General features: G+C 42.7%; 1 protein-coding gene across 1 annotated transcript; it reads left to right on the forward strand.

Moving 5' to 3' along the window:
* Window positions 1–204: 204 nt before the first annotated feature.
* On the forward strand, window positions 205–37,857 carry LOC126101210 (uncharacterized). Its single transcript, XM_049911904.1, has 4 exons — window positions 205–286; window positions 10,815–11,047; window positions 23,095–23,196; window positions 37,698–37,857. The coding sequence occupies exons 1-4, from the start codon at window positions 205–207 to the stop codon at window positions 37,791–37,793; spliced, it is 513 nt and encodes a 170-aa protein (XP_049767861.1). The 3' UTR covers window positions 37,794–37,857.
* Window positions 37,858–72,089: the final 34,232 nt, after the last annotated feature.

Consider the following 72,089-nt stretch of genomic DNA (forward strand, 5'->3'; position numbering starts at 1 on the left):
GTTAGCGTCATTACCTTATTACTTTTACTACGAGTACCCTTTCATTAGCAACTTTGAGCCAAGCACAAAATCTGTTACCTCTCTATTGTATATCGTAAATAGTTTAGTAGGCTGGACATGGAGGTCTTAGTCTTAGTTTCTAGCTTTAACGTACCCTAATCTCTTCTAGTTAAGGTAGTTTTTAGGATAGTAGATGTTAAAGGCATGGTGAGCAACGGCCAGCGTCTTGAGGTTCATTCCAAGACCCGGGCCGCCGCCCACAACCAGGTGACGGGCAATATTATACGTATAACTTCTCTATTCAGTTGTCTTCCTTCCTTCTTTCTAAATATTTAATTTCGTTTTGTTTATTAATATCTTACTTGATTTTGTATTAGTTATACGTTTTTCTAATGCTGCACAAAAAAAAAGATATCAAATGGATCTAAACAGAGCCCGCCTCCACGTGGCGGGACACGGGCAACGGTGTGAGTGGGGACGGGAGCCGGTGTGGTGTTACTTTCAGTCACTGCGGACCCCGGACCCAGTCACAGCGGCTAAGTGGCAATATACGACCCACCATAAGAAATTAGACGGTGGGTCATAAAATATAAGCAGCTAGTGAAAAAAAAAAGTGTACTGCGTCAAGAATCTTCAGATACGAAGGCCTCGCTGACCCATACGCGGTACATCCATAGTCAAGACGCGACCGGACGAAAGCCCTATAAAACTGCAGCAGACGCGCCCGATCTGCTCCCCAGGACCGATGGCTCAGACACTTCAAATATTCAGTGCCTTCGGGGCCCGCACCTTGAGGTGTTTAAGGTGCGGCAACCACGACAACTTGGAATCAAAAGTGAGGCCCAGGAACCTCACAGTGTCTCTAAAAGGAAGAATGGTGTCCCTCAGACGCAATTCAGGGGAGGTAAAAGCACGTCGAGAACGATTAAAATGAACACACACACATTTGTCTGCAGAAAAAAACCGTCTTCGCAGACCATGCCTCTAATCGCTTTATCGTAAGCTGCAGCTGCCGACTAGCAACGACAAGACTGGAGGAAGAACAGAAAACAGCAAAATCGTCCACAAACAAGGAGCACCGGGCCGGACTCCGGATAGTGGACGTGATACTGTTAATGGCGATGACAAAGAGGGTGACACTTAAAACGCTTCCCTGAGGAACACCATTCTCCTTCACGTACAAATCAGATTGCACATTACCAACCCGATGTCGAAAGAGACGGCGGGAAAGAAACGACCGAATGAAGATGGGGAGATGGCCACGAAAGCCCCACTGATGAAGTTGATTGAGGATAAGGCGGCGCCAAGTAGTGTCATACGCCTTAGTAATATCAAAGAATACACCTAGACAATGCTGGTTACGTAGGAAGGCCTGCTGGATGGCCACTTCAAGCAGGGTCAAGTTGTCAATAGTTGAACGACATCTCCGAAAGCCACACTGAGAGTGGCTAAGGAGCTGACTGGTCTCGAGCAGCCAAACCAGGCGACGGTTGACCATGCGTTCCAATATCTTCCCGACACAGCTCGTCAAAGCAATACTCCGATAACTACTGGGATGCATTCGGTCCTTTCCCGGTTTGAGGAGGGGAATCAAAATCGCCTCCCTCCACGAGTCAGGGAACATGCCGGATGACCATATCATATTAAAACAATTTAGGAGAACTTCCTTGGATGGCAGCAACAAGTGCTGCAGCATGCTGTACAGGATTTGATCATGACCGGGCGCAGTATCGTGAGCCACAGACAGCGCCGAAAGCAGTCCCCACATTGTGAAGGGGCAGTTGTAGGGTTCAGAATTTGGAGACTGAAAGTCCAAGTGATCCCTCTCGATGGCAGTGTGGTAGCGGCAGAAATCTGGATCACAGTTAATAGTGGCTGTAGATTCCGCAAAATGCATGGCCAGTGTCTGGGCGATGTCTCTCAGCGCCGTGAGGAGACATCCCTGATGCAGCAATGCCGTGACAGGTAGGTGGCTGCGTTTCCCGGAAATCCGCCTGATGGCTTCCCATACTTTCGTAGAACTAGTGGAGCGGGAGATGGAGTTTAGGAACGGTTGCCATGACCGTCGTTTGCTCTCTTTAATCACTCGCCGCGCCTTGGCCCTTGCTACCAGAAAGGCCGCAAGATTGTCGGCTGAGGGACGGCACTTGAAGCGGCGCAGAGCTGCACGGCGGGCTCGGATGGCTGAGCGGCACTCAGTGGTCCACCAAGGGACAGGACGCCTCGTGGGATGACCTGAGGACCGTGGGATCGACAATTCAGCAGCATGGGAGATAACGGCTGTAACATGGTCGACCCATTCGTGGACGCTGGCACGGTGTTCCAAAACAGCCAGATGGCCTGAAATGTGTCCAGTCAGCTCTGCAGAGGTGCCACCTGGGCGGCATTGATAATGCCACAGCCTCATCCAGGAGGCGAATTCAAAGGGGGAAGTGGTCACTAGAATGGAGGTCTGTGAGAGCCTCAGAGTCTATTGCATCCTGAGGCGGTAAGTAAACGGAACAGATTGTGAGCCTCCGCCCCACAAGAAGGTCAACTGCAACTGCTTGCACGTCCGTAACGAGAGGGAGCTCAGATGAGTGGTGCATCTCACGGACAAAAACCGCAACACCACGTCAGATCATCTTTTCGATATACGGTATAGCCCCGTAAAGAAGGAGCATCAGTGGCTCGAAAATTTGTCTCTTGGAGACATAAGCACAAAGGGCACTCTCGTACAAGAAGTAGTAATTCGGCCACATGCGTCCTGAACCCATTCAGGTTCCACTGTAATATGGGAGCCAGTGATCAGGGTGGCTGAACTTTCACCCTGCCTCTGTGCTTTGGAGGAGAGCACGTACTGGCCGGAGATTTATTCCTGGGGCGAGAAGATCGCCCCCGGTCGACATCAATGTCCATCAACTCCGATGACGACCCACGGGAGATGTCAGACAGTATGATGGCCTCATCATCGGACCGACCCTGACTAGTCTCCTCAGGTGGCAAAACCTTCACCTTCGGCGTCTTTGTCTTGGGGGGGGGGGGGGGGCTTAGAATGCAGAGCCTTGTCAACAGTTGGAGCTTTACTCGCCTGGGCAGAAGGGGCCATATGGGGAGAGGCAGGAAGTACCCCAATGTCAGCAACCACGACCTTGTCCGACGTTGCGGGGAGAGCCGCAGGTTTCAAAACAACCACAGCAGCACAAGTGCAGGTATTAGTGGTAACACTAGCAACCTCCGTTTGCGTAGCAAATTTGTACCGGTTTTTTCAGAGCAGAAGCGAAAGATATTGTAAACACAGGAGGTTGCATGGCCTTAAAGAGCTTCTTGGCCTCACCATAGGGGATGCGCTTAGATATTTTAATCTCCTGTATCTTCCGTTCTTCGAGATAGATGGTGCAGACCCGGCTCCAGACAGGGTGACTCCCAGAGCAATTCACGCACTTCACAGGCGGTCAACTATCGGCTCCTTGATGGGCAGTCTGACCACATTTACCACAAGTGGCTATCCCATTGCACCCCAACGTAGTATGCCCAAAGCGCTGACATTTAAAACAGCGCATTGGGTTGGGGAAATATGGCCATACTGGCAAACGTAAGAACCCCACTTTAACATGCTCTGGGAGTCTCGGGCAACTGAATGTGAGAATAAACGAGTCGGATTTGACTAGGTCCCCATCGACTCGTTTCATAATATGCTGCACGTCAACAATACCTTCGTCAGCCGACTCAGATTTTAACTCGTCTGTGGGGATATCCACCAAGTCCCTACATGTCACAACACCCTTACTATAGTTCAGAGTGGAATGGAGCTCGGTCTCGATAGCGTACTCTCCGAAACAGGTTGCTTTCCGAAGAGAAGTGTCTTGACGGGAACTAGAAGTCTCAACTAACAGAGTCCCATTGCGCAGTCGCTCCACAGATTTCAGTGTTCCTGCAATTCCCTCAAGACCCTTATGGATGTAAAAGGGAGAAACCCTCTCAAAGCTACCCTCCTTCCGTTTAATAATCAAAAACACATTCTGATTATCAGCATGTGCTCTGTTACGACAGTCCAGGCGCTGGAGGACTCGCAGCACGAAGTCGCTTTTTCGATGGGGTGTGTTTTCCTACCAGTGGCCCACCCAATCCATTGGTAGGGGGTAATGTAGAGGTCTAAGGGTCCATTGTGGTCCCACGACCAGCTAGAGAACTAAAGGTCCGCTCGGACTGAGTCCCGCGTACCTGAGTAAGCCTTATACAACTGGGGTGCGGCAGCTGCCCCAGAGTTTGCCCGCTTGCGACTGTTCCACCCCAACAGCCATGCATCTTATAGGTGCGCAGCACACCGTAAGATTGAGGGTTTTTTATAGAAGTTTACCTTCCTCGCAATCCAGGCGGTCAAGCCAAGATTACCATTCCCCGCAGCACACAACATTCCACCGCCGCGCCATGCGGTGGTCGGTGGAGCATATCCGGGGGTTACGGTGACAGGAGACTGGCGGCGCTGACCAGTCCCCAGCTCAGGACCCCGGGGTCGCCAAGCCCGTACTCAGCAAATGAATGCTGAGCCCCTGGGGGGACAAATGTTGGAACACACGAACTTGTTTAGAAGATAGTTTAAGGAAAGAGAAACGTACGGTTATTACATTTGTAGACTTAGAAAAAGCTTTTGACAAAGATACCTGGAATACACTTCTCTGAAATTCTAAAGGTAGCAGAGGTAATATATAGGGAGCGAAGGGCTATCTACAACTTGTGTAGAAACCAGACGGTAGTTTTATAAGAGACGAGGTGTACGTATGAAGGGGTAGCAGTGGTGGATAGGGGGGTGAGACAGCATTATAACCCGTCCCTGGTGTTATTCAATAAGTACATTGAAAAGGCATTAAAGGAAATCAAAGAAAATTTTGGAGTAGAAATTGAAGTTCAGGAAAAAGAAATAAAAATGTTGAGTTTCGCTGATGAGGCAGAAAGTCTGTCAGAGACAGCAAAGAACTTGGAAGAGCAGTTGAACGGAATGGATAGTGTCTTAAAACTAGGATAAAAAATGAGCATCAACAAAAGCAAAACATTGACAATGGAATGTAGTCGAATTAAATTAGGTGATGCTAAGGGAATTAGATTAGGAAGTGAGACACTTAAAGTAGCAGATAAGTTTTACTATTTGGGCAGCAAATAACAGACGATTGCACGAAGTAGAGTGGATGTAATATGTAGACTGGTAATGGCAAGAAAAGCATTTCTGTAGAAGTGAAATTTGTTAACGTGGAATATAGGCTTTAGTGTTAGCGATTCTTTTCTGATGGTGTTGTTGCTGTGGTCTTCAGTCCTGAGACTGGTTTGATGCAGCTCTCCACGCTACTCTATCCTGTACAAGCTTCTTCATCTTCCAGTACTTACTGCAATCTACGTCCTTCTGAATCTGCTTAGTGTATTCATCTCTTGGTCTCCCTCTATGATTTTTACCCTCCACACTGCCCTCCAATGCTAAATTTGTGATCCCTTGATGCCTCAGAACATGTGCTACCAACCGTCCCTTCTTCTTGTCAAGTTGTGCCACAAACTCCTCTTCTCCCCAATTCTATTCAATACCTCCTCATCAGTTATGTGATCTACCCATCTAATCTTCAGCATTCTTCTGTAGCACCACGTTTCTAAAGCTTCTATTCTCTTCTTGTCCAAACTATTTATCGTCCATGTTTCACTTCCATACATGGCTACACTCCATACAAATACTTTCAGAAACGACTTCCTGACACTTAAATCTATACTCGATGTTAACAAATTTCTCTTCTTCAGAAACGCTTTTCTTGCCATTGCCAGTCTACATTTTATATCCTCTCTACTTCGACCATCATCAGTTATTTTGCTCCCCAAATAGCAAAACTTCTTTACTACTTTAAGTGTCTCATTTCCTAATCTAATTCCCTCAGCATCATCCGAATTAATTCGACTACATTTCATTATCCTCGTTTTGCTTTTGTTGATGTTCATCTTATATCCTCCTTTCAAGACACTGTCCATTCAGTTCAACTGCTCTCCCAATTCCTTTGCTGTCTCTGACAGAATTACAATGTCATCGGCGAACCTACTCCGAATTTTTATTTTGTTTCCTTTACTGCTTGCTCAATATACAGATTGAATAATATCGGGGAGAGTCTACAACCTTGTCTCACTCCCGTCCCAACCGCTCCTTCCCTTTCATGTCCCTCGACTCTTACAACTGCCATCTGGTTTCTGTACGAATTGTAAATAGCCTTTCGCTCCCTGGATTTTACCCCTGCCACCTTTAGAATTTGAAAGAGAGTATTCCAGTCAACATTGTCAAAAGCTTTCTCTAAGTCTACAAATGCTAGAAACGTAGGTTTGCCTTTCCTTAATCTTTCTTCTAAGATAAGTCGTAAGGTCAGTATTGCCTCACGCGTTCCAATATTTCTATGGAATCCAAACTGATCTTCCCCAAGGTTGGCTTCTACTAGTTTTTCCATTCGTCTGTAAAGAATTCGCGTTAGTATTTCGCAGCCGTGGCTTATTAAACCGATTGTTCGGTAATTTTCACATCTGTCAACACCTGCTTTCTTTGGGATTAGAATTATTATATTCTTCTTGAAGTCTGAGGGTATTTCGCCCGTCTCATACATCTTGCTTACCAGATGGTAGAGTTTTGTCAGGACTGGCTCTCCCAAGGCCGTCGGTAGTTCTAATGGAATGTTGTCTACTCCCGGGGCCTTGTTTCGACTCAGGTCTTTCAGTGCTCTGTCAAACTCTTCACGCAGTATTGTATCTCCCATTTCGTCTTCATCTACATTCTCTTCCATTTCCAGAATATTGTCCTCAAGTACGTCGCCCTTGTGTAGACCCTCTATACACTCCTTCCATCTTTCTGCTTTCCCTTCTTTGCTTATAACTGGGTTTCCATCTGAGCTCTTGATATTCATACAAGTGGTTCTCTTTTCTCCAAAGGTCTCTTCAATTTTCCTGTAGGCAGTATCTATCTTATCCCTAGTGAAATAAGCCTCTACATCCTTACATTTGTCCCTTGATGGTATACGTCTGTAATGTAGCCATGTACGGAAGTGAAACACTGACGATAAACATTGAAGCTTTTGAAATGTGGTGCTACAGAAGAATGTTGAAGATTAGATGATTAGAACACGGAACTAATGAGGAGATGTTGAATAGATCTGGGGAGACAATAAATTATTGGCACGACTTGACCAAAAGAACGGATCAGTTGATAAAGATATATTCTGAGATATCAGGGGGTCATCACTTTAGTATTGGAGAGAAGTGTGGTCGGTAAAAATTGTAGAGGGAGACCAAGAGACGAATACAGTTAGCAGATTCCGAAGAATGCTGGCTGCAGTAGGTATTCGGGGATGAAGAGGCTCACACAGGATTACTCTAGCATGGAGAACAGCAGCAAACCTTTCTTTAGAATGAAGAAAACAACAGCAATTGTGGATCATCTGGAGGTCTTGCTGAATTTCACTACAGTTTTCTGGACTTAACAGCAAAAGTACACAACGGCGTCTTTCCCGAACAGTGTCACAGAGCTTTAAACGTTACCGAAAACATCATGCATACTGGAACATATTGTTAAGTGGAGTCTACTGCCGCGTTTCTCTCAGAAACTACTATAGGAATTTTGATACGGTTTTCAGTAATAGGTAGATGATTTAGAAGGAAGAGTCAAGTGTGCAGTTCATAGCTATTTCGCTGATCTATGAGGCACTGAAGTCCGCTACCGCTTTTATCTGTCTGTTTGTGAAGGGTAACATACAATATGTAGAAGGACCAAGAGGGAATAATAAGAGTGGCCGATCAAGAAAGAAATGAAACTTCCTGGAAGATTAAAACTGTGTGCCGGACCGAGACTCGAACTCGGGACCGAGTTCGAGTCTCGGTCCGGTACACAGTTTCAATCTGCCAGGAAGTTTCATATAAGCGCACACTCCGCTGCAAAGTGAAAATCTCATTCAACAAAGAAATGCTCGGATTAAAAGGGCGTAAGACTGGGATGTAGTCTTTGCCCCTTCTGTTCAATTTGTACATCGAAGAAGCAATGACAGAAATAAAATAACGGTTGAGGATATGAATTAAAACACAAGGTGAAAGGGTATCAATGACACGATTCGCCGATGACATTGCTATCCTGAGTGTAAGTGAAGATGAATAACATGATCTGCTGAATGGAATGTAAAGTCTAATGAGTACAGAATATGGATTGAGAGTAAATAGAAGAAAGACGAATGTAATGAGAAGTAGCAGAAATGGGAACAGCGAGAAAACAAACATCAGGATTGATGGTCACGAAGCAGATGAAGTTAAGGAATTCTGCTACCTAGGCAGCAAAATAACCAATGATGGACGAAGCAAGGAGGGTTTCAAAAGTAGACTAGCACTGGCGAAAAGGGTATTCCTTGCCAAGAGTAGTCTTCTAGTGTCAAACATAGGCCTTGATGAAGAAATTTCTGAGAATATACTGTTGGAGCACAGCATTGTTGTATGGTAATGAAACATGGACTGTGGGAAAACCGGAAAAGAAGAGAATCGAAGCATTTGAGATGTGGTGCTACAGAAGAGTGTTGAAAATTAGGTGGTCTGATAAAGTAAGGAATGAGGAGGGATTGCGCAGAATCGGAGAGGAAAGGAATAACTTATGTGGGAAACACTGACAAGGAGAAGGGACAGGATGATAGGACATCTGTTAAGTATCAGGTACTGGCTTCCATGGTGTTAGAGGGAGCTGTAGAGGACAAAAACTGTGGAGGAAGACAGAGATCGGAATACATTCAGGAGATAATTGAACACGTAGGTTACAAGTGGTACTATGAGATGAAAAGGTTGGCACAGGAGAAAAATTCATGGCGGGCCGCATGAAAACAGTCAGAATGCTGATAACTCAAAAAAAAGTGAAGTCTTATCTCAGGAACGTCAGTAGAGATTTTCATACAGTTTTCACTAATAGACAGACTGATTCACAAGGAAGGTTCTTGTATGTAATTCATTACTGCCACTCCAGAAGAACCGTCCTACAGTTGATACTTTGTGTTACCACTGCGAAGCCGGAGCGGGTGGATAATTTATCTACATATTGCAGATAGTAGGATTCTCCAAAATATACTTTTAGGTTTGTCGATTCGTCCTATAAAGAACTATTTTCTGACTCGAGTTCTGGACGGTGGCGGTTGAAGTCTCTGTACCGTTGTAACCTCCTCCTTCCTAATCTGCCTAATGGATTGCGATATAACTGACTGTGATCGCATATGCCTAACGAAATTTTACAGTGAGTAAGGCTATCGTTACCAAAGGAAAATAACGCCGGTTGGTTGTAGGTAGTGTACAACAGACTCTTCTGAAGGCAGAGTCTATTCTAAACTTAAACTAAATAATGATGATTTCCAGTTACGTATTCTTAAATAACAAATTTTGAAAGCAAAATTATATGGAATTACTGGTTAAATGAATGACTGACTTAATTTAAACTCTTTTAGTGGTGCCGGCCGGAGTGGCCGTGCGGTTCTAGGCGCTACAGTCTGGAGCCGAGCGACCGATACGGTCGCACGCTCATATCCTGCCTCGGGCATGGATGTGTGTGATGTTCTTAGGTTAGTTAGGTTTAATTAGTTCTAAGTTCTAGGCGACTGATGACCTCAGAAGTTAAGTGGCATAATGCTCAGAGCCATTTCTTTTAGTGGTAACTGGGTGAACTGAGCTCACTCGCGGATAAATTACCGACATTTTCCATCTACAATGAACTTGTTTGACTTCATCCAGAATAACGATAGTATTGTTTATAACAATAAAGATGTTTTTGTGATAAATGATAAAGAGAATAATCCATGGTTTAAAGCAGTTAGTCAGTCAGTTAGTTAGTCAGTCAGTTAGTCATTTAGTTGGTCAGTCAGTTTGTTTAACGTTTGGTTGTTTTATTGTCGTTTCGAATTTAATTGATCTTCGTTCTGAGTTTGATTTATCTTCTCTTCGAATTTAATTAATTTATCTTCATTTCGAGTTTATTGGTCGATTTTACGGCCACTGTACTGTATAAAAATAGATATCCTCGTTTTTTAAGGAAAGTCATTATGGAATTCCAGTGATTAAAAATTTAATCCTTGCAGATGTTAAATAAAACAAATCAAAGAATATAAACCAGGCGCGTTGATAAAAGTAGCTGATTTTTCATTGCCCCTTAAGGGGAAAGATACAATCAAAATTAAGTGTACTAGTACTTTGATTACGTATTAAATACAGTTTCTATAATACAGCTTACAGCTTCAGAATCAAAAGAACAGTGCAAGTTATCAACGGATATTAAACTGCGAAAATTTTGGATGGAACAGAAGGTATTTTATCTGCATTTCCAGTGTCACACCGTCATTCAGATTTATGTTTCCGTGATTTTGCTAAATCGCTCCAGGTATATGCCGGAATGGCTCCTTTCGAATGGGCACGGCTGAGTCACATCGCCACAGAACATTATACCCTAACCTTCCTTTCTTCCTTCCGATACTCGCTAAGCACCTATTTCGTTCATGAAACGACACTGCTTAACTGCACTGGCGATCAAAATGGTCTTACGTGATAACCTTCGACCGTTTTGTTGTCTAAGACGGCACTACAGTCACGTAATGGCTTCCTCAAGTTCTGCTTTCGAGCGCTGGTCTGCCGTTTCCGTCCTAGCGTTCACACTGCGCCTGTTTTTAGACAGGAAAGGCAGGTGTTTGGCCATGTATAGAATAAGGAGCGAGCGCATCTCCTGTAAGGATGTCGTGATGCGATCTGAACGGCAGGTGTTCAGTGCTGACGTTCACTCCGCTAACAATACGAGGAAAGTGTGTTACCCGTAGCGAGTTGCAACAGTTCTGTTTACTTCACGCCCGCGGGTAGCCACCTGTGCACCTGTGCACTGGTCTTCTCTGTCTCCTCGTGTCCAAAACGTGGCGTGCTACGCCGCAGGCTCGCGTATATAAGACGGAGGCGACGGAACGGAGAAGTGTCACTTGCCAGCGCGACATGGCGAAACTACTGGCCGTCTACCTGCTGCTGCTGGTTGCTGCCCTGCTCTGCGAACAGGCCCTCGGTGAGTGATGTGCGCACCACTCTCGTTCTAGCAGAGCTTTTACTGTATTGTTTGCAATATGGTTTCCCCTGACACATTCTGGAATGTACAACATGCTGAAAATTTCTTTTGACACGTTTCTACAACTCCTAGCTACTTTATCTCCATAGTGTCCGCCCCTGGTAGCTGAGTGGTCAGCGCGACAGAATGTCAGTCCAAAGGATCAGGGTTCGATTCCCGGTTGGGGAAGGAGATTTTCTCCGCTCAGAGACGGGGTATTCTGTTGTCCTCATCATCATGTTGTCCTCTGATCTCCGACGAGCAAGTCGCCCAGAGTGGCTACTTTATCTCCATAGTGTCCGCCCCTGGTAGCTGAGTGGTCAGCGCGACAGAATGTCAGTCCAAAGGATCAGGGTTCGATTCCCGGTTGGGGAAGGAGATTTTCTCCGCTCAGAGACGGGGTATTCTGTTGTCCTCATCATCATGTTGTCCTCTGATCTCCGACGAGCAAGTCGCCCAGAGTGGCTACTTTATCTCCATAGTGTCCGCCCCTGGTAGCTGAGTGGTCAGCGCGACAGAATGTCAGTCCAAAGGATCAGGGTTCGATTCCCGGTTGGGGCAGGAGATTTTCTCCGCTCAGAGACGGGGTATTCTGTTGTCCTCATCATCATGTTGTCCTCTGATCTCCGACGAGCAAGTCGCCCAGAGTGGCTACTTTATCTCCATAGTGTCCGCCCCTGGTAGCTGAGTGGTCAGCGCGACAGAATGTCAGTCCAAAGGATCAGGGTTCTATTCCCGGCTGGGTCGGAGATTTTCTCCGTTCAGGGACTGGGTGTTGTGTTGTGCTAATCATAATTATTTCATCCCCTTCGACGCGCAAGTCGCCGAAGTGGCGTCAAATCGGAAGACTTGCACCCAGCGAACAGTCAACCTGACGGGAGGCCCTAGTCACACGACATTTACATTTATCTCCATAGTCGACGATCCGACTTAGACGTTTGTCGTGGCGTTGTACCCACTTTGCAATACCCTCGTTATAGAAGGCAGCAGCCAGTGCTTTCCGCCAATTCTCTACGCTGGCCTTCAGCTCGTTGTCTGTGCCAAAATGTTGTTTTCATAGCCAGCGCTTCATATGAGCAGATATGAAACTCAGAGTGAGACAATTACGGGCTGTATTGTGGGTAATCAAACATTTCCAATCGAAAACGATGCAGGAACTTCTTCATTGCCCCTGCAGAATGCGGCTGAGAATTGTCTTGAAGAAGAAAACGGACGACAGTTATGTAATGTTGGATGCGTAGCTTCAGGCGAAATTTATCACCAGACCCTCGTACTTGGCGGGAGGTATCTTTATGTGCTCCCAGTGTGATCAGAACTAAAAAGAACGACGTAACGTGATCGACGGCCATACTAGAGACACTTCCCAACACACCTGTGCAAAACTTCATTGGATTTTCACTGTGGTTTCCTTACTTTCCGAATAACCCTCGGATATATATAGGGCGATTATTCTGAATGGTAGCAGACTGTAAAACTCAATCGCTGAGAGAATACGGAGCAAAAAAGATCATACGGACATAATACGAGGTGTGATCAAAAAGTAACAGGAATTATTCTTTTCCTTAAATTACCTTTATTTATTCATCAACATAAACTATGTCCCCTTCAGAGTAGTCCCCCTCAGATACACTCCGGGAAATTGAAATAAGAACACCGTGAATTCATTGTCCCAGGAAGGGGAAACTTTATTGACACATTCCTGGGGTCAGATACATCACATGATCACACTGACAGAACCACAGGCACATAGACACAGGCAACAGAGCATGCACAATGTCGGCACTAGTACAGTGTATATCCACCTTTCGCAGCAATGCAGGCTGCTATTCTCCCATGGAGACGATCGTAGAGATGCTGGATGTAGTCCTGTGGAACGGCTTGCCATGCCATTTCCACCTGGCGCCTCAGTTGGACCAGCGTTCGTGCTGGACGTGCAGACCGCGTGAGACGACGCTTCATCCAGTCCCAAACATGCTCAATGGGGGACAGATCCGGCGATCTTGCTGGCCAGGGTAGTTGACTTACACCTTCTAGAGCACGTTGGGTGGCACGGGATACATGCGGACGTGCATTGTCCTGTTGGAACAGCAAGTTCCCTTGCCGGTCTAGGAATGGTAGAACGATGGGTTCGATGACGGTTTGGATGTACCGTGCACTATTCAGTGTCCCCTCGACGATCACCAGTGTTGTACGGCCAGAGTAGGAGATCGCTCCCCACACCATGATGCCGGGTGTTGGCCCTGTGTGCCTCGGTCGTAGGCAGTCCTGATTGTGGCGCTCACCTGCACGGCGCCAAACACGCATACGACCATCATTGGCACCAAGGCAGAAGCGACTCTCATCGCTGAAGACGACACGTCTCCATTCGTCCCTCCATTCACGCCTGTCGCGACACCACTGGAGGCGGGCTGCACGATGTTGGGGCGTGAGCGGAAGACGGCCTAACGGTGTGCGGGACCGTAGCCCAGCTTCATGGAGACGGTTGCGAATGGTCCTCGCCGATACCCCAGGAGCAACAGTGTCCCTAATTTGCTGGGAAGTGGCGGTGCGGTCCCCTACGGCACTGCGTAGGATCCTACGGTCTTGGCGTGCATCCGTGCGTCGCTGCGGTCCGGTCCCAGGTCGACGGGCACGTGCACCTTCCGCCGACCACTGGCGACAACATCGATGTACTGTGGAGACCTCACACCCCACGTGTTGAGCAATTCGGCGGTACGTCCACCCGGCCTCCCGCATGCCCACTATACGCCCTCGCTCAAAGTCCGTCAACTGCACATACGGTTCACGTCCACGCTGTCGCGGCATGCTACCAGTGTTAAAGACTGCGATGGAGCTCCGTATGCCACGGCAAACTGGCTGACACTGACGGCGGCGGTGCACAAACGCTGCGCAGCTAGCGCTATTCGACGGCCAACACCGCGGTTCCTGGTGTGTCCGCTGTGCCGTGCGTGTGATCATTGCTTGTACAGCCCTCTCGCAGTGTCCGGAGCAAGTATGGTGGGTCTGACACACCGGTGTCAATGTGTTCTTTTTTCCATTTCCAGGAGTGTATAATACACTTGTGCTAGCGGTTGGAAGCACCTACGGAATTCGCCTTCACCGGCAAAATGGCGTCCTTTTATGGTTCTCTTCAGGGCCAGGAATACAAAGACGTCACAGGGGACCATGTCTGCCGAATACGGTGGCTGATTGAACATAGAGGTTTTGTTTTTTGCCAAATGGAAATGAGCGTACTGCACTGTGTGCCGGGAGTCCCCCATTTGGGGAAGTTCGGCCGCCGAGGGCAAGTACTTATTTCATTCGACGCCACTCTGGGCGACTTGCGCGTCGGAAATGGGGATGAAATGATAATGAGGACAACACAACACCCCGTCCCTGAGCGGAGAAAATCTCCTGGCCCAGCCGGGAATCGAACCCGGGCCCCTTGGCGTGGCATTCCGCCGCGCTGGCCACTCACTAACGGGGGCGGACTGTTTTTTGCCAAAAAAATCACGAACAAACGTAGGGGTATGAGCTGGAGCATCACCGTGATGTAGTTTCCGCGAGTGGTTTCTTCACGCAAACGGCGCATAACTACTAGTAAGTATTTCTTATTGAGCGTACGACCGCAAAGCAGGAAGTCACGACGTACCATTCCATTGTAACTGAGATGAGAACCACCTTCACAGGCACTCGAACTTGTCGAATTTTTTTCGGTCTTAGCTCTTCAGGCAGTTTTCATTGTGACGATTGGGCCTTCGTTTCGACGTCATACCCATATACCAATGCTTCGTGGTCTGTTACAACGTTCCTTAGATGTTTTAGATCGTTGTCGACTTCACACAGCAATTCCTGAGCGATGTTTGCGTAACGTCGTTTTTGGTTGAAATTCGACAATTTCGTAACAATCCTTGTTGCTACGCGTTTCATGCCCAAAACATCCGAAAAGAATGCTTTTTATGAGCCAGAGGACACGCTGACTTCATCAGAAACCTCTCTGATGCTGATTCGGTGATATTCCAGAACCATTTCCTTGGCGTCTTTGACGTTAGCATCAGCAACTGAGACGCTAGGACGTCCAGGGTGGTCGTCCATTTCAACGTCTTCTCGACCCTCTTTGAACCGGTTATACTACTCGTAAACTCTCGTCTTACTTGTAGTAGATTCTCCAAAAGCCACAGTAAAGATACTGAATGTTGTGTTGCACTTTATTCCATTTTGAAGCAAAATTTAATGCAAATTCTTTTATCTATCTTCTTCGTAAGAAAAATTCGCCGAGCACTCGAAAACACGTACAACATTCTCGATTGTCAACAATTAACTAAGTGTTCAAAACAGCTGATAATGTGAACACGCATAAGAAACACGCCGGCCGTTGTGTCCAGCGGTTCTAGGCGCTCCAGTCTGGAACCGCGCGCCCTCTACGGTCGCAGGTTCGAATCCTGCCTCGGGCATGGATGTGTGTGATGTCCTTAGGTTAGTTAGGTTTAAGTAGCTCTAAGTTCTAGGGGACAGATGACCTCAGCAGTTAAGTCTCATAGTGCTCAGAGCCATTTGAGCCATCAGAAACACGTGTACCAGCAAGATAAAAAAATATGAAGAAGGGGCTCTAATGACCGCGAAATTAAAAAAAAAAATATCGTTACTTTTTTGGCCTGAAATGCGTTCCAAGTGAGGTACTCCAACTTGAAAAAGGAGAAAAAAGATCTGTGACAGTGACTCCAATATCAGCACCACGCAGATGGATCCCTAGCATGGGATATGCCAGACAACAATTTGAAACATTCTCCACGACCACTGCCACTGACCGTATCGCTTACAACGCCTGCAGGTCTTAGTACCTCCGCACTTGGGTCCGCTGCGACGGTTTTCTCGCTAGCTTGTCGCACAGGCCACCAAGGTGCTGGGATTTCTGTCATCCACCCCACTAAGAGATAGGGCTATGTCTGTCTTCACAAGACCCACCTGTGGTTTGCTGAGAATCCCCATGGCAGAGTGGGAGTGAACTATCAGCACCGCTTCAGTCTCAACGTGTGGGCGGGCGTTAGTTGTGAACATCTCGTGGGACCAATCAGCCTTCCACAGTGGCTCACAGGTGAGGCGTATCTGCACTTCCTGTGGGTGACTGTGTGTCTTCTGTTGGATGAAGTCCCATTGGTGGTACGAGGAGTAATGTGACTGCTACACGATGGTGCTAGAACTCACTGCCATCTTGAGCTGAAATAACTTACCCACAGAACATTTCCACATGCCTTCTGTGTTCTCATGAGTGCTTTCAATCACTTAAAACTACACTGTCAAACATCTTTTGTCTCCAGCTTCTCGTTGGTGTAACTGTTGCAACGCACTTCCGGCCATTCCTCCACATGACATATTTTGCTTCTTACCTCTCTCAGTGATAGTTACCTGAAGTTCGTCTCAAATCTAACACGAAACTGACTTTGAATCCCCTGTCCTACCACACAGTGCATGTATCTGGGGTAACGTAACTCGTTGACCTGCTGCAGTTAACAGTAAACAAATGGAAACACAAAGAAATGCACTCTGGTCTTTGGGTCAAACGTCTTTAATTAAAAAGTTGTAGGAGTTCAATGTTCACCAAGGAGAAGAAGCTAGAAATGTTAACCTTCTAAGGAGAATGTAATTTAAGAGAACAGTAACTGCAATAATGGTTGGTTGGTTTAAGGGACTGAAGGGACCAGACTGCTATGGTCATCGGTCCCTTTTACCAAAGAATTCAAACACCCACACTTAAGAAAAACGAACAATGGAGACGACAAGAGACGACACAGGACAAGAAAGACTCATAGACCAGACAAAAGGAATTAAAATCACACAGAGTGTGCCGGCCAGAGTGGCCGAGCGGCTCTAGGCGCTACAGTTTGAAGCCGCGCGACCGTTACGGTCGCAGGTTCGAATCCTGCCTCGGGCATGGATGTGTGTGATGTCCTTAGGTTAGTTAGGTTTAAGTAGTTCTAAGTTCTAGGGGACTGATGACCACAGCAGTTAAGTCCCATAGCGCTCGGACCCATTTGAACCACACAGAGTGTGACAGTGGTTGACCGACCACAGAGACAAAAAAGGAAAAGCCAACCACCCAGAAACACACTAACAAACCCAGTCTAAAATCGTAAGCCAAAGGCCAGACTTAACACAAAACAACGACAAACACTTAGATTAAGTGATAAAATCCCCCTGCCTGAACAAAACGCAAAACTAAGCCTGCCATAGCAATGTCATCTGTTAAAAGGGCAGGGAGCGTATCAGGCAACGCAAACGTCTGCCTGAGCACAGTTAAATGGGGACAGGCCAAAAAAATGTGGGCCACTGTCAAAGCCGACCCGCAGCGACATAGAGGCGGGTCCTCATGGCGCAGTAAATGGCTGTGTGTCAAGCGGGTGTGGCCAATGCGGAGCCACACATTCATCGTCTCCTTGATAGGACTGAGTTTGTTTGGTGTGGTCAGGTTGCGCCATTTAGTGTCCCAAAGTTCATAAAATTTGCGGCGTAAGACTGCTCCCAAATCAGTCTCCGGGAGGCCAATGTCCAGAGATGGTGTACTGGTGGCCTGCTTGGCCAGGCGGTGAACATGTGCATTGTCGGGTATCCCAACATGGCCTGGGGTCCACACAAAGACCACAGAGCGGCGGCAACGGGCAAGAGTATGGAGGGTCTCCTGGATAGCCATCACCAGATGAGAGCGAGGGAAACACTGGTCGATAACTCGTAAACCGCTCAGGGAGTCGCTACAGATAACGAAGGACTCACCTGTGCAGGAGAGGATATACTCTAGGGCACGAAAGATGGCGACCAGCTCAGCAGTGAAAACGCTGCAGCCAGCCAGCAATGAGTGTTGTTCGTAATGGTCCCCTAGACTGAGAGCGTAACCGACACGACCACGACCAGGAACCATCGAACCGTTAGTGTACACAACGCCAGAGCCCTGATACGTGGCAGGGATGGAAAGAAAGCGTCGGCAGAAGGCCTCAGGAGGGACCGAGTCCTTCGGGCCCTGTGCCAATTCGAGCCGAAGGCATGGGCGGGGCACACACCACGGGGGTGTACGCAGAGGGGCCCGGAAAAGAGGTGGAAGAGCGGAAACTCCAAGCCCGGAAAGAAGCTCTCTGACGCGAACTGCGATCGTACAATCCGATCGGGGCCGACGTTCTGGCAGATGGACGACCGACTGAGGGTACAGGAGACGATAATTGGGATGCCCAGGCACGCTACAAACGCGTGTAGCATAAGCGGCCAGTAAATGTTAGCGCCGTAACCGCAGTGGAGGGACACCTGCCTCCACAAGTATGCTGTTCACAGGGTTCCAGTGGCAAGTCGGATCTCGCTGTGAAGGATGGGGTCCAGCACCCGCAACGCAGAAGGGGATGCTGAATCATAAGCCAGACGGGACTGTATTAACCCCTGGTAGAGCCGTAAGAGGGTAGATCGGTCGGCGCCCCAGCTGGTGTGGCTCAAGCATCGCAGTGCATTAAGATGCCGCCAACACATCTGTTTAAGCTGCCGACTATAAGGGAGCCAAGTCTACCGGGCATCAAAAACCACACTCAAAAACCGATGTGTATCCACCACAGCAAGAAGTTCGCCAGCAAGATAAAGCCATGGCTCAGGGTGAACTGTGCGTCGCCGGCAGAAACGCATAACGCAGGTCTGCCCGCATCTCGTGGTCGTGTGGTAGCGTTCTCGCTTCCCACGCCCGGTTTCCCGGGTTCGATTCCCGGCGGGGTCAGGGATTTTCTCTGACTCGTGATGGCTGGGTGTTGTGTGCTGTCCTTAGGTTAGTTAGGTTTAAGTAGTTCTAAGTTCTAGGGGACTAATGACCACAGCAGTTGAGTCCCATAGTGCTCAGAGCCATTTGAACCATTTGAACCATAACGCAGGTCTTGGCAGCCGAAAACTGGAAGCCATGCGCTGCAGCCCAAGACTGCGCCTTGCGGATAGCACCCTGCAGCTGACGTTCAGCAGCTGCAATGCCAATGGAGCTACAGTAGAGGCAGAAGTCGTCAGCATACAAGGAAGCTGAGACAGACAAAAATGGTTGAAATGGCTCTGAGCACTATGTGACTTAACATCTGTGGTCATCAGTCCCCCAGAACTTAGAACTACTTAAACCTAACTAACCTAAGGACATCACACACATCCATGCCCGAGGCAGGATTCGAACCTGCGACCGTAGCAGTCGCGCGGTTCCGGACTGAGCGCCTAGAACCGCTAGACCACCGCGGCCGGCTGAGACAGACGTTCCCACCGCCGCAGCGAGTCCATTAATTGCAATTAAAAACAGGCATACACTTAAGACAGATCCCTGTGGTGCCCCTTTCTCCTGAACTCGGGGGGAACTATGGGAGGCAGCAACTTGCACGCGTATCGTATGCCTTACGCATGTCAAAAAAGACAGCGACGAGGTGCTGACGGCGGGCAAAGGCCGGACGGATGGCTGACTCCAGGCTGTGAGATTGTCGGCGGCAGAGCGGCCTTTACGGAACCCACCCTGAGACGGAGCCAGAAGGTCCCGAGACTCCAGTACCCAACTCAACCGCCGGCTCACCACACGTTCGAGCAACTTGCAAAGAACGTTGGTGAGTCTAATGGGGAGGTAGCTGCCCACCTCCAATGGGTTCTTGCCAGGTTTCAAAACGGGGATAACTGCAATAATGATTTGTTAACTTACGTTCGGCTAATTTACATTCTCCGTAGAGGAGTAGCATCTCTACCTTCTCCTCGTTGGCTTAAATTGTAGTCACGGGAACCTTCTACTGAGGACAGTGCATTTTCCTTCTGTTTCCATTTTCCTGCTGTCATCTCCATCAAGTGGACGATTTACCTCTTCCCTTCTACCGGCACTGTGCGTTAATACAGGACGATGTAGTGTTGCGTTTTTAATAACGTCTTGTTTACGTGAATTTTACGCTGTGTTTTGATTTTTAACAGATCTTGAGGAGTGGAAGCGGTTTACCTAATCAAAAAAAAAAAAAAAAAATAGGGAGCTATTTTTAAAACACTATCTGCTGTTAATACCTTCGGAGCGAACGAAGTTAGGGCAGTCATCTTGGTTGATGTCCCCGTGGTAGTTGACCAACTATTGCTTGACACATTTTTCATTTTGCTACTGAACAAAAATATTTAGGGTGGACAAGGTAAAGAGGACACCCTCTGTTACGCTAGTGTGATTCTTGAAATTTTCCCGGCTTATTAAGTATTCCAAGAAGTTTCTGGATTGCAGCAGGATAACGTCGACGTCTTGTCACGATACTTCGGGTGACAACCGTTCAACCATTTTCAGGTGAGTGTTTTGCACTGGAGATTGCTAGCTCACATCGCTGACTTTATAACAAAAATTGGGGCGGAAACGCATGCGCAAAGGCAGCAGCTACATGAGTTCCGCGCCCTCTTCGAATAATCCTCCAGCTGTGGCGTGCATATTGTGTCTACTGGAGACAGCCTCGGAAAGGACCTAAAACAGCTACAGTCTGTGTTCAAAGATAATGGATGTTCTCCACATCAGATCAGCACAGCTTTAAAGAAGAATAAAAAAGACGACCCATAAGATCAAGAGGAAAATGAGCGATTCAAGCCCAGGGCGATCCTCAGGCGTGTCAGCAATATTTCGTCGAAATTAGGCAGAACCTTATGTCAAACCAACCTTCCGTCCGCCATCAAAGACGTGCTCTTCTCGATTCCGCAAGGGATGAGCTACGTTTACAGACGGCTGCAATGTACAGAATATCTTGGCAGTATGGCAAACCCTACATTGGTCAGACAAAGAGTACAGTGCGTGAAAGATCGTCTGATCGTCACACTTGCCTTTGGCAAGCCAAGTCAGGCATATGCGAGCATTGCACCTCCACAGGACGTTCCATGGATTACTCTGCCGTGGAGATCTTGACCTCGGCCAGATCCTTCTGGGATTCAATTATTGAGAAATTGGTGGAAATACGTCTTGCAGAAGGTCGAATTAATCGCGAAATGGTACCCTGTGATTTCTTTAATTTCTTGAGAAAGGAAACATTTTATTATCAATGACACATCAAGCGACATTTAACTTTATTATTTTGACTTCTGAATCTCAACATGGCAAGTGCGCATTCAGAGTACCACATTACGCATGCACCTGCACGCCATAGATGGAGCAGTATTCGAAGAGGACGCGTTGCTTATGTAGCGGCTGGTTTTGCGCTTGCGTGTTCGTGCCAATTTTTGGTATAAAGGTAGCAATGTGAACTAGCAGTCTCCAATGCAAAACACTGGCCTGAAGATGGCTGATTAGTTGTCAGCAGAAATATCATGGCAAGAAGTCGACGTTATCCGGATGCAATTCCGAAACTTCATGGAATCACCTACTAGTGGTTCCCAGTGATGTATCGAATACTAAAGCTAACTTATTCCATCGTCTGATTAAAATATTCCTATGTTTGGTATAGAAATCAGTTTGCGAAAATAAAACAGCTCGTGTGACTGTGTAGTTAGTGCGAAGTTTCTGCAAATGGCCTCAGGTTAGCCAACGGAAACGAAAGAAAAGTGGGAATAGGTCCATCAACATTGTGGCATACATAGTACACTACTGACCATTAAAATTGCTACACCAAGAAGAAATGCAGATGATAAACGGGTATTCATTGGACAAATATATTATACTAGAACTGACAAGTGATTACATTTTCACGCAATTTGGGTGCATAGATTCTGAGAAATCAGTACCCAGAACAACCACCTCTGGCCGTAATAACGGCCTTGATACGCCTGGGCATTGAGTCAAACAGAGCTTGAATGGCGTGTACAGGTACAGCTGCCCATGCAGCTTCAACACGACACCACGGTTAATCAAGAGTAGTGACTGGCATATTCTGACGAGCCAGTTGCTCGGCCACCATTGACCAGACGTTTTCAATTGGTGAGAGATCTGGAGAATGTGCTGGCCACGGCAGCAGTCGAACATTTTCTGTACCCAGAAAGGCCCGTAGAAGACCTGCAATACGCGGTCGTGGATTATCCTGCTGAAATGTAGGGTTTCGCAGGGATTGAATGAAGGGTAGAACCACGGGTCGTAACACATCTGAAATGTAACGTCCACTGCTCAAAGTGCCGTGAATGCGATAAAGAGGTGACCAATGGCACCCCATACCATCACGCCAGTATGGCGTTGATGAATCCACGCTTCCAATGTGCGTTCACCGTGATGTCGCCAAACACGGTTGCGACCATCATGATGCTGTAAACAGAACCTGGATTCATGCGAAAAAATGACGTTTTGCCATTCGTGCACCCAGGTTCGTCGTTGAGTACACCATCGCAGGAGCCCCTGTTATGCAGCATCAAGGGTAACCGCAGCCATGGTCTCCGAGCTGATAGTCCATTGCACTGCAAACGTCGTCGAACTGTTCGTGCAGATGGTTGTTGTCTTGCAAATGTCCCCATCTGTTGACTCAGGGATCGAGATGTGGCTGCACGATCCGTTACAGCCACGCGGATGAGATGCCTGTCATCTCGACTGCTAGTGATACAAGGCCGTTGGGATCTAGCATGGCGTTCCGTATTACCCTCCTGAACCCACCGATTCCATATACTGCTAAGAATCATTGGATCTCGACCAACGCGAGCAGCAATGTCGCGATACGATAAACCGCAGTCGATATAGGCTACAATCCGAACTTTATCAAAGTCGGAAACATGATGGTACGCATTTCTCCTCCTTACACGAGGCATCACAACTACGTTTCACCAGGCAACGCCGGTCAAATGCTGTTTTTGTATGAGAAATCGATTGGAAACTTTCCTCATGTCAGCACGTTGTAGGTGACGCCGCCGGCGCCAACCTTGTGCGAATGCTCTGAAAAGCTAATCATTTGCATATCACAGCATCTTCTTCCTGTCGGTTAAATGTCGCGTCTGTAGCACGTCATCTTCATGGTGTAGCAATTTTAATGGCCAGTAGTGTATTTGACCCATGCATGAGCTGCAGTACGTGAGGTGACGAGTGTCGGTACAGCGTGATGACGCAGTCTGTCGTGTTGCAGCCTGCACGCCTGGCACCCGGAAATACGACGGCTGCAACTGGTGCAGGTGTTCCAGCGGCGGGGCCTGGACGTGCACGCTCCGCTACTGTCCTCCCTCCAGGGGTGAGTACCCAGCACGCCGTTGGTGGACGTTCCGCACACGCCTCGTCACCGAGCGCTTCATGCCTGCTTCAAGATTCTGTACAAACGTCTTCACCCTATTCTCAGTATTACAACTAATGATTGTTGTTTTTGATGTTGCATTTACGATGTGTCATGATCAGGGAAGCAACTTTTACATGCACAAACTGTTACAGTATTATTAATGCAAACTACAGGGGCGAGCAGAGGACGATGAATGCAGAAAATAATGCTAGTAAACAAAGGTCCGGAAACCAACGGGTTTTTCCCGACACGACGTTTGCAGAAGTGCAGTGGCGCCAATGTTACAATACTGTTAACGTGTAAGGTTATGTTTATTTCGAAACACTGCATGTGAGGCTTAAATTACTTGTTTATAAACTCCTATCGTTGGATTGTACGAGGTGCATTCAAGTTCTAAGGCCTCCGATTTTTTTTCTAATTAACTACTCACCCGAAATCGATGAAACTGGCGTTACTTCTCGACGTAATCGCCCTGCAGACGTACACATTTTTCACAACGCTGACGCCATGATTCCATGGCAGCGACGAAGGCTTCTTTAGGAGTCTGTTTTGACCACTGGAAAATCGCTGAGGCAATAGCAGCACGGCTGGTGAATGTGCGTCCACGGAGAGTGTCTTTCATTGTTGGGAAAAGCCAAAAGTCACTAGGAGCCAGGTCAGGTGAGTAGGGAGCATGAGGAATCACTTCAAAGTTGTTATCACGAAGAAACTGTTGCGTAACGTTAGCTCGATGTGCGGGTGCGTTGTCTTGGTGAAACAGCACATGCGCAGCCCTTCCCGGACGTTTTTGTTGCAGTGCAGGAAGGAATTTGTTCTTCAAAACATTTTCGTAGTATGCACCTGTTACCGTAGTGCCCTTTGGAACGCAATGGGTAAGGACTACGCCCTCGCTGTCCCAGAACATGGACACCATCATTTTTTAGCACTGGCGGTTACCCGAAACTTTTTTGGTGGCGGTGAATCTGTGTGCTTCCATTGAGCTGACTGGCGCTTTGTTTCTGGATTGAAAAATGGCATCCACGTCTCATACACTGTCACAACCGACGAAAAGAAAGTCCCAATCATGCTCTCGTGGCGCGTCAACATTGCTTGGCAACATGTCACACGGGCAGCAGTGTGGTCGTCCGTCAGCATTCGTGGCACCCACCTGGATGACACTTTTCGCATTTTCAGGTCGTCATGCAGGATTGTGTGCACAGAACACACAGAAATGCCAACTCTGGAGGCGATCTGTTCAACAGTCATTCGGCGATCCCCCAAAACAATTCTCTCCACTTTCTCGATCATGTCGTCAGACCGGCTTGGGCGAGCCCGAGGTTGTTTCGGTTTGTTGTCCCACGATGTTCTGCCTTCATTAAACTGTCGCACCCACGAACGCACTTTCGACACATCCGTAACTCCATCACCACATGTCTCCTTCAACTGTCGATGAATTTCAATTGGTTTCACACCATGCAAATTCAGAAAACGAATGATTGCACGCTGTTCAAGTAAGGAAAACGTCGCCATTTTAAGTATTTAAAACAGTTCTCATTCTCTCCGCTGGCGGTAAAATTCCATCTGCCGTACGGTGCTGCCATCTCTGGGACGTATTGACAATGAACGCGGACTCATTTTAAAACAATGCGCATGTTTCTATCTCTTTCCTGTCCGGAGAAAAAAAAATCGGAGGCCTTAGAACTTGAATGCACCTCGTATCATCATTCCCGTTTCCTAAGTATTGGTAAGCATTCGACAACCGGTATATCGGTCCTGGCGGGCAAATTCCATGGCCTCCCAGGTCGCACCACTTGAAGTCGATGGATTTTTTTTTCTGCGGCGATTTTAAACGCTTTGATCAATACGAGCTCTGTACAAAATGTAGATGAACTCTGGGAACACATTGTGGATGGTTGTCAGCGTACTCAGAACAACGTCTGCGATTTTGAAAGGTGTAGAAGCATTGATGAGGAGATCTGCTGAAGCCTGCAAGTGGAACAGATGCTATAACGTGTTTGTGCTCAATTGCATACCCGCAGTTGTGATCCTCAGGGACTGTGTTATGAGGTTTCAATTGTAATAAGTGTTTACTGGGATTATTAACTTGTTTAATTGACCTCTGTACGGAGGACCTGGCTTTGATTGCCTGCACCGCCAGGGATTTTTCCTTGGTGGGAACACTCGAACAAGGTGCACTCAGCCTCATGATGACAGTTGATTAACTACTTGATTGAGAAGTATTTTGGTTCCAAGGTCAGGAAGGCCGACAACGATGGGGAGAGTGATGTGCTGATCCCATGCATCTTCATACCACGTCCTGATAATGCCATTTACACAGTGTGACATGGTGGTCAGTCAGTTCCGACTGGGTCGGCTGGGGCATAATGCAGAGCTTTGGTTTACTTTACATTATCCTCTGCTCGGCACTTTCGATTTTACTTGTCATAGTCGAACACCATGTATATTATTATTCTGCAGCTCACACTTAACGTTGTGGTAGAGGTTGGAAGGCCTCATTTACATCTCACGTATATATCTCTATTGCTGCACTCTACAATAGCATGTGGAAAAAATTAACCCGTAATTCTTTCCATGGAGACTCAAATATCTCTGATACTATTGCAATATTTTTGTCACCCTATGTATTTATTTTATGTATACTGACAATATTAGGGCTACCGGGGCCTCTCTTATGTCTATCCAGGCATTCTACATGTTTTATATTACATTCATATAACGACACAGATGTTATGGAAAGACTTAAAATGAATGTTATACAGTACTTAGAAGTAAGAATAATATAGGTATGATATACAGAACACATCAAAAAAATTGAAAGAAATGTAGATGGTTATGTTTCATCGTGAAGTATGGGAGATTGTGTAACGGGTATGATAAGAGAGTTGGATGGTAATAATTAAAAGAGTGTAAATTTTCATTTCCACCACCTCTTTTCTCAAACTTCATCAATAACTTTCTCCACAAACGCAAAAATTTATTGGAGCCTTCCACATAAGTAGTAGTAGCTTTACTGAAAATAGGTAGAATTTATATTAGTTCGTGGAAAGTAGGATAAGAAAGTCAGATAACAATCAGGAAACTAGCAGCAATGGACGTGAGGGAAAGAGTGCTCAAGTGTAGGTACACACTGAAATGGAAGCAGTTTACTTAGCATATTACAGTTTGGATTCCAAAAGGACTACTCGACTGAGAATGCTATTTATGCATTCACTCATCAAACAGTACAAGCCTTAAATAATAATGTATCGCCTCTTTGTATTTTTTAAGATTTCTCCAAGGCCTTCATCTGTGTATATCAGGATACTCTCATAGAAAAACTCAAGTTTTGTGTAACTTATGGCTTTACACGCAACTGGTTTGAATCCTAATTGACATTTCCACTCAATAATATCGTACGGAATAACTTTATGGGGTAACTCATCACTGAGAAAGGAAGTATTGATTGCACAAAAGCAAGCGATAAGAATAATATGTGGTGCTCTCCCACGGACGTCATGTAGGTACCTCTTCAAAGAATTAGGCATTTCAACTGCGCCGTCACAATACACATTTTGGCAAATGAAGTTCGTCCACAACTCATCACAATTTGAGAAGAACAGTGATATACATACCTCCAGTACTAGAGGGAAAAATGACATTTATTACCCATTGTTAAATATGTCAGTGGCTCAGAGAGGTGTTCAATGTGTGGCAATAAAATGTTTTGATCATTTCCCCAATAACACAAAATGTCTGACAGGTAGAGAAGCAAAATTTAATCTAATTTAAAACATTTCGCTTGGTAAGCTTCTTCTATTCCATTGACGAAATTCTACTTAAAAACTGGCAGCCGGAAAAAACCCTGCTTTCGTTAATGTTAACGCTAGTCATGTATAGATAACCTTTAAACTGACTCGTTCCACATCATTTCGTTCAAATGGTCCCAGGAACTTGTACCTAACTACGAGAAAGAGGAGCATTATAGAGAAACGAATGCTAAAGACCCTTTAATTGTGCGCGGAGTGCAGGATACCTCGTTCCGGAGACAACCAGAAGCAACAGAGAACGAATTTGGGAACGTTTTTGTCCAACAGATGAAAAGATGCTACATAAGCGAAATCTTGAGTTGCAACTATGGTGAGGCGTATATGGAAGGCTACAATAAATTTTGGAATTCGGTGGGCGAGGATTTTGGTGAAGTTAGACAAGAGATTCGACCGAAATGGAAAGTTATTGTGTTTTAATTACTGCCATCCCTACTCTATGCTCATATCCGTTACAGTCTTCCCTACTAATGAATGAAGCGCAACCACCTACTCTTCTTTGAACCTTTAAGTGTGTTCAGTCAGTCCTGTCTGGTAAGGATTCTCATACTGCCAACACTATTCTCGAAGAGGATGGGTTAGAGAGGTATAAGCAGTTTCCTTACTGGATTCTCCGTGTCTTATAAGTGTAGTGCCGACAAAAGCCGTCGTCTTCTTTACAACGTTTTCACAACTGAAGCACAATTGGCTCCTTTTACCGACCCCCCGACTCAGCAGCATTAGTGGCAGAACAACTGAGAGAAAATTTGGAATACATTTCACATAAATTTTCTCAGCATGTTATGGTCTTAGGTGGAGATTTCAATTTACCAGATATAGACTGGGACACTCAGATGTTTAGGACGGGTGGTAGGGACAGAGCATCGAGTGACATTATACTGAGTGCACTATCCGAAAATTACCTCGAGCAATTAAACAGAGAACCGACTCGTGGAGATAACATCTTGGACCTACTGATAACAAACAGACCCGAACTTTTCGACTCTGTAAGTGCAGAACAGGGAATCAGTGATCATAAGGCCGTTGCAGCATCCCTGAATATGGAAGTTAATAGGAATATAAAAAAAGGGAGGAAGGTTTATCTGTTTAGCAAGAGTAATAGAAGGCAGATTTCAGACTACCTAACAGATCAAAACGAAAATTTCTGTTCCGACACTGACAATGTTGAGTGTTTATGGAAAAAGTTCAAGGCAATCGTTAAATGCGTTTTAGACAGGTACGTGCCGAGCAAAACTGTGAGGGACGGGAAAAACCCACCGTGGTACAACAACAAAGTTAGGAAACTACTGCGAAAGCAAAGAGAGCTTCACTCCAAGTTTAAACGCAGCCAAAACCTCTCAGACAAACAGAAGCTAAACGATGTCAAAGTTAGCGCAAGGAGGGCTATGCGTGAAGCGTTCAGTGAATTCGAAAGTAAAATACTAGGTACCGACTTGACAGAAAATCCTAGGAAGTTCTGGTCTTACGTTAAATCAGTAAGTGGCTCGAAACATCATGTCCAGACACTCCGGGATGATGATGGCATTGAAACAGAGGATGACAAGCGTAAAGCTGAAATACTAAACACCTTTTTCCAAAGCTGTTTCACAGAGGAAGACCGCACTGCAGTTCCTTCTCTAAATCCTCGCACCAACGAAAAAATGGCTGACATTGAAATAAGTGTCCAAGGAATAGAAAAGCAACTGGAATCACTCAACAGAGTCAAGTCCACTGGACCTGACGGGATACCAATTCGATTCTACACAGAGTACGCGAAAGAACTTGCCCCCCTTCTAACAGCCGTGTACCGCAAGTCTCTAGAGGAACAGAAGGTTCCAAATGATTGGAAAAGAGCACAGGTAGTCCCAGTCTTCAAGAAGGGTCGTCGAGCAGATGCGCAAAACTATAGACCTATCTCTCTGACGTCGATCTGTTGTAGAATTTTAGAACATGTCTTTTGCTCGAGTATCATGTCGTTTTTGGAAACTCAGAATCTACTATGTAGCAATCAACATGGATTCCGGAAACAGCGATCGTGTGAAACCCAACTCGCATTATTTGTTCATGAAACCCAGAAAATATTAGATACAGGCTCCCAGGTAGATGCCATTTTCCTTGACTTCCGGAAGGCGTTCGATACAGTTCCGCACTGTCGTCTGATAAACAAAGTAAGAGCCTACGGAATATCAGACCAGCTGTGTGGCTGGATTGAAGAGTTTTTAGCAAACAGAACACAGCATGTTGTTCTCAATGGAGAGACATCTACAGACGTTAAAGTAACCTCTGGCGTGCCACAGGGGAGTGTTATGGGACCATTGCTTTTCACAATATATATAAATGACCTAGTAGATAGTGTCGGAAGTTCCATGCGGCTTTTCGCGGATGATGCTGTAGTATACAGAGAAGTTGCAGCATTAGAAAATTGTAGCGAAATGCAGGAAGATCTGCAGCGGATAGGCACTTGGTGCAGGGAGTGGCAACTGACCCTTAACATAGACAAATGTAATGTATTGCGAATACATAGAAAGAAGGATCCTTTATTGTATGATTATATGATAGCGGAACAAACACTGGTAGCAGTTACTTCTGTAAAATATCTGGGAGTATGCGTGCGGAACGATTTGAAGTGGAATGATCATATAAAATTAATTGTTGGTAAGGCGGGTACCAGGTTGAGATTCATTGGGAGAGTCCTTAGAAAATGTAGTCCATCAACAAAGGAGGTGGCTTACAAAACACTCGTTCGACCTATACTTGAGTATTGCTCATCAGTGTGGGATCCGTACCAGATCGGGTTGACGGAGGAGATAGAGAAGATCCAAAGAAGAGCGGCGCGTTTCGTCACAGGGTTATTTGGTAACCGTGATAGCGTTACGGAGATGTTTAACAAACTCAAGTGGCAGACTCTGCAAGAGAGGCGCTCTGCATCGCGGTGTAGCTTGCTCGCCAGGTTTCGAGAGGGTGCGTTTCTGGATGAGGTATCGAATATATTGCTTCCCCCTACTTATACCTCCCGAGGAGATCACGAATGTAAAATTAGAGAGATTAGAGCGCGCACAGAGGCTTTCAGACAGTCGTTCTTCCCGCGAACCATACGCGACTGGAACAGGAAAGGGAGATAATGACAGTGGCACGTAAAGTGCCCTCCGCCACACACCGTTGGGTGGCTTGCGGAGTATAAATGTAAATGTAGTAGATGTAGATGTGCTGAAGAAACAGGTATAGGCATGAGTATTTCAAATATAGAGATTCGTAAATAGGCAGAATACGGCGCCGCGGTCGCCAACACCTGTACGAGACAAAAAGCGTCTGTCGCAGTTGTTAGATCGGTTACTGCTGCTACAATGTCAGGTTATCAAGATTTAAGTGAGTTTAAACGTGGTGTTACAGTCGGCGCACGAAGCGTGGGACACAGCATCTCCGAGGTAGCGATGAAGTGGGGATTTTCCCGTACGACCATTATACGACCTTACCGTGAATATCAGGAATTCGTTGAAACATCAAACCTCTGACATCGCTGCGGCCGGAAAAAGATACTACAAGGACGACTGAAGAGAATCGTTGAACGTGACAGAAGTGCAACCCTTCCGCTAAACGCTGCAGATTTCAATGCTGGGTCATCAACAAATGTCAGCGTGCGAAACATTCAACGAAACATCATCGATGTGGGCTTTCGGAGCCGAAGGTCCTCTCGTATACCCTTGATGACCGCACGATACAAAGCTTTACGTCTCGCCTGTGCCCGTCAACACCGAAATTCGACTGTTGATGTCTAGAAACATGTTGCCTGTTGTATCGAGCGGATGCACGTGTACAGGTATGGAGACAGTCTCATGAATCCATTGGCCCTGCATGCCAGCAGGGGACTGTTCAAGCTGATGGAGGCTCTTTAATGGTGTGGGGCGTGTGCAGTTGGAGTGATATGGAACCCCTGATACGTCTAGATATGACTCTGACAGGTGACATGTACGTAAGCATCCTGTTTAATCACCTACATCCATTCATATCCACTGTGCATTCCGATGGACTTGGGCAATTCCAACAGGACAATGCGACACTCCACACGTCCAGAATTATTACAGAGTGGCTTCAGGAACACTCTTCTGAGTTCAAGCACTTCCGCTGGCCACCAAACACCCCTGAAATGAACATTATTGAGCATATCTGATATGCCTGCAACGTGTTTCTTAGAAGTGATCTCCACTCCCTCGTAATCTTACGGATTTATGGACAGCCCTACAGGATTCATGATGTCAGTTCCCTCTAGCGCTATATCAGCCATTAGCTAAGTCCATGCCACCTTACGTTGCGGCACTTTAGCGTGCTCGAAGGGGCTCTACACGATATTACGCAGGTGAACCAGTTTCTTTGGGTCTTCACTGTTTAAGCCGGCCGGGGTGGCCGAGCGGTTCTGGCGCTACAGTCTGGAACCGCGCGACCGCTGCGGTCGCAGGTTCGAATCCTGCTTCGGCCATGGATTTGTGTGATGTCCTTAGGTTAGTTAGGTTTAAGTAGTTCTAAGTTCTAGGGGACTGATGACCTCAGAAGTTAAGTCCCATAGTGCTCAGAGCCATTTGAATCTTCACTGTTTATGGTCTTACAAATTTTAATTTTTCCTAACAACAGCTCCTATGTGTTCATCTGATTCGAAAACATATAAATTAGTGTTATTTATATGGAAAAAAATAAATGAAATTTTCTTGGTATGCATGTGTAGGAGCTAACATTGTCTTACTGTTCTAGCCGAATTTCCAACTTCCACCAATTCGGATACCTATAACGGCTTGATCTCGTGTAGGCGTCTATAGTCGGTAAATGACGCAACGATTTGCAATAAATCTAGTGGGGTTGTAAAGACAGGCTCTAAATCGTTTGCATAGGTACAGAAAAGCAAAGGGTGAATCATACTTTCCTCTGAAAAATTTATGTTTCACCTGATGAGCTATATCAGTTACTACCTTTCGTGTACTTTCAAACAGTATACCGTGGATATTTTCCCGTGGATAAAACGATATTCCGTAGTTATGCAACTTGAATGCGCTTGTGACGAAAAATGTCAAAAACGTTCTGGAAATGTAGGAATATGGGATGAGCTTTCTTTAGATGCTCTGTTAATACTACTCTTTACGTTGTCCGAATAGAGAGTCAGCTGCGTTTCGCAAGAACGATATTTTCTGAATCCGTGGCAGTTTACGTCAACAGACTGTTTTCTTCGATGTATCTCATACTGTTAGATCACAATACATGTTACCGAAATCCTACAGCAAATCGATGTTAATAAGATTCGGCGGATTGTTACTATTTCCTTTTTTTCTGTGTTTTTTCTCACCTCCGTGGGTGTTCACTCTTTAAACAAAAATTTAAGTCGAGCTAGCGGCAATAAATGGTTATTGTACGAGGGTCACTTCAAAAGAAATGCACACTATTTTTTTTAAATCAATGTTTTATTCTACATGTTTGAAAGTTTTAGAGTGTGTAGATACATCCTTTAGGAACAATATTTTCATTTCTCCACATAATTTCCATCCCTCTCAACTGTCCTACGCCATCTTGGAACCAGTGCCTGAATACCCGCACGGTAAAATTCTGGACCAACCTGTTGGAGCCACTGTTTGGCAGTGTCCAAAACGGAGTCATCATCTTCAAACCTTGTTCCACGAAGAGAGTTTTTCAGTTTCCCAAAGAGATGATAGTCACATGAAGCCAGGGTCAGGACTGTAAGGCGGGTGTTTCAGTGTTGGTCATCCGAGTTCTGTCATTGCTTCCATGGTTTTTTGACTGACATATGGCAGTGCACTGTCGTGCAGCAGCAAAACATCCTGCTTTTGCCGATGTGGTCGACCACGACTCAGTCGAGCTTGAAGTTTCTTCAGTGTTGTCACATATCCATCAGAACTTATGGTGGTTCCACTTGGCATGATGTCCACAAGCAAGAGTCTTTCAGAATCGGAAAACACCGTAGCCATAACTTTTCCAGCAGAAGGTGTCGTTTTGAATTTTTTTTTCTTGGGTGAATTTGCATAATGCCACTCCATTGATTGCCTCTTCGTCTCTGGTGAAAAATGATGGAGCCATGTTTAATCACCTGTCACAATTCTTCCAAGAAATTCATCTCCACCATCCCCGTACTGTTCCAAAAGTTCGCTGGGTACCGTTTTTCTTGTTTCTTTGTGAGCTACTGTCAACATCCTGGGAACCCACCTGGCACAAACCTTTCTTAACGCCAACAATTTCAGTATTCTGCAAATACTTCCTTCCCCTATTCCAACGTAGCGTGACAATTCGTTCACTGTGATGCGTCTGTCAGCAGTCACCAATTCGTTAACGCTCTGCACATTGTCTGGAGTGTGTGCAGTACGAGGCCTGCCGCTGTGAGGACAAACCTCAATATTGCCGTCTCCACTTTCATCACGTAACCTGCTTGCCCACCGACTAACTGTACTGCGATCGACAGCATCTCCATACACCTTTTTCAACCCCTTGTGGATGTTTCCCACTGTCTCGTTTTCACAGCACAGGAATTCTATGACAGCACGTTGCTTCTGACGAACGTCAAGTGTAGCAGCCATCTTGAAGACATGCTGTGACGGCGCCACTCACGGTAACAGCTTGAACTAAGTTTGAAAACAAGCGGGAAGGATGTATCAACACACTGTAAAACTTTCACAATGTATTTTTACAAAAATAGTGTGCATTTCTTTTGGAGTGACTCTCGTATGTTGAATTATTTTGATATCATATTCTGAGAGGATCCTAATTGGTATGGAATATGAATTTGAAGATGTACAGGTGGTTTTAAATAATGTGTAGCTATTCACAGTGCTTAAATCGGTTCCGCATTAACTTATTAGAAAATTTATCAAGTTTCGTTTTCGGGCATTAATTACAGTCCACACTGGACCTCTTTCCTTCGCTACACTTTAACCATCAGGCATTTAGGAGATATATACAGTTCAATTGTAAGGTTCTAAGACTGGGCACATAGAGATGACGTGGTGCATTAGAGCGCCGTGCGATGAAACCTTGTGAATTAGTCTCTCATCTCAGCAACAGACAACTGAGTGCATGCCTTGTAAGCACAGCTACGGTCGTTTTTATGACGTCGATTCGATTGCACGCGTCCAAACTGAAGTATGTCGCAATTGGAACAACAGACAAACATCAAGTTTTGACAGAAATTAGGAGTAACCGCTACCGAAAGGTTTTAGGAGGTGTAGGACATCAAAAATATAACAAACATTAAATTTTTCAAACATTTTGTAGCGCACATCTTCCTGAACAGTTTGATGTATAAAACAAATGTATTGAGAGATCACAAGGCACGTTATTTGGTATTTAGTGTGCCACACCTCTTTGCATAGCATTATTCTGTCTTACGTAAGTGAAGAATATCATCACAGGAATTCATTACCAACGGTTGTAATAGAAGCCATCAAACCTATATGCAGGCACCTTGCAAAAGAAAACTTATTGAAGAAATATCTTCATGGCGGTACCTAAAACCCAAATGAAAGTTTTAACCTAAGTGTATGGGAAAGATTACCAAAAACCATTTTTGTGGGATAAAATGCACTTGTCACTGGCGTTTATTATGCAGTTTCATGTTTTAATTATAGTGAGCAAAGCAGGAAATTGTTCGAGAGAAAATGGAATTAAGCCCGGAATGAACTGCATCAAAGCTTTGTATGCGATGGACAGAGAGCGTGTAGTGAAAGCAGATGAATCATTTTTGGAGGTGATAAAAGCAAGACGAGTGTATCATAGGAAAGTGAAAAGGAAAAAAAACTCATTTATAAAATTGAAAAGAACCTGCTTATGGTGCTGGACAGTCCAGAATGTGAAATACAAGCAGAAACTTTAACGGAAATTTTCCGAAAAACGCAAATTTCTGTACTTAGGTACATCTAACATCCAGATTAGATATCCTATTACTTTCAAACTTAGTATGCTTATTAAACACAAACTCCTTAATGCAAAACTTTAAAATTTTCCAAATCTATCAAAAACTGTGGTAAAAATTGAGATAATTAACTATAAATTTTGAGTTTTTTTCCAAACATGAATTTTAAAATGTAACAGCTCATTCATTTTTTTATAAATGAAATAAATTCTAGAGTTTTATACACCTGTAAGTATGGTTTGTTTACTGTGCAAAATTCATCAAATAATCTCTCTTACGTATTAAGAAATGTGTACGTATAGCAATAAATGCAGCCGATAGTAAGTGAAAAACATGATGAAATTTCTTACGTAAAAAAAAATTTGTAATATTTTTGAACTTCCACTGCAATGAGTGTGAATCCTGAATCCTTCCTGTTCATGCTGACAAAGTTTTATGAATTTATTTGTAAAACTATAGACAGTGGAAATTAAAATGTCATGTGGTACCTCACCTGCTCCAAGTCAGCCCGTTTGACGTCGTACCCCCCTTAATTCGCGCGGCAAGTTCACGGTGACGAAGCATCGAGTCGCAGTGCTGTGTTTAGGGATCAGCGACCTTTTTAGCAAGCGAGAGACTCTTTGGAGGAAGGTGTGCGTACACGTCGACCACAAACGGTTCGAACTGAACGCAAGAACGAGGAGGTTGCGATGTTGGTGCGTTTCAGCCGCTCACAAAAGGTAGGCGATTTCGCAGCAGCAGTCAGCAGTGACAGGTGCTACATAATTCTGGCTAATGACCTGAGCGCGCCATGTGCTACCCAGAATGGTGTACGCCGCGGTGCGCGGCAACCTGTGTGACACGCAGGTTCTTGCGACTGCCTACTCTCTAGGCGCCGGTAGAAGTAGTATCCCAAAAAGAAAACAAGTCTCTAATACAAAAGGCAAGGCTATATTGCTAATGGCGCTTTTCGAGCGGTTGGCGCGTCTTCAAATTATCTACTAGTAACAAAAATGTTTTTGTTAAATTAAAGTACGTGAACCTATCTGGTACCGACAATCATCGAGATTGAGCGACCAGAGAAATTATTGTACTTTCCTTGAAACAGCGAAAAGCACATTAGCCAAATCAAAGAAGTCTCAATAACGTGAGGTTAAAAAGAAATACTTAATCGTCAAGTCTGGACCAGGTAGACAGCCTAGAACGGCAAGATGAGTAAAGTATATTAAAACGTTAAATTTAGTATCGAGCTCGGAAACAGTACAAAAATCGCGCAAGAGAAGGAATAATAATAAAACGAAAATAAATGCTCACCAAACTGAAGTGGAAAACGGAGCGAAGATAGAAAGGCGATCACAAACATATAATACGACATGTGAATAAGAAGTAGAACAGGTCCACGTAAACAGCAGAGTGAGTGGATCCTTAGGTAAGCTCAGAGGATCTTGTGAGTTCTAAGAAAACGCCGAATGGCGGTGTCGTGAGCAGAGAGGAAGTGTATAGACACACGAACAGAAGAGGAAACGGTTAACAAGAAATACAAGTAATATAATAAAGAATAAACAGATTGAATTTTGCATAGCCAGTGGTAAAGATAAAGGTAAAACTAAAACTCTACATTACTTAAAAAGATGGAATACGCCAAAGTAGGGTAAATGACTGTATAAAAAGAATGTTATGAAGTAAGCAAAGTTAAATGCTCCAACGCTGGAGCCAACGGTAGCATAAGAAAACTTTTGAATACCAAAGTAAAAATTTTAATGCCATAAAGGAAGAACAGGGCGAAATAAAGGATAAGAGGGAGACATCAGGGTGGGGGGAACTGAAGTCAGAAATGGAGGGAAATAAGAAACTGGAAATCAGCCGAGTCATGTCACTAGACTGCTATGTGTCACACTAAGTGTTTGCTGGAGCCAATGTCACGACTGTCTTATTTTAAAGTTTTACATCGAAGTGCTGCAGTATTGGGCTCTCGCCTTCAGTTACGCACAGTGAATCTTTCCGTATTCAAACTCTACCTACCACTGTTGAACACGTGAGAGTGAAGCTTCATTTTCTACATTTTTTTCCCTGCCAAAGTTGACCATGAAGATGAAGGAGAGCGGTCCTACCAGGGCCTCAAGGAGACGGAAAAGAGATACCTGGGTAAATAAAATGCAGACGTTATGGCCGTCTACTGTTTTATGCTGATGAGGGATGCTGTTGATGAAGGAAGATAATCAACGAAGAGACGATTCGCGCCACGTTAGACAGAACTCAACGCAATGAACTCAGTTAAGGGACATTAAATTGTCATATATGTCATGTGTTTCTCCAGTAATTGTTAGGACTTTTAAGTGAACATGTACCATTGTCTATTTTAATGCAGTGTGTGGTGATCCTACAAAAGGTTACAAGATAAGTAATTTATTATTAATGCAATCAAAAATATTCTGCGTTAGAAAGAAAAATATGATTTCAGCTGAAACGTCAGATCTCATCTTTACAGAAATGTGACGTGATACAGAAAAATCAAAATAAGATTTGAAATCTGAATGGAGAACAATTTAAATATCACTATTGAGTCACAAAACATCGTTCCAAAAGTTATAAAATGTAGAATAGCGTAATGGATTTAATTTTTTGTTTCATTTGCATATCTCCTGGCAGGTTCAGTCATTTCAGTTCCCCGTATGTCGAGTGGCAAATTATGGTGAACAGCGATAAGAAACACTTACAAAAATTTAAAACGTACATAATTAAAGATTAAAGTTTGCTTTAGTGCTTTGCTGCCTAAAACTGACACCTTTATGTTCCAGGTGGCGGTGGGGGTACTATATTGGTGTGACCTCTGTGTGATGCCTAGGTCAGCTGCCCATGGAGCCTTACTGAGCAGTGATCTGCTCCTTCAATAGTGTTAAAATTTTGATGTATACCTAACGAATGGCTACAAATAAAATTTGATACACTCAGTTTTGATCAACCTCATTTGAAAAACACCTTCATAAAATGTAGTGAGCAGTTAAAATGTAGTATTCTTTCTTCCCAATCCTGATTCTCGAGGCTTTTGGATTTGCGTCAGTTCTCAGCAAATTGATTTGAAGTACGCGGCATACGGATGACAGCAGCAGTGCCGTAAAAGTGGGCAAACAGTGATAATGTACAATGAAAGTGACTAATTTTCTTTGGAAATAGCACTGTATTCAAGTAATGACAGATAAATATTATATATTAATCATTTTATTTTGTTGCTCTAGCATTAGCCATTTTTTCAACCAGTTATTGGACTTCAGGTCCGAATATTATTCAAACTACTGTTTTTTTGTATATAAGCCCAAACATGTGTCAGTACCTACTTACCGTCTTCAGCGGCTACTTTTATTCCGTTTCGTAATATGTAAAACCGTTTTAGGTGATATTTACTCTAATGCAATAAGGGTGGGTTCAATGTATCGGTGGCAAAGTGCCAGACTGCAAATCTAGAGGTGTCCATTCGATCCCCGATCAGTCATAAGATTTTAACAGTCACATCTTTCAACTCTGGCAATGTTTGTTAATCTGAAAGAATCTGAGTTGCACAGTTGTTCAGAATCCACGTTGAACTGTAGGTCCTCATATTGCTGGTGAGATAAGTCGTCTGTTCAAACGCCGGAGGAAGACAATGGCATACCACCTCCAACATGACGCTGCCTATGAGAGTACTGTGACCTACAAAACACTCACCGAATTCATGACTGCTTTACTTCAATGAAATTAAGTCTAAAAACTGTTCGCGTCTGCTGTTGTTACTATCTAAAATTTTCTACGTTGTTCATTTCAGTGGGACTCTCTTTATATTACTGTGCCTTGTTAGCTTGTCATCTGAGTTTACATAATAATATTGTGAGTTTGGTTGGCAAACTGACAAATCACTTCACCTAAAAATTTCGTTTTTTGTTGCACGAGATCACTTTCACGAATGTATTTTACTCTTTCTTGTACACTGATGGCTTATACACTGGAGAAAAAAGCTCGCAACACTAAAACGTAATTAATGAAGAGCAATGAAATTTGGGGATTACATTTATCTAGGTACATTGCAAGATGACAGGTTAATGCAAGGGCGAGATAAGCCTTTACAATTGTGATATGCTAATACACGAATATCCGGTGGCCGGCCGCTGTGGCCGAGCGGTTCTAGGCGCTTCAGTCCCGAACCACCCTGCTGCTCCTGTCACAGGTTCGAATCCTGCCTCGGGCAAGGATGTGTGTGATGTCCTTATGTTAGTTAGGTTTAAGTAGTTCTAAGTCTAGCGGACTGATGACCTCAGATGTTAAGTCCCATAGTGCTTAGAGCCAATTGAACCATTTTTGAATAACCGGTGTAATCGCCAGAATATTGAAGGCAGGCATACAACCGTGCACGCATTGTGCTGTACAGGTGCCGGATGTCAGTTTGTGGGATCGTATTCCACGACTGTTGCAGTTATCTGTCAGTACGTGGACGGTTAATACTGTTTGTGGATGACGTTGGAGTTGTCGTCCGATGATGTGACATACGTGAGCGATTGGACACAAATCTGGTGGTCGAGCAGGCCAAGGCAACATGCAGACTCCCTGTGCAGCAAGTTGGGCTACAACAGCGGTACGTGGACAAATGTTATCTTGTTGGAAATCATGTCGTGGAATTTTGTTCATGAATGGAAGCACGACAGAAAAAATCACCAGAATGACGTACAAATTTGCAGTAATGACGCGTGGGATAACCACGATACTGCTACTGCTGTCGTACAAAATCACACGCCAGATCATAAGTCGAGGTGTAGGTCCAGTGTGTCTAGCACGCAGACATGTTGGTTGGAGGCCCTCAACTGGCCTCCTACTAACCAACACACGGCCTTCACTGGCACCGAGGCGGAACCAGCTTCCATCAGAAAACGCAACAGACCTCCAAACTACCCTACAATAAGCTCTCACTTAAGATCACTGAAGTCGCAAGTGGCGGTGATCGGCGTCAGTGTAAGGCACCCTACAGGGCATATGGCTCAGAGCTGTCCTTGAAGAGTCCATTTTTAACAGTTCGTTGTGCCACTGTGGTGCCAACTGCTGTTCAGAATGCTGCTGCTGATGATCTACGATGCGCCAAACACGATTGTTTTCTCTCTCCGTAGTGCCAGGGGGCCATCCGGAGACTGGTGTTGTGACCATACATTTTCATGACTTCGGCGTCCAACAGTCCTGTACAGTGGTGACATTCTGGAAAAGTGTGTGTGTTTTTTTTTTTTTTTTTCAGAAAGAACGTCCAGCTTCTCGTAGCCTTATTACACGACTTGGTTCAAATTCATTGAAATGTTAATAATGGCGTCTTTGTCGCTCTGAAGACATTCTTGAATATCATCAACTCACTACGTACAGTCTGAAAGGCAACCAACACTCACGACCGTTACAGCGTGTATTTAAAGCAAACCTGATTTGTACCCTCATAGTGTGGCTACTAGCGCCACTCTGATGCGACTGGCGCGATATATCGATATACATCCAACTTTTACGTCGCACAGCTCCTTCTTCATGCTGCAGTTCTTTTCCGTCAGAAGTCAGCATTCTCATCCGTCGTGAAGATGCTAAGACAAGAACAGTATATGTTTTGGCAGATTTCACATTGAATTTATACACTACTGATCATTAAATTTGCTACATCAAGAAGAAATGCAGATGATAAACGGGTATTCATTGGACAAATATATCATTCTAGAACTGACATGTGATTACATTTTCACGGAGTTTGGGTTGATAGATACTGAGGAATCAGCACCCAGAACAATCACCTCTGGCGGTAATAACGGCCTTGATACGCGTGTATTCGTCATCGCCATAGTGGGGTATCACCCGGCGTGATGGTATGGGGTGCCATTGGTTACACGTCTCGGTCACCTCTTCTTCGCATTGACGCGTACTTTGGACAGTGCACGTTACACTTCAGATGTGTTACGACCCGTGGCTGTACCGTTCATTCGATCCTTTCGAAACCCCACATTTCAGCAGGATAATGCTCGACCGCTCGTTGCAGGTCCTGTACGGGCCTTTCTGGTTACAGAAAATGTTCGACTGCTGCCATGGCCAGCACATTCTCCAGATCTCTCACCAATTGAAAATGTCTGGTCAATGGTGGCCGAGCAACTGGCTCGTCACAATACGCCAGTCACTACTCTTGATGAACTGTAGTATGGTGTTGAAGCTGCATGGGCAGCTGTACCTGTACACGCCATCCAAGCTCTGACTCAATGCCCAGCCGTCAGGACGGCCAGAGGCGGATGTTGTGGGTACTGATTTCTCAGGATCTATGCACCCAGATTGTGTGAAAATGTAATCACATGTCAGTTCTAGTATTATATATTTATCCAATGAATACCCGTTTATCATCTACATTCTTCTTGGTGTAGCAATTTTAATGGCCAGTAGTGTAAGTAAGCTGTTAACTATTTCCAAATTAATTACCATTACAGTTTATACATTTATCCCACTGTGAGACAAGACTGTCACTCCCCCACGGGAAAACGTTTGCGGTTACCTACGGAACTATAACTGTACCCAGGCTTTCATCTCTTTGTCCGGCGCAAATCGACGCCTCAAATGTCTTTCTTCAAGTCAGCTGAAATATGGACATCGTATGGGGAGGGATCTGGAATGTATGTAGGCTGTGTAAGGGCTTCCCCTGCGGAATGTCCGCAGCTTAGCCGAAGGAAAAGGCTGTACTTACTCCAACGAAAGTCTTGATGACCTTTCCGTTGACTGCTTACTGACTTCTTGGAACGCGGAATCACAATTAACACACAGCGGCACGTGGACGCCTTGCAGAAACTGAAACGCGCCATCAAGTCCAAACTCCCATGAATGTTGACGGATGACATCATTCTGTTGCAGGGTAATGCCTGCCAACATATTGCCAAGTTTGAAGTTTCGCTGGGAAGCCCTGCTCCATACAGTCCCGATCTCTCGCCATGCCCCATTTTAGGGGCCCTGAAGAAAGACATTCGTGGCCGTTGAAATGCATCGAACGAAGAGGTGCACGCCTGGATATAGTCTTGGTTCCGTAGGCAGCCGCAAACTTCTTCCATGAGGGCACTGACCGTCTTATCTCACAGGGAGTAAATGTATTAACACTTATGCCGATTACTTTTGAAATAATAAACAGTTTACTTATTTTTTCCCATGTGCCTCGTTTTCATTTGGCTGCCACACCATGCACAACTTCCGTTGATGTGTAAAGTAGGAAAAACAACGCTGAAAACGTTTAACAAGATACTGCACTAGATTTACCGCACTCTGGTGTCAATTCTGTTAAGTAACACAAATTAGTGCCCAGTACTGCATTACATGTTCACCTCCGTAAGTGAGTCGTCAGCACGGCCGGGATCGATTCCCGTTTCCTCCGGGGATTTTTCCTTGTTGTGGCGAGGGGGGGGGAGGGGGGGAGGGGGGGAGGGGGGGGGGAAGAGGGTCGGAACAGGCGGCACTTAGCCTCGTGATGCCAATTGAGGAGCTACTTGACCGAGAAGCAGCGGCTCCGGGTCACGAAAAGTGACAATGGCTGGGTGGGCAGTGTGCACACCACGTGTCGCTCCATGCCGCTTCCAATGCGTCATTGGCAAACAACGACAAGGCCATCGGTTGCTACCAATGGAGCTGACAGCGAATTTACGCTTTTAGTGCTCTCTCTCTCCATATATATATATATATATATATATATATATATATATATATATATATATATATATACGACTGGCCATTACAATTGCCACACCAAGAAGATATGCAGATGATTAACGGGTATTCATTGGTCAAATATATTATACTAGAACTGACGAATGATTACATTTTCACGCAATTTGGGTGCACAGATCCTGAGAAATCAGTACCCAGAACAACCACCTCTGGTCGTAATAACGGCCTTGATACGCCTGGGCGTTGAGTCAAATAGAGCTTGGATGGCGTGTACAGGTACAGCTGCCCATGTAGCTTCAACACGATACCACAGTTCATCAAGAGTAGACTGGCGTATTGTGACGAGCCAGTTGCTTGGCCACCATTGACCAGACGTTTTCAATTGGTGAGAAATCTGGAGAATGTGCTGGCCAGGGCTGGAGTCGAACATTTTCTGTATCCAGAAAGGCCCATACGCCCCAACGCGAGCACCAATGTCGCGATACGATAAACCGCAATCGCGATAGGCTACAATCCGACCTTTATCAAAGTCAGAAACGTGATGTTACGCATTTCTCCTCCTTACACCACATCATTTCACCAGGCAACGCCGGTCAACTGCTGTTTGTGTATGAGAAATCGGTTGGAAACTTTCCTCATGTCAGCACGTTGTAGGTGTCACCACCGGCACCAACCCTGTGTGAATGCTCTGAAAAGCTAATCATTTGCATATCACAGCATCTTCTTCCTGTCGGTTAAATTTCGCGTCTTTCCCAAGGTAGTTGTTACAGGCAGCCTGGTAAACCAAGTTTGACATCTGAGATTACATTGTTTAGCTATCTTAAACAGTGGAGTTTACGTTAGTAAATGCTACCAGATTCGTTAACTTTGGCTAGTGTCTTATCGCAAAACGCATAACAAGTCAGCGATTTGGAATTTTCTTCTATTTCAAAATAGTGTTTTATGACTATTTACTCTGCATTATCAGTGCAGGTAAATGTTGAAACGTCCCCTTTAGAACAATTTATACATATGAAACGTCCCCTTAGAACAATTTATACACGACTGTGCTTAACCTGACACACAATATTTTTAGCGCAACGCAATCTGACTTTCAATAATCCCTACAAAACAATGGCCCTGACTAACTTTAACCTATACCTTTCAGAAATCACTTACCTCACCAAAAATCTTCGTTACTCGAACTACTGCTAAACAGCGAGCGCCACTACTGCCAGCTAAATAAAAGATTCAAACTACTGAAGGCACTAACTACTGATAGTCTTAGCAAATGAAAGATTCTAATAGAGAACAAACAATGTATTTACCTCAATGTTCATAATATATACAGCAGTTCATGACATTTTTCAAAACTCCGCCATCTCTCTCCCCACATCCACCACTGCTGGCGGCTCACCTCCAACTGCGCAACGCTACGCGCTGTTAACGTCCAGCTGCCCCTCTACAATGGCAGACAACAATGCAAACTAGCCACAGACTGCACACAGCACAGCCAGTGATTTTCATACAGAGCGCTACGTAACGTTGCCAATAAGAAAACATAAACAGCCTACTTACATAGCCCCCATGCTCCCCACAAAAAATTTTACAAATTTTTTTGGCCAGTGGCCAATACAGATTTGAAACATTTTTTTCATAATTACAGTAAGAAAGATATCAAATGCACACACTTATTAATACAATGTTGGGCAAAAGCTAAAATTTTCTCACAGTCCATAAAGACAGTCCAGATTGTTCATCATAAGAGTAAACCTGCAGTTTGTTTTCTCAAAGTCTGAGCAGTAAAAGACAATGCACACGGAAGTAGTGGATTTCCATGCAGTCTTGAAGAAGTAGTGTTGTCCTTCCAACGGAAAGACAGTGCTGACTCTTGACATGCTGACAGGTAATGGGTCACAACGGAGCAAACCCACAGCAGAGTCATTTGACGTTTTGAAGAAGATTGGTAGGTAGGTCATCACAGAGCAGACCCACTGCAGTCCTGGTAGAGAGTATTGGTGGGCCACCAGAGGTGCAGACCCACTGTAGTCCTTGTAGAGACGGCCAGCAGCCATCTGTTGTGACTGTGCGGGTGCACAATCACCAGTGAAGTGTCTTGCAGTTAATATAACAAGTCCATAACCACCACTTGTGCACTCACAAAGTTTTTGGAATTGTCCTTAGAACCAGCAATGCTGTTATCCAGTCCCTTGCTGAATTATTAACACACTTGCAAACACTAACAGTCCCTACTGCTCACATATTGTGCATTTCTGTGACCAACAGAAACATGTGCAGTGAAATGTAACGTACAAGTTACTTAAATTGATGAACTGGTGTCAATTACAATATTATAACATTACAATACAATTACAAAGGTACAAAATACATCATTAAAGAACATAACAATACAGATAACATTTGTTGTACAGGCTTTACAACAGAATAGAAATAAACATATACATCAGTGTTACAGGAATTATGACATAAGTAAATACATAAACGATCAGAATAACTTTTGAAACATCAACTTTACACATGAGCATTAAAACAGAACAGAACAAATAATATCTAAGCATCTTTACAAAGTAAATAACAGAGTATTAGAAAAATTCTACAACATAGCTCTCATCAGCTAAACACATAAAGACAGGAAAAACACAAGTACACAAGGGTACACAAACATATAGAGGGATGACACAAAAGGAAAGGACAGGGTTTGTTTTACTGCAGTATTTTGCATGGAGATCTCCCATTGTTCATCATTATTCCCAAAAGTACTATCTAAGCCTGCTTTCTGTATTCTGTTCACATCCTCTTTCAAAATAGTTTTTCTCCACTGTACATTACTTTTTTTTGCCAAATCTTTTTCGTATAGCTTCTCAATGCATTTCTTCCAATTCATCATAACTCATTGTCTTATAGGCTACCCCCTCTTAAGCTAACTTAAATCTACTGAGCTCAGATGCTAAACTAAGGGACGAGGCAATACAGCAGTACATAACAAATTAACACAAACAGCAATGCAAGCAGCAGTAAATCTAAATTAACAGATAAAATGCAAAATTACAACTAATATAAGGCACTGTGCAGGAAACAAGAAAAACTAGCTTAGAAGAGTAACACAAAGTCAAATTCAGTAACACTATGCCTGGCAAACAGCAGCAGCAAATATAAAAAATAAAAAAATATAAAACTTATATCTATACATGACAAAGCTCAAGCAGAAAAAATATTACACTGAAGACAATAATGCAGACAAGGGAAATGTCTATTCACATCTTAATGTCTATGTAATTTAAGTGGTGCACCACAACAACTTATTGTAAAAAAAAATTACCATGTACTTGAAAAGAAAATTATGTGTTACTGTTACTAGTTCCTTCTTATTGTTCTTTCCTTTCCAAGTGCTCCTTTTTTAAAGAATGTGGATCATAAAATAATTATTTAATAGATCTGTTGACAGAAAGTGTTCACATTAGCAAATGCTTTTCATTTTATAAAAGCAATGCTGCAACACAGCTGGAAACCAGATATCAAATGAAATAAGCAACTATGAAAAGCAAAGCATAAAAATATCATTCAGTAGTCATGTGACATTTCATAAGTTAGTAGAAATTCTCTCAACTCTCATACAAAGACGCTTATCGTAATCAGGTGTGCAGATGTAAAAATATTTCTTGTCATTTTATTAGGCATTTCAGTAAATATCATAAATTAAGAGCTCCACAGTGTTATCATATGTTTTTAATTTCGACCAAGTCGTTTTTGCGATGCTTTCTAGAAACGAATGTCATTAGCAGCGGTTAGGCCTCCCTTTTTTTTCCTGCCTGTGCTTCCGGAAAGACACATCCTAATGGCTTGTTCTCCAGGTGTCTGACACAGCTGTGTGCCGACGACGCACGTGCAGGTGGTCACTTAACATTCTTATGGAAATATTTACGACATTTTTCCGCTACAGTGACAGTCTCATATAAAAATTTCACAGGTCGAAAATTTACGTTACAAATGTGTAGAAACAAAATCCCATGAATATAACAGTGTCCAAAAAATTTTTCGCCGGCATTGTGATACGTTCACGCATATACACACACATTTCATAACTCTTAAAGTACAATTCTGGGTTTCCAACATCCTTTTTCACAAGTCCGCGTCCCTAACCACTACTCGTTATTCCTTACCTTATTCGTCAACACTTCTTCAATATTTCATCATAACATATGTAGCATAATCAAATAACTCATATAGCATTAGCTTATTGATCATAAACATACCTCAGCAGCATAATACACATTGTCGTCGTAATAATAACATCATAACACCTCAGTCAAAACTCAAAATCGTCGTAGCTTTCTGCAATAATTTCAAAATCTACAAAAATTCTCTGCTCATGTCAAAAGTGTCATCTACCTCAAACGTACTTTAAAAATCATGATCTCATACCAAATATATCATTCAAAGCTCTCATAGTATCACAATGGTTCCAAAAAAATATGAACAGTGCAAAAAGTACAGACAAAATACAATTTCTTAAGTGTGTAGTAATCCAACTCTGTAATTGCGTAAACATGTGTCACTGACGTAGTAAAAAGATGTTTGTTTCTCTGTTAAATGATCAGATAGCTGTGTAATTTATGTGTTAGAGAAATATGGTACCGATGTGTAAAGTTGTATAAGCAAATACCATATTAGCTAGGGCTATTGTGCTTGCCAAACACATGGTACACAAAGTAAGCATGTACCCCCCTGAGGATTATTGTAATTATACCCTCAGGTGTTACAGATTACAGCAATGGAATGAAATATATCACGGAAAACTTTCTTTGTAATTCAAAAATCTTTAAAAATAAATGTTTTAAGTACAAAATTAATCACTCAAATACATGTCCTGTAGCGCTAAATGTGTGTCTTGCTGTAAGATAATCTCTGTGGGAGTGTCGTAGTTATCGTCCTCCGAAAGCTAAGTTCAGCAGCAGCCAATGTACTTACCTCATGATAAACAAAAGTGAAATGCTTTGCGTATAGAGTTCTTAGTTATTACGCTTATTGTTGTGATGAAGAAACTACTGTGCTGTAACGTATTGTTGTGCTACGGAAAAGGCTGTCTCATTGTAGCTATACCACAAAAGTTACTATTAAACATGTTTTACTTTCCAGAAGAATTCAGAAAAACTGTGCAGATATAAAACAGATACACCGCAAAAGCAGCATTGTAAATTGTCACACATTAGTAGCGTCGTAATAAAATCGTGTAGCTGTCACATAAACTAACCACTGTGTCATCTGGTATCTCTCAGAAAGTACTTTAAATCCAGAATGTATTTTCAGGTAAACCAAAATGTTGCCTTAAAATCTCATTAGCAGTACCAGATATGTTCTAAGTATGTGAGCCTTATAGTCGTTACATAAACGTGCAACTAACAAGCAAGAACGTACACACACAATAACACTGTGTCGTCTGTTCGCAATACCAATGCATTCGTAATTTCTGTTTGAATAAGTTCTCTTGGTTCTTGACTGGATATTTAACTTTAAACATTATTGCATGATAACAGTTTCTAAAGCATACTAGTAACGTGAAGTGAAACGTTTTATGGCAAAGACAAAGTTAAAAAGCAGATTATCTTTCAATAAACGGTTTTACATGAGAAATGTGGTGTAGCCCTTTGCTCTTCCTAGTACGCAGAGTTTCAACTTTAACGCAATTATCATGTGGTATACGTTGGTAGAGAATACTGGAATTTTGCTCAAGGTTAGCGTCAATGTTATTTTTCCCTGAGCCAGCGGGCGCACGCGGCTGCCTGCGGTGTGAGTCATTGTCTGTTTCTTTGTTGGCGCGCGTCGTTACTGGGATTAGGAGGCCTAACTTCCACGAATTCGCCTTGCCGAGAGGGCCCAGCTCTGTTTGAAACCCGCCAGTTCTGATGAAATTCACGTCTGTCGTTACGATCATATCATCTGTCGTCATGTCGGTAGATTCCATAGTTTCTTTCTTGTCTGTCACGTGGTGGAGAATTTCTCCCCGAGTCGTAACTGCGCGCTGGACCGTTGCGTCTAAAGTTATTCTGTCTCCCTTGATAATAATAGTTTTGGTTCCCATATTGTCTGTTTCTCTGATTGTCTCTGTGATAGTCATTACCGCGGAAATGCGATCTTTCTCTGTAACTATTACTCTGCCAGTGGTTGTCATACGGGTGGTGTTTGTTTTGATCACGATTTGCGTTGTAAGAATAGCCTTGTCGTGTCCAGTTATTGTTTCTGTCGTCACGGAATTGTGACGGATGTGACCTGTAGTGATTGTTTTCCTGTTTTCGCATCCTGCGACTGTCTGTGTCAATTTCTAATTCTTGTAACAGTCCCTGAAAAGCTTCAATGTCGTCTTTGCAACGTCCTGCTAAAATAATATGTCGTAAATGTTCAGGCAGTTTGATTAAGCAAATGCGGATGAGTTCTGAGGGGCTGTATGGGTTTGACAGGTATTGATTCTTGTGCAACATGTCTTCAAAATATTTGACAAGACTGGAAAATTCAGATTGTTCGAAGTGTTTCATCATTATGATGCTATGTTTTACTCGGTCTTGTGTAGCTTGTGACCAATACGCTGAGAGGAACACATGGTAAAATTCTCCTTCACTATGACAATCGTGAATGACCGATCGCATTCTTACAGCTGGTTCATTCTCCAAGTAGCCTCACATAAATTCTAATTTGTGTTCTAATGACCAGTTGGGAGGAAAACAATGAGAGAATTGATGGAGCCACGCTTGTGGATGAATGTCGTTGGCAGAATTCTTAAACGTTTTGAATTTACGTGTAGTAATGAACAGCTTATAGTCAAAATCATCGTGTCGGCGAGTAGCATGTCGGTCATTGTTATGTCGTGTCGGCGGCTCGATCTCAAAATTCGGTGCACATTGCCAATTTCTTTCATAACTTCCGAAATGCCCTGTGTTATTGTTTTGTGGCTGTTCCATATTTCTATGTCCCTCTTCCCGTATTGGAGCGCGAGTGTCCTCTGAAATACGTAATTCTTGTATTACCTGTGTCAGCTGATCTTGTACTTCCCGGATTTCTCTTTAGTGTTGTGTATTGATTTGATTTTGATTTTGTTTGAATTTTCTTATTTGTTCATACTCTTCTGTGTCAGTGAAGGCTACGGGTCTTGTGTCATTCAGATCATCATCTACCTTTGCAGATAAGTTAGTGACCTGATCCGAAAGTTCGGCCACTTTCTCCGATAGTGTACTTATTTCCTCCATGTGTCTTTCTGAACCAATTTTCAGGGTATCTACTGTGTCCTTTAAATTTTCCTGAGTTTTTGCAAGTTGCATAACCGAATCGGTAGATGCAACTGAGTCAATTTTAGCTTGCAAGGTCTCATGATTTTCATGAACAATAGTTTGCAGTTCTTTTATGGCTGCTTCGTGATTCTGTAATGCATTTTCATGACGCGAAAAAATAGGTTGTAAATGCTCACAAATTTGTGTTTTTACGTCATTACAGACCTTTTGAAATTTCGATTCGATGTTATGTAACTCAGTGGTTAAATCTTCACGTGTTTGTTCAAGTGTGGTGTCTAACTTTTGAAGCTTTTGCTGTGTTTGTCTCTGATTTTGTTCCATTGTGTCTAACGTTTGAAGATTCTGTTCCATTGTGTCTAACTTTTGAAGATTTTGTCCCATTTGTTGCATTAATTGTAATAACAATACATTAGTGTCTGGAATCTGTTCCTCTACGCTTTTCGGCAGTGCATTTGCACCAGCAACATTCACCTTTTGACAAGCAGAAAATGTGTCTTGACTTATTTGAGAAAACGGTGAGGACCCAAAACCCAAATCTACAGTATTTGCAATATTGTGTTCTGTCATTTCGGATTCCTGAGGCGAGCTGTTGCCGACCGATCGATCGATAATGCTTCTCTGTTCACTACCTGTTTGACTGTCTACACCATTATTTGCCGCCCGCTCCATTTCCCTATGGACAATTACCAAATTACTACTTCGAATGTCTGTTAATTCACTATCCAGTGGTGCTGATAAGCTACGCTCATCGTCACTATTATTTCTCAGTTTACTTTGGAGCCGAGTGTTACGTTTTTCACGCGCCATTATTGTCACAATATTTCACACGACAACACAGAAAAACACAATTTGAATAGCAAAAAATAGGAGAACACATTAACATAGCACTGAAAATAATATTTAGTTAATTGCAAGCGTAGCTGCGAAATACTTGGTGCAAATCTACCTGCATGCCACAACTGTTTTACTGTACAACAATGAAAGACTGCAACTACAAAGGAGATTCTCTCTACAATTACGCGCCAGCAATAAACAAAAGCTACACTAAATACACAAACTACAAGAAAAAATCAGAAGATTCCAGTGAGGTATCCTAGGCTAAGGGTCGACATATAAAACGTCCCCTTAGAACAATTTATACACGACTGTGCTTAACCTGACACACAATAATTTTAGCGCAATGCAATCTGACTATCAAAAATCCCTACAAAAGAATGGCCCTGAGTAACATTAAACTATACCTTTCAGAAATCACTTACCTCACCAAAAATCTTCGTTACTCGAACTACTGCTAAACAGCGAGCGCCACTACTGCCAGCTAAATAAAAGATTCAAACTACAGAAGGCACTAACTACTGATAGTCTTAGCAAATGAAAGATTCTAATAGAGAACAAACAATGTATTTACCTCAATGTTCATAATATATACAGCAGTTCATGACATTTTTCAAAACTCCGCCATCTCTCTCCCCACATCCACCACTGCTGGCGGCTCACCTCCAACTGCGCAACGCTACGCGCTGTTAACGTCCAGCTGCCCCTCTACAAAGGCAGACAACAATGCAAACTAGCCACAGACTGCACACAGCACAGCCAGTGATTTTCATACAGAGCGCTACGTAACGTTGCCAATAAGAAAACATAAACAGCCTACTTACAATGTTTGACAGTTTTCGGAACGCGTAAGCTTTAGTTTTTCCTAATTTCTGCGGTAACAGTGCTTCCCAGTTGTTTGGTGCTTTGTTGCTTATAATCATACTCGTTGATTGGACACACATTTCTTTTTTATTTATTTATGTTTGGCTCTTAAATGGTAATATAATGAAATATATGTCACCATTTGTAAAGCCTAGTTTAGTTCTGCGGTTAGTTCTTAAGTCTGTTGTAGTTAACGTAATACAGGACCTCGGGAGCTGCCCCACCGACAGCAATTTTTGGTGCAGCAATTTTAATGGTCAGTAGTATATATATAAAGACCATTTACATTCGAATTCGGCAATAAAAGTTCACATAAAACAATTATATGTGTCAGTCACTCTTTTTATTTCATCCCACGACGCGTTTCGAGAATTTACACTCTCATCTGCAAGTGGAATAACGATATTATGTTACATTTTTGCTAGCCTGATGCACCCAGTTATTTGTTGCGGTTTCAGTTTCGTACAAAAACTTACAACAGGCACTTGTTAGCGCCATATGGGACTAAGACTTTTTTGTAGTCATCGGTCTTCTGACTGGATTAATGAGGCTTGCCAAGAATTCCTCTCCTGTCCCAATCTCTTCATCTCTCAGTACCAGTTGTAACCTACGTCCTCAATTCCAATCTCTGTCTTCCTCTACAGCTCTTGCCTTCTACAGCTCCCTCTAGTACCGTGGAACTCATTGCCTGAAGTCTTAACAGATATTCTACCATCCTTGTCCCTTCTCCATGTCAGTTGTTTTCCTCATATTCCTTTCCTCTCCGATTCTGCGCAAAAACTCCTGATTCCTTATGGTCCATCTAATTTTCAGCATTTGTCTGTAGCACCACATCTCAAATGCTTCTATTCTCTTCTGTTCCGGTTTTCCCACAGTCCATGTTTCTTTACCATACAATTCTGTACTCCAGACGTACGTTCTCAGAAACTTCTTCCTCAAATTTGATATTAACGGACTTGCCAGGAATGCCCTTTTTGCCATTGCCAGTCTACTTTTGATGTCCTCCTTGCTCCGTCCTTCACTGGTTATTTTCCTGCCTAGGTAGCACAATTCCGTAACTTCATCTACTTCGTGACCATCAATTCTGATGTTACGTTTCTCGCTGTTTTAATTTCTACTACTTCTTATTACCTTCGTATTTCTTCGATTTATTCTTAATCCATACTCAGTACTCATTAGACTGTTCATTCCATTCAGCAGATGTTCGAATGTGTGTGAAATCTTATGGCACTTAACTGCTAAGGTCATCAGTCCCTAAGCTTACACACTACTTAACCTAAATTATCCTAAGGACAAACACACACACCCATGCCCGAGGGAGGACTCGAACCTCCGCCGGGACCAGCCGCACCGTTCAGAAGATCATGTAATTCTTCTTCACTTTCACTCAGGTTAGTAATGTCATCAGCGAATCGTATCATTGATATCCTTTCACCTTGAATTTTAATTCCACTCCTGAACCTTCCTTTTATTTCCATCATTGCTTCCTCGATGTACAAATCGAACAGTAGGGGCGAAAGACTACATCCTTGTATTTTACTCTTTTTAATACGAGCACTTTGTTCTTGGTCGTCCACTCTTATTATTCCCTCTCGGCTGTTGTACATATTGTACATGACCTGTCTCTCCCTATAGCTTACCCCTACGTTTCTCAGAATTTCGAACACCTAGCACCATTTTACATTGTCGAACGTTTTTTGCAGGTCGACAAATGCTATCAACTGGTCTTGATTTTTCTTTAGTCTTGCTTCCATTATTAACCGAACGTCAGAACTGCCTCTCTCGTGCCTTTACCTTTCCTAAATCCAAACTGATCGTCACTAGCGCATCCTCAATTTTCTTTTCCATTCTCCGGTATATTATTCCTGTCAGCAACTTGGATGCATGAGCTGTTAAGCTGATTGTGCGGTAATTCTCGCACTTGTCAGCTCTTGCCGTCTTCGTTCTTTGGAATTGTGTGGATGATGCTTTTCCGGAAGTCAGATGGTACCTCGCCAGAGTCATACATTCTACACACCAACTTGAATATTCGTTTTGTTGGCACTTCACCCAATTATTTTAGAGATTCAGATGCAGTGTTATCTATCCGTACTGCTTTATTTGATCTTAAGTCCTCCAAAGCTCCGTTAAATTCTGATTCTAGTACTGGATAACATATTTCTTCTAAATCGACTCTTGTTTCTTCTTCTATCACATCAGACAAATCTTCCACCTCCCAGAGGCTTTCAGTGTATTCTTTCTACCTATCCGCTCTCTCCTCTGCATTATCAGTGGAATTCCCGTTGCGCTCTTAATGTTATCATCCTTGCTTTTAATGTCACCGAAGGTTGTTTTGACTTTCCTGTATGCTGAGTCTGTCTTTCCGACAGTCATTTCTTTTTCGATGTCTTCACATTTTTCCTGCAGTCATTTCGTCTTAGCTTCCCTGCATTTCCTATTTATTTCATTCCTTAGCGACTTATATTTCTGTACTCCTGAGTTTCCTTGAACATTTTTGTACTTCCTCCTTTCATCGATCAATTGAAGTATTTCTTCTGTTACCCATGGTTTCTTCGCAGCTACCTTCTCTGTATCTATGTTTTCCTTCCCAGCTTGTGTGATGGTACCGCGCGACAGCTACGGTCGCAGGTTCGAATCCTGCCTCGGGCATGGATGTGTGTGATGTCCTTAGGTTAGTTAGGTTTAAGTAGTTCTAAGTTCTAGGGGACTGATTACCACAGATGTTACGTCCCATAGTGCTCAGAGCCATTTGAACCATTTTTTTTGTGATGGTACTTTTCAGAGATATCCATTGATTTTCAACTGCACTGCCTACTGAGCTATTCCTTATTCCTGAATCAATTGCCTTAGCGAACTTCAACCGTATCTCGTCATTCCTTAGTACTTCCGTATCCCACTTCTTTGCGTATTGATTTTTCTGACTAATGTCTTAAACTTCAGCCTGCTCTTCACCACTACTATATTGAGATCTGAGTCTATGTCTGCTCCTGGATACGCCTTACAATCCAGTATCTGATTTCGGAATCTCTGTCTGACATCATGTAATCCAACTGAAATTGTACCGTATCACCCGGCCTTTTCTAAGTATACCTCTCGCTCTTGTGATGCTTGTACAGAGTATTCGCTATTACTAGCTGAATCTTTTTACAGAACTCAATTAGGCTTTCTCATTCCTTTTCCCATGCCCATATTCTCCTGAACCCATTTCTTCTACTCCTTCCCCTACAACTGCATTCCAGTTTCCCATGACTATTAGATTTTCACATCCCTTTACATACTGTATTACTCTCTCAGTATCCTCATATCCTTTCTCTATCTCTTCATCTTCAGCTTGCGACGTCGGAATGTATACCTGAACTGTCATTCTCGGTGCTGGTTTGCTGTTGATTCTGATAAGAACATCACTATCGCTGAACTGTTCACAGTAACACACTATCTGCCGTAACTTCTTATTCATATCGAATCTTACTCCTGTTGTACCATTTTCTGCTGCTGTTGATATTACCCTATACTCGTCTGGACAGAAATCCTTGTCTTCTTTCCACTTCACTGACCCCTACTATATCTAGATTGAGCCTTTAAAATTCCCTTTTCAGATTTTCTAGTTTCCCTACCACGTTCAAGCTTTTGCCATTCCACCCCCGACTAGGAGAACGTTATCCTTCCATTTATTATTCAATCTTTTTCCCCCTTGGCGGGCCCCTCCCGGAGATCCGAATGTGGGACTATATCGAAATCTTTTGGCAATGGAGCGACCATCATGACACTTTTTCAGTTACAGGCCACATGTTCTGTGAATACACGTTATGTGTCTTTAATGCAGTGGTTTCCATTGCCGTCTACGTCCTCATGCCGTTCTTCATTGCGCCAGTCAGTCAGCATGTCATTCTCAATGGAGAGAAGTCTTCTGAAGTAAGAGTGATTTCAGGCGTGCCGCAGGGGAGTGTCGTAGGACCGTTGCTATTCACAATATACATAAATGACCTTGTGGATAACATCGGAAGTTCACTGAGGCGTTTTATGGATGATGCTGTAGTATATTGAGAGGTTGTAACAATGGAAAATTGTATTGAAGTGCAGGAGGATCTGCAACGAATTGACGCTGTAACCTCCCCACAAAATTTTGAAAAGGATAATAATTAAATGTTAATACGAATCGTGTTAAACGTAACCTCCCAGCAAATTCTTACAAGACAATACAAATGTTAATGTGAATAGAGCCAAGTGTGATTTCCCAGCAAAAATAAAAAGAAAAGCCTATGATAATGAAAACGTGCCAAAAGTTATTTCCCCACAAGATTACTGAATAATAATGACCCAAATGTTGTTGAGCTCCCACAAAACATCGTTAAATTGAAATAAAAGCGACTATACCTTCGCTACAAAAATATTGAAAAATAGTGGCCCAATGTAAAATCGACACAAAAATTGAGAAATGAACATTCAATTGTAATTATTTTTTTCTTTTTAATAACGATTGTTTTAAAAACAGAATTATTATTGGGGCATTTCTTGAACAAATTAATTACAATTACAATACATTATTAGCTGAGCGCAATGCTGCTTCATTACCTTATTTAACAATATACCTCGTCCTGAATCGTGACCAGAGACCCATGTCGACCCCCGCCGACTCCTCACACACTACTCCGACTGACTACAATTCGCAACTGAACTACATGCTCTCGCGACTCGCTACGTAGCACAACTGCGTCCAAATCGGAACTGAAATTCAGAATATATCAGCAAATCACAAATGTATATACAATAAGTAGAAATCATGTTAGAAAAATGACAAAAGGTCACACGCACTGAAATTCAGAATATATCAGCAAATTAACAAAAAATGTATAGGCCATGAATATAAATCATGTTAGCAAAAATGATTTTCACTATGTTGCAAGAATTAGGATAGGAAAGGGAAGGATTGCATCATGGTTGTAGCACTTTAGGTTGCATGCAGCTGCACTGAAAATCCATATCTTTCCACAGAAGTACAACACCAAGTGAGACAATCTGAAGTTCTTTTCCCATAAGTGTTTATCAGCGTAGCCAAGACACTGAAATATCGTAGTAATATTCCATGTTATCATTTTGGCAGTACATCAGGTACACCAAGCAGTGGGACCATAATAACGTCTCCATCGCTCACGGTGGTGGACAGCATGTCGTGTCAACACCACGCTTTTACAAGGCACACCAACGTAGAATTAGTGCAAAACCAAATATAGTGCTCCATGATCACGAGGATATACAGGAAAAATGGACATTGCAGTAATTCAGGGTAGTCAGGTCAGAAGGTGAAGGACATTAAGTCACATATTAGTCTTCAATGAGAATTACACTAGTCTAACAACTGATTTAAGTAATTAGTGGCACTCATCGCCCAGTTACTGAACATTTCTGTACCATGTATGAAGTATTACAGAATAATGTTCATAAATCATCTGATTACATTGAACATTGGCAATCAATGGCCAGTTACAAACCAACAGAAGTCATTATTCAAAACAAGAGATAATGAGTGTAGCATCAAGCTACTAGTATTCATATATATAGCATAAAAGTGACATAATACAAATTTAAAATATAAGAAACAGTGGCATTCGTTAGCCAGTTACAAAACATCATTTTTTTTATTTTTTTATGTATTATTAAGAAATCATTATTGAAAATCAGTTAATTACAGTCATAGCATTAATAACCATAGGCATTATGAGTAGTCTCATTACAATAAACAGTGGCATTTATTGGCCAGTTACAAAGCATTATTTTTTTTGTATCATTAAGAAGTCATTATTGAAAATCAGTTAATTACAGTCATAGCATTAGTAATCATGGGCATTATAAGTAGTCTTATTACAATAAACAGTGGCATTCATTGGCCAGTTACAAAGCATTTTTTTTTTGTATCATTAAGAAGTCATTACTGAAGTGACATACTATTCAGAGCTGATCAATATTATTCAGAATTCTCTTAAACTAGTAGCATTATTTGGGACTGGTAATTACTTTGTTTGCTTTTGAGTTATTGCTGCAAATGAAAATGTGTAACGTCATTCGTCATGAGTCAGCTGTAGCAAGTTATGAAACAAGGCAGTATATGTGATCACATTTATAAATGATAGACACAACTGGGTAAAAAAAATGCAAGTGCTAGTACAGGTTTAATAAGTAACAGGTTTAGTAAGTATCATGAAAAGCTTCTCCTGGAAAAAATACAAAATGGATTATTGAGCTGAAAGAAGAAACGCATACTATGCTGAAAAGTAGTGAACTTCGAATTAACAGGTAGTGAAATGTGTATAAAAATGTGTTCCATAGCTGTCCTTTTCAAAACCTTCCGTCATCCTACTATGCAATATAACACCTGCTGTCAAAGCAAACTGCAACAAATACTTAAATAATTACATAGCACAAATACATAACTTCAACAATATCCTCATCTGTAAAGAAAAAACTTCATTATCCATCACTTCATTACCTATATTATCATAACTCCATTATTATCATCACCTGTAAAGAAAAAACTTCATTATTCATAGTAGCATATTCTTCATCATTATTCATCACCACTCATTATCATCTGCAAAAAAATCACCTCATTATTCATTATACAATTATTCCTTATTTCTATCATATTTCATCACTAAAACTAAGATGTGTAGTTCTGTCTGACAGCCTGCATCAATCGCCTCGTATTCTGAAACAAAAAATTAATTAAGACTGCTATTCTACGATGTGTATAGTATATTCTTGTAAATGCTTGTTAATCCTGATCCATTTACTCTTCATCACAAGGTATTGCATTTTCTTTCGTTTATTCCGTAGGTGAAATTCCCATTTCTGTTTAATTTATTTCCTTTACACGTTATTTCTTTCTGAGAATGATGAACAAAGATTAATGTCTTGCATTTAAACCATATACCCATTAGATAAAAACTGGTTTATAGTAACATAACTGAGCATACAGCATAACATGACAGAAAACGTAATATGTCAGAAACATAGACAGTGTTCAAAAGCAAAATGTACACAGAATATCATAATGCAGCAGCAAAAAAAAGTAAAGTATGAAACTTCCTGGCAGATTAAAACTGTGTGCCCGACCGAGACTCGAACTCGGGACCTTTGCCTTTCGCGGGCAAGTGCTCTACCAACTGAGCTACCGAAGCACGACTCACGACCGGTACTCACAGCTTTACTTCTGCCAGTACCTCGTCTCCTATCTTCCAAACTTTACAGAAGCTCTCCTGCGAACCATGTCTCCGCAATATCCTTTCTTTCAGGAGTGCTAGTTCTGCATGGTTCGCAGGAGAGCTTCTGTAAAGTTTGGAAGGTAGGAGACGAGGTACTGGCAGAAGTAAAGCTGTGAGTACCGGTCGTGAGTCGTGCTTCGGTAGCTCAGTTGGTAGAGCACTTGCCCGCGAAAGGCAAAGGTCCCGAGTTCGAGTCTCGGTCGGGCACACAGTTTTAATCTGCCAGGAAGTTTCATATCAGCGCACACTCCGCTGCAGAGTGAAAATCTCATTCTGAAAAGTAAAGTAGTCACGATGTTGAGATATCATAAAGCAAAAATGTCAAAGTCAACTGGTGTTTGCTATATCTTAACTAATTCATAGTGCATACAAACAAAACAGGAAAACAATCAAACATACAAAAAAATGGAAAATGTGCACGGTCTGATGTGTAACGACAAGTAAAGCGACCTGCTAACCTTATCTTGCCGAGCACTTGCCAAGAAAAAATACAATCATCAGTATGTAGTCACATAAATATAATTGCATAAGTGGTCATAAAATGTGTAAGTTCGTCTGGAAAAATATGCACGGTCTGATGTGTAATCGACAAGAAGAGCGACCTGCTAACCTTACCTTGCCGGGCACTTGCCAAGAAAAAATACGATAACCATCAGTAAGTGTTCATGAGAATATAATTGCATAAGTGGTCATAAATAACAAAAATTAGGAAATGGCATTACAGTGTGATAAATCATAAAGTATGTTCACTCAATAAAAGGTTTAATGTTTGAGACATGGTGATTGCCTTTACTTTTTCTCGTTCTCAAAGTTTCGACGTGTACAACATGGGGGTGAGGAATGCTGCGAATCCGATATGGACCTGGGTATAAAAGTTCAAATTTACTGCACCTACCTTTTATTTTGTTGGATAAATAGTGTGTACGTACTAATATCTTCTGTCCAACGTGAAAGTCACGGCGTATACAAACCTGTTTTTGTTGTCTTCTCCGGCGCTCTGCGGCACGTTTGATGTTGTTCAGCGCAATGTCAATTATTTCACGGTGTCGTAGTCGACGAGATGTAGGAAAGTTTACTAATTCTTTAATTTTGTTAGGTGGTTCAACATTTTTCAGTATAACAGACGGAGATAGCATAGTTGATTCATTTGGAATGGAATTAATTACATCCTGGAATGAGTGCATGTGTGTGTCCTAATCAATATGTCTTTTATGGCAGTAGATTCTACACAGTTTACCAATTTCTTTCATTAAACGTTCACAGGGGTTCGAAGAAGCATGGTACCTGGATATATAGATCGGAGAAATTTTTCTAGTTCGTAACATACGTGTCCATATACCAGAACGAAATTGTGATCCATTATCGGAAATTACTTTCATCACATGCTCTACATGAAATAAACAATGTTTTATAAATGCTTTCGAAATGGTTTTAGCAGTAGCTTTGCGTAACGGAGTGAAGGTAACAAATTTTGAAGTGAGTTCAACAGCGACAAATATGTAGCAATAACCTCTATTAATTCTGGGAATCGGACCAAAAATATCTACAGCGGCCATGTGTCTTAGTTTAACAGGTACAATGGGATATAATGGAGGAATATGTGAAGTCGTGTCTGACTTAGCTTTCTGACAGATTTTGCATGACGCTATAACTCGTCGTATACGTTTCTCCATGTTGGTAAAGTAACAGTTCTGTCTCAGTATAAGAAAACATTTTCTTGCTCCGTAATGTGCGTAACTTAAATGAGTATACCAGATTAATTTGTTAACCAGTTCGTCAGGAATGCATAATAACCAATTGTTGCTGTCTGGATGAGAGCGGCGAAACAGAATGTCATTGCGTACAGTGTAGTGGTTTCTAATCGTAACATTATTCTTATCTTGCCAAAGGTGTTTAATTTCTTTCCACACGTTGTCTTTACTTTGCTCTTGTGCTATGTCCTGTAATGACGACGAAATAAAATTTTCAAATGCAACTTGTTGAATGTACATGACGCTGAAATTTGCTTTGCAGAAGTTGGTTGCGATTTCTTGCTGATTGTTGCTGAGAGAACGAGATAGTGCGTCCGCTACAATATTTTGTGTGCCGGGAATGTGAACAATTGTAAAATTAAATTCCTGCAAATAAAGCTTCCATCTGCTTAATCTATCGTGTGTGAATTTAGCCGAAAGTAAAAATTGTATTGCTCTGTGGTCTGTGTAGACGGTGGTATGTCTTCCATAAAGAAAGTGCCGAAATCTCGTAAAAGCCCATACAACACATAATGTTTCCAGTTCTGTAACGGAATAATTTCGTTCAGCAGGTGACAAAATGCGGCTTGCAAATGCGATGTTTTTGATTACTATAGAGCCATCTTCTTCAATTTCCTGGAAAATATGTACGCCTAAAGCGGTGTTGGAACTGTCGGTGGCAATGGAAAAATTTCTGGTAAGATCTGGGTGTGATAAAAGTGGAGCATTCAACAAGGCTTCTTTCAGGTTCACAAATTCAGAATGTGCTTGCTTATCCCAGGACCAAATACTGTTTTTACCTGTCAATTGACATAATCTGGGGGTATCTAAAGCAGAGTAATGAATAAATTTACGAAAAAAGTTAATGAAGCCCAAAAACTGCGTAGTTGCTTCTTCGTCGTAGGAAGAGTAATGTCACGTAGAGCTTGAAGTTTTTCCGGATCAGGCGCAATGCCTTCTACTGAAATTACGTGTCCAAGAAATTTTATAGAAGTTTTACCAAAGTGCGATTTACTGAGATTAACTGTGAGTCCTTGCGCATGAAAAGTTTGCAACAGTCGTTCTAAAATCATATTGTCTTCAGACCAGGTAGCTTCTGCAATAAGAATGTCATCTACGTACGTCGTGATTCTTTCTTTAAGTTCTGTCGGAAGTATTGTGTTCAAACCCTGAATAAAAGCAGCAGAAGAAATTGTTAAGCCGAACGGTAATTTACAAAATTGATAACAGTCGCCAAAACAGAGAAAAGCTTGTTACTTTCTGCAATTCGGATGAAGCTGAATTTGCCAAAATCCCGATTTCAAATCTAGTGTGGAATAAATAGCCTTACCATGAAATTTCTGTAGTAGTTCCTCTAGTGTCTGTGGTCGATCTGTTTCATTAATAATAATGTCATTAATGTGACGCGAATCAAGCACGAGGCATAGTGAGCCATCTCTTTTCTTAACAATATGTAGCGGGTTTATGCACGGACTAACTGCCGGTTCAATAATTCCTTGATCGAGCATATTCTGCAATTCTTTCTTAACTTGTTCTCTATGAATATATGGAGTGGAATAATGCTTAGCTTTAAATGTATCGTGCTGTTTCACTTGAAATTCATTCATGAAACCGGACATAGTACCAGGAATGTTGTCAAAAACTGGAGCTTGCTGTAAAAGAATTTTGTGTAGTTGCATGCGTTCGTCGTCTGTATTTGCACTGCTTTGTTTGACTTCATCAGAAATCATCTGTATTACGTCATAGTCGGTTTCGTCTGGAGTATTATAGTTATGTACGTACGATTCTGTGAACAATGTGGAATTACAGTCTATGCTACGTGATACGGAAATGACCTCTGTACAGTTAATTGTTTGTTCTTCCGCAGATAAAGATTGCTGAAATTCTAAAGCCAATTGCACATTTTCATCCTTCAACATTAAATAGGAATTTTGAAAATCAATAACTGCGTCGTGTTGTACCAGAAAGTTCGTGCCTAAAATAACGTCTGTTGTCAATAAAGGAACAATCCAAAAATTTGAGTGAAAAGTGTGACCTGCAATACAAAATGACAAATGCGTCTGTAATTTAACGTCTACTCCTTTACTCGATACTGCTCCTTTTACTTTCGTTTTGCCTAATGGTAATGTCGGATAGGTATTCTTTTTATTACACTCGTTGAAAGTTTCTTCATTTATAACTGACATAGGTGAACCGGAGTCGATTACTGCTGAAAATTTCTGTGAACCAATTTTAATTTCGATGACTGGGTGTGAAATGGTTTTTTGAACAACTGGTCTTTCCTGTAAAAGAGTGTCTCGGTTGTCGTCGAAAGTAATAACATTTTCGTAAATAACATTCTGTGTACCTGAAGTATTGCTTACGTTGCTGGAAGATGCAACCTGTACTGTATTTAGTCAAATTCTATCTGGCGTGTTGTTATTTTCTGGAGGATGTTGTGGCATTTCGACTATTTGAACCGTTCTGTTATTTCTTCCAGACGTATTACGTTCTGGATGATACCTACTGTCGGGTTCATTCATGAGAATATGTTCTTGCGGATGATTTTGCTGTTGGTAAGACCGACTGTTATTATATATACGCTGAAAATTTTGCTCATTATTTTTACGTCTGTCGTGATAGTCATTTCTGTACGGTGCATTGCGATAGGAATTGAAATACTGTGTTTTCTGTACGTAGTTGTTCCTTTGCTGCGGTGCGTTACTATTTGTTGTACCAGGGACTATACGTGCACGCGGCGAAACATTAAAGCCTGGTTGACCTTGTGCATTCCATTGTTGGTTAGGTATGCTAACCGGCTGATTTTGTTGCTGTTGTGGAGAAAAACGTCTATTGTTACTAAAATGTGGTTCTTCTTGCTGATAATTTTCTCGATGCTAATAATCAAAATTTTGTCTGCTATTAAAGTTCTGGTGGTTGTCGTTCCTAAAGCGTCTGTTACCTTTGCTATTGAAATTACATGGTTGACCGTAATTACTGTAAGTTTGTTGGCCTTGGTTGTTATATGAAAAATTTTTGTTTACGAAAGAATAATCTGATTGCTGCACTTCTAAAAGCTGCAGCAGATCCCTGAATTCCGAAATATTTTCTTTTTGCTGACCCGTTAAAAGTGACACTCTTAATGATCGTGGCAATTTCGAAATACATAATTGAATGAGTGCAGATTCATTATATGGCTCACTTAAGTACTGGTTTTGTTGGACCATGTGCTCAAAAAATTGCGTGACAGTAGAAAAATTTGAGTTCTCATAATTTGGTAAACTAATTAATTGATCTTTAATTCCGCGCTGTGTCGTCTTCGACCAATACGCTGATAGAAAAGCATTCTGAAACTCTTCTACCGAATAGCATTGCCTCGCGATCGGTCTCATACGAGTTGCCGGTTCGCCTTCCAAAAAACTGCAAATAAATTCAAGTTTTTGCGTTACAGGCCAAGTCGGTGGAAAAGCAAAACTAAACTGTTGTATCCAATCCAGTGGGTGAATCTGTGTTCTGTCATTTTTAAACACTTTAAATTTTCTCACTGACAGAAAATGTTTGTAATCAAAATTATCGTCTCTGTATAATGGAACAGGTTCAGGATTGTAAGAGAATCTATTTGTATGTGTCTGTTCGGAATCTAAGTCCCGTACTCTCTGTACATTACCCAAATTATAAGCGCTGCGTGAGTCTGAAAAATGTTCGTGAAGTGGCGTCTGCTGTGATGTGTTATTAACTGAAATACTTTTCATCTCTGTTACCTCTTGCTGTAAACTTGACAGTTTTCTACGCAACGTGTTATTAGACGAATCGATCTCATTAATTGTCTGCTGTAAATTTTGGAATTCAGGTGTTTGTTTAAATGAAATCGGTGAGGTATCGTCTGATTTGCTGTCATTATTACTTTCAATCACATCAATACGACTGGCCAATTCATCATATTTTTCAGTCAGTATTTTTGCCTGATCATCATATTTCCTGTCAGAAGCATTAATCTGTTTTTGTAATTTACGTGTGGTTTCGTTCAATTTTTTAACGTCAGCTTTGATGCCATCGGAATCCTGTGTTAGTTCTAATTGTTCGAGTCTGTCGGTCACTGTTTGAAAATCTACTGAGTGTGTATCTGTTTTTGATTTAAGATCAGAAATTTCATTACGTAATTCTATGTTCAACTGTTTGATGGTATTAATTTCGTCGGACACTGTAGCAATATTGTTGTCTACGTATGTTTTTGCTTTCGCGAACAATTTACGTTTGTCTTCTTGTCTCTGTGCTGTGATTGTTTCCATTACTTGTCGTTTTACTTTATTCTGATCCTGTATAAATTTACGGAAACGCGTATCACTGTTTTGTATGTGATGATTAAAACGTTCGTCAATCTGAGTGTTCTGTTGGTCGAATTTCGCGTCTATCTTTGCACCCATTGTGCGCGAAATTTCTGCTGTGATTAATTTAAACTCGTCGCGTAACTGTGTTGCTTTTTCAGAGCATTGTTTGCCGACTGCACTAATTTCGTTTCTAAGTGTTTCTGTTGTAGCTGTTTGCATATCCCTTAATTCTTGAGCAACAGATCTAATTTCTTCGCTACTTTTTCTTGAACAAGCCTCAATTTCCTCGCGTAACTGTTCCTTAGTGTCATGACGCTGCGCGGCAACGGCTCTAATCTGTTCACTAAGCTGTCTGGAATTGTTGTCTAATCTTTCATTAAAGTGTTGTTTGAGATTTTCGTTATTTTCATTAAGTTGTCTGAAATTTTCTTTAAATTGTTTGTTATCTTCACTCTGTTGTCTGACCTGTTCACTAAGTTGTTTGAGATCTTCATTATTATTGTCTTGTTTTTCATTAATTTGATTAACCCGTTGTAGCAAAAGTGCCATAATTTGATCCAAGCCTAAATTACCTGCTCCATTCTGTGTACTGTTTGATGGTGTATCTGCAATTGTCGCGTTTTGTGTGACCATTTGGTCATTCTGAGATTTACAAAAAGGTTTGCCAGTCAAATATACACTGTCAGTCACTATTTCGGAATTAAATAAATATCTCCTACTTTGAGTATCCTGTTCATTTTCATTAGAAAAATTCGTCTGTCCGTTACGTGAACTTTCCAAACCGGGTGTGTTAAACTGGGCAGCGCTCATTACAATAGAGCGCCCCGCGTCATCAATTGTCGTCAAATTAACAGAGGACACAATTGAGTTCGTTTGTTCATTAAGATAAAAATCATCATTAATGGTTGGAACGCACTGATTGTTAGTGAACGCAGGATTGTCATCATTACACTGCGTGTCACAATTAGTATCGGTCAAGCTGTTTAATTCGGTTATTTCACTCATTATACCTCGCGATGCACTATTAATAGTCTTTCGCAGCATTTTTACACTAGTCACAATTATTCACAAACGAAATAAGCACAATGCAAAATCCAATAAATACAAATACAACAAAGAGCAACAAATTGCCGATGACCTGTGGGAGAAAGTCACAACATTAGTAAAAGCGTTGCGCCAAATGCTAATTATATTAAGTAAATAAGAGCAGATATCTGGTTACTTTTCAGAAGATTCTCAAAGAAATACGATCCTGGACCGGATGTCGCCAAGTGTAACCTCCCCACAAAATTTTGAAAAGGACAATAATTAAATGTTAATACGAATCGTGTTACACGTAACCTCCCAGCAAATTCTTACAAGACAATACAAATGTTAATGTGAATAGAGCCAAGTGTGATTTCCCAGCAAAAATAAAAAGAAAAGCCTATGATAATGAAAACGTGCCAAAAGTTATTTCCCCACAAGATTACTGAATAATAATGACCCAAATGTTGTTGAGCTCCCACAAAACATCGTTAAATTGAAATAAAAACGACTATACCTTCGCTACAAAAATATTGAAAAATAGTGGCCCAATGTAAACTCGACACAAAAATTGAGAAATGAACATTCAGTTGTAATGATTTTTTTCTTTTTAATAACGATTGCTTTAAAAACAGAATTATTATTGGGGCATTTCTTGAACAAATTAATTACAATTACAATACATTATTAGCTGAGCGCAATGCTGCTTCATTACCTTATTTAACAATATACCTCGTCCTGAATCGTGACCAGAGACCCATGTCGACCCACGCCGACTCCTCACATACTACTCCGACTGACTACAACTCGCAACTGAACTACATGCTCTCGCGACTCGCTACGTACCACAACTGCGTCCAACTCGGAACTGAACTCTCGCGCGGTCAAGCGCAGACTAGCAACGATAAATAACACTCTGGTCAGAGATTCTCTCATGGCTCGCCATCGCTGGTACTGAATACATACGTGTTTCAACGCATGGTGCAGGGGATGGCAATTGAATCTCAATGTAGACAAGTATAATGTGCTGCGAATACATAGACAGAAAGATCCTTTATCATTTAGCTACAGTATAGCAGGTCAGCAACTAGAAGCAGTTAATTCCATAAATTATCTGGGAGTAGGCATTAGGAGTGATTTAAAATGGAATGAACATATAACGTTGATCGTCGGTAAAGCAGATGCCAGACTGAGATTCATTGGAAGAATCCTAAGGAAATGCTATCCGAAAACAAAGGAAGTAGGTTACAGTACACTTGTTCGCCCACTGCATGAATATTGCTCACCAGTGTGGGATCCGTGCCAGATAGGGTTGATAGAAGAGATAGAGAAGATCCAACGGAGAGCAGTGCGGTTCGTTACAGGATCATTTAGTAATTACGAAAGCGTTACGGAGATGATAGATAAACTCCAGTGGAAGACTCTGCAGGAGAGACGCTTAGTAGCTCGGTACGGGCTTTTGTTGAAGTTTCGAGAACATACATTCACCGAGGAGTCAAGCAGTATATTGCTCCCCCGTAAGTATATCTCGCGAAGAGACCATGAGGATAAAATCAGAGAGATTAAAGCCCACACAGAGGCATACCGACAATCTTTCTTTCCACGAAGAATACGAGACTGGAATAGAAGGGAGACCCGATAGAGGTACTCAAAGTACCCTCCGCCACACACCGTCAGGTGGTTTGCGGAGTATGGATGTAGATGTAGATGCAGTGCAGGCGCACCTTATTCGTTAACCCGAGAGTATTGAGAGCAGGGTAGGAGTGAACAGCCGGTTGAAGCTGCAGTTCCAACTGCTGCCTGTCCCATGATTGTCTGTGGCTGTAGAGACGACTCGTGGTTCTCAACCACCAGCAGCAGCAGCAACATAGGTAACCCCGCATTGTCATCGGTTACGTTCTTCGTCGTCCGCCCAGCTGCAACATCGTAAGACTGTTAACGAATGTTGTACAGGCATTACCCAGTGGCACTTCTTTCACAAAATTTAATAACTTCCTTCCATAATGACCTGCAACACTTAAAACTTGTAGGGCACCTGCTTTGTCATTGTCCTCGGACATTATTACCAAGCAGAGTCCCTTTTCTTTCCATTTAAATACCGAGTGTCGTAAAAATATAAAAATGCCTTTACTGCTTCTGCCAGTTTTGCTTGTTTCCTAACGACCAGTTTGTATCTAAATTTTGCTGCCTCAGCAACTGCTCATTCTTGTACTGGATAACGGAGGCCTAACTAATTTGCAATTTTGAGTGTTAACATCACTCAGTTAAAATAACGTACACTACTGGCCATTAAAATTGCTACACCACGAAGATGACGCGCTACAGACGCGAAATTTAACCGACAGGAAGAAGATGCTGTGTTATGCAAATGATTAGCTTTTCAGAGCATTCACACATGGTTGGCGCCGGTGGCGACACCTACAACGTGCTAACATGAGGAAAGTTTCCAACCGATTTCTCATACACAAACAGCAGTTGACCGGCGTTGCCTGGTGAAACGCAGGAACACCTGCAATGGTGTACTCAACGACGAACCTGGGTGCACGAATGGCAAAACGTCATTTTTTCGGATGAATCCAGGTTCTGTTTACAGCATCATGATGGTCGCATCCGTGTTTGGCGACATCGCAGTGAACGCACATTGGAAGCGTGTATTCGTCATCGCCATACTGGCGTGTCACCCGGCGTGATGGTATGGGATGCCATTGGTTACACGTCTCGGTCACCTCTTGTTCGCATTGACGGCACTTTGAACAGTGGACGCTACATATCAGATGTGTTATGACCCGTGGCTCTACCCTTCATTCGATCCCTGCGAAACCCTGCATTTCAGCAGGATAATGGACGACCGCATGTTGCGGGTCCTGTACGGCCCCTTCTGGATACAGAAAATGTTCGACTGCTGCCCTGGCCAGCACATTCTCCAGATCTCTCACCAATTGAAAACGTCTGGTCAATGGTGGCCGAGCAACTGGCTCGTCACAATACGCCAGTCACTACTCTTGATGAACTGTGGTACCGTGTTGAAGCTGCATGGGCAGCTGTAGCTGTACATGCCATCCAAGCTCTGTTTGACTCAATGTCCAGGCGTATCAAGACGTTATTATGGCCAGAGGTGGTTGTTTTGGGTACTGATTTCTCAGGATCTATGCACCCAAATTGCGTGAAAATGTAATCACATGTCACTTCTAGTACGAGTATAATATATTTGTCCAATGAATACTTGTTTATCATCTGCATTTCTTCTTGGTGTAGCAATTTTAATGGCCAGTAATGTAAAATTTCACTGGGGAAGCTAACAACTAAAGATACAGCACAAATTAGGAGCGCTAAATTTTAATTTATTCTGTATTTACCTTAGCAAGTGGCTTCTAGTGGCTTGGTAAATACTCTATTGTCATATTAAAAGTAATCAGTTGCTCATTTGCTTGAAGTAAATTAAAATCATTCTTTCAATAATTAAAAGAAAATTACTTTCCTTTTTCCACATTTTGCATTACGTACGAAAAAAGTTTCAGTTGCAGTCATTCATTTATTTAACTAGCAGCTTCATCTAACTTTACTTTCAAAGTTAATTATTTCGGATTAAATAACTGCAAAGTCACTACTTTCTGATTCATTTATTCTCTCGTGAGATGAGACGCCGGCGGTCGGCGCTGAGGATGCAGAAAAGCCCGTCGTCCAGTGGCTGTAAGGACCCGTACGGGAAGTCAACCCGACGCTTCGCCTTATGATGGTAAGTAAGAAACTTGCTGAAAAGTTGCTGGAGAACGGCTTTATCATCGAGATTTGCCGAGAAAGCCTGCATTCTCAGACAATAATGTAACCCGGTGGACCTGTCAAACATAATTTCAGCTCTACTCGTGGTGTGTACGTGTACGCAGCTACACTGACATCCGGCCGTGTGTTCTGGGTGCTTGGCACTTTTTGTCTGTTTAGAAGTTAAGTTCATAGCAACATTCGATAATGAATGTAGGACGAACAGAACTGTAGTTCCTATGTGTCAAACGTGTCCGTTTGCATACAGGCATTTAACTATTTGAATCATTATAGTCTTATGTTCACACACATTAGCATTTTACAAAATAAGATACATTTGGAACCCAAATCTGAATACATTAAGCAACGGAGGTTAACATCTATTAAACCTGAGCGTTTCTAAAACGTGGTAAATTACTTCAGACATAAGTTGTACCAAATATTTAAAGTATATAGCAGCTTTTCTGCGTACTAGAGGATAATGCTGCTGACATAATATTGTATAAAAGTTCCCGACTGAGCCAGATGTTACACTGTAGATGCATTAGCTCACACTGGAAGTAATGTGGTTCGTCGACATCTAAAAGCCAGAACCTGGCAAAAGCTGACAAGAATTCTTGAGTAATGTAACAGCTTTGAAAAGCCTTCATGCAGTGTTTCAGTTGCTGAACTGATCACAGCCATGTCTGCACTGATTTCGCATGGATGATCACAATGATGGGGGGAATACACCATTTAGTTTAAATTTACGACACGGTACATAATATTAACGTCTGCACGCTGCTTTGTGTGCTTGCTACGAATTTCCATGGGGCCAGTCTTTCTAGTTCTATATTATTGGATGGTCCAATGTAATGTGTCCTTTCGTAGAAATATGTTTGACAGTAAAATCAAAGGTTTGTTATTTTCTCAGCGTTCGCGACAACGCATTGCATCGAGACACGACCTCATACAGCTGAGTCTAAATTTTTATTCAGTTTGGAAATAGCATTTTGTGGCTTATGGCGAAAAGCATATAACCATTCTCAGTTCTTGTGCTTTTGATTTATTCGAAGCATCGTTGTCGTTCTGTGCAACATAATCAAGGAAACAAGCTGTTACTTTTAGTGAGGTTGTAGTGCTATATGAAACATAAAAATGTTCCTTTTCGCCAGTTTCAATTTCTAAAACAGTCTGTAATCTAGGTCACCAGGAAAAGTGCCTTTGTCCACATGATAAAGCCATGCGCAGGTAGAGCGGAAACTCACTGATGTTTCGACGTAAATCAATCACTTGGGTCGAGTGCAGTAAAAGAAGTCGTAAAGAAAAGTGAAGTTCAACTGTCCGTTTGTTTAGCGACATAACACCACAAGTTTTACTCGTTTTCACAGTTTCGATATATCGTGTCTGTATGTGGTTCCCCCCGCTCTCTTAGCACTGAACTGTTCTCGTCAAGCTGCCAACAAAGACGCATTGCCTCTAACTGTATATCTTGTCATAATCTGCAGCCTTGGTGTAGACAGCAGCTGTGGGTAACACGGCCGCCGTGTAGACCGAGACACTGAGATTAAATATGACCACCTCTGTTCCGACGAATTACTGAATCATAAATTTTGAAGGAAAAGTCCTACTGCACCTCAGCAGCTTGAATATGTTCAATAAAGGTAGTTATATAATTTATCAGCCGATGTTGTTTAATTTGAGTCTCTGAGATTAGGAGATGTATCTACACTAAGGTGACGAAACTCAAATGGCTCTGAGCACTATGGGACTTAACATCTGAGGTGATCAGTCCCCTAGAACTTAGAACTACTTAAACCTAACTAACCTAAGGATATCCCACACATCCATGCACGTGGCAGGATGACGAAACTCATGGTATGGTGATATGAGCATATACCGATGGTGATAGCGTCTCGTACAAAAGGTATACAAGGACAGTGCACTAGCGGAACTGTTATTTGTACTCAGGTGATTCATTTACAAAGGTTTCCGACGTGATTATGACCGCACGACGGAAATAAACAGATTTTTGTATGCGGAATGGTAGTTGAAGCTAGACACAAGGAACATTTCATTTCGTAAATTGTTATGGATTCCAGCATTCCGAGATCCATATTGCCAAATGTGTGGTGAGAATACCAAATTCCAGGCCTTACGTCTCACCACAGACAAACCAGTGGCCGACGGCCTCACTTCACGACCGAGATCAGTGGCGTTTGCGCAAGACTGTCGGTACTAACAGACAAGACCGCGGGAATTAACGTGGGATGTACGGCGAACGTACCTGTCAGCACAGGGCGGAAAGATATGGAGTCAATGGGCTATGGCGAAGCAATTGTTTTTGCTAACAGTTCGACATCGCTTGCAGCGCCTCTGCTGGGCTAGTGACCATAATATCGCTTGGACCATAGACTACTGGAAAACTGTGGCCTGGTCGGACAAGTCCCGAATTCAGTCGGTAAGAGCTGA

Source organism: Schistocerca cancellata, chromosome 9 (genome assembly GCF_023864275.1).
Source record: "Schistocerca cancellata isolate TAMUIC-IGC-003103 chromosome 9, iqSchCanc2.1, whole genome shotgun sequence".
NCBI classification, from domain to species: domain Eukaryota; kingdom Metazoa; phylum Arthropoda; class Insecta; order Orthoptera; family Acrididae; genus Schistocerca; species Schistocerca cancellata.

What these genes read in the sequence shown, in the direction of transcription:
- LOC126101210 (XM_049911904.1), top strand. Translation starts at nt 205, where the DNA reads ATGGTGAGCAACGGCCAGCGTCTTGAGGTTCATTCCAAGACCCGGGCC. An exon ending in GCTCTGCGAACAGGCCCTCG is followed by an intron (nt 11,048 to 23,094) that starts GTGAGTGATGTG and finishes GTCGTGTTGCAG; the next exon opens with CCTGCACGCCTGGCACCCGG. An exon ending in CTACTGTCCTCCCTCCAGGG is followed by an intron (nt 23,197 to 37,697) that starts GTGAGTACCCAG and finishes TTTATGTTCCAG; the next exon opens with GTGGCGGTGGGGGTACTATA.